This window comes from Pseudophryne corroboree, chromosome 1 (genome assembly GCF_028390025.1).
Source record: "Pseudophryne corroboree isolate aPseCor3 chromosome 1, aPseCor3.hap2, whole genome shotgun sequence".
In the NCBI taxonomy this organism is placed as follows: domain Eukaryota; kingdom Metazoa; phylum Chordata; class Amphibia; order Anura; family Myobatrachidae; genus Pseudophryne; species Pseudophryne corroboree.
Window position 1 is genome coordinate 1158113030 of NC_086444.1, and position 62510 is coordinate 1158175539.

The 62510-nt window shown below is 46.3% G+C and overlaps 1 long non-coding RNA gene across 1 annotated transcript; it reads left to right on the forward strand.

Annotated features, from left to right (window-relative positions):
* The first annotated feature begins 35878 nt into the window (after window positions 1-35878).
* Window positions 35879-57621, forward strand: LOC135004097 (uncharacterized). The gene is made up of 2 exons (XR_010204994.1): window positions 35879-35968; window positions 57072-57621. It is a non-coding gene; the product is annotated as an uncharacterized LOC135004097 (long non-coding RNA).
* The last annotated feature ends 4889 nt before the right edge of the window (window positions 57622-62510 follow it).

Consider the following 62510-nt stretch of genomic DNA (forward strand, 5'->3'; position numbering starts at 1 on the left):
TGGGGGAATCCAGTATACGTTCTGTCACCAGGTACCAGTGAATGGCCAAATCATGTATATACTTATACTGGTGGTCCCCAGTCCTCACAATGCAGCACACTGATCAGATATTTGCAGTAGAGATGAGCGGGTTCGGTTTCTCTGAAACCGAACCCGCACGAACTTCATGTTTTTTTCACGGGTCCGAGCAGACTCGGATCCTCCCGCCTTGCTCGGTTAACCCGAGCGCGCCCGAACGTCATCATGACGCTGTCGGATTCTCGCGAGACTCGGATTCTATATAAGGAGCCGCGCGTCGCCGCCATTTTCACACGTGCATTGAGATTGATAGGGAGAGGACGTGGCTGGCGTCCTCTCCATTAGAAATTAGATTAGAAGAGAGAGAGAGATTGTGCAGAGTCAGACAGAGTTTACCACAGTGACCAGTGCAGTTGTTGTTAGTTAACTTTTATTTATTTTAATATATCCGTTCTCTGCTATATCCGTTCTCTGCCTGAAAAAAAACGATACACAGCAGCAGCCAGTCACACAGTGTGACTCAGTCTGTGTGCACTCAGCTCAGCCCAGTGTGCTGCACATCAATGTATAAAAGGCAAAGCTTATAATAATTGTGGGGGAGACTGGGGAGCACTGCAGGTTGTTATAGCAGGAGCCCCCAGGAGTACATAATATTATATTAATTTAAAATTAAACAGTGCACACTTTTGCTGCAGGAGTGCCACTGCCAGTGTGACTAGTGGTGACCAGTGCCTGACCACCAGTATAGTAGTATATTGTTGTATGTATTGTATACTATCTCTTTATCAACCAGTCTATATTAGCAGCAGACACAGTACAGTGCGGTAGTTCACGGCTGTGGCTACCTCTGTGTCGGCAGTCGGAACTCGGCAGGCAGTCCGTCCATCCATAATTGTATTACAATATATACCACCTAACCGTGGTTTTTTTTTTTCTTTCTTTATACCGTCGTCATAGTGTCATACTAGTTGTTACGAGTATACTACTATCTCTTTATCAACCAGTGTACAGTGCGGTAGTTCACGGCTGTGGCTACCTCTGTGTCGGCAGTCGGCAGGCAGTCCGTCCATCCATAATTGTATTATTATTATAATATATACCACCTAACCGTGGTTTTTTTTTCATTCTTTATACCGTCGTCATAGTGTCATACTAGTTGTTACGAGTATACTACTATCTCTTTATCAACCAGTGTACAGTGCGGTAGTTCACGGCTGTGGCTACCTCTGTGTCGGCAGTCGGCAGGCAGTCCGTCCATCCATAATTGTATTATTATTATAATATATACCACCTAACCGTGGTTTTTTTTTCATTCTTTATACCGTCGTCATAGTGTCATACTAGTTGTTACGAGTATACTACTATCTCTTTATCAACCAGTGTACAGTGCGGTAGTTCACGGCTGTGGCTACCTCTGTGTCGGCAGTCGGCAGGCAGTCCGTCCATCCATAATTGTATTATTATTATAATATATACCACCTAACCGTGGTTTTTTTTTCATTCTTTATACCGTCGTCATAGTGTCATACTAGTTGTTACGAGTATACTACTATCTCTTTATCAACCAGTGTACAGTGCGGTAGTTCACGGCTGTGGCTACCTCTGTGTCGGCAGTCGGCAGGCAGTCCGTCCATCCATAATTGTATTATTATTATAATATATACCACCTAACCGTGGTTTTTTTTTCATTCTTTATACCGTCGTCATAGTGTCATACTAGTTGTTACGAGTATACTACTATCTCTTTATCAACCAGTGTACAGTGCGGTAGTTCACGGCTGTGGCTACCTCTGTGTCGGCAGTCGGCAGGTATCCAATACTAGTATCCAATCCATCCATCTCCATTGTTTACCTGAGGTGCCTTTTAGTTCTGCCTATAAAATATGGAGAACAAAAAAGTTGAGGTTCCAAAATTAGGGAAAGATCAAGATCCACTTCCACCTCGTGCTGAAGCTGCTGCCACTAGTCATGGCCGAGACGATGAAATGCCAGCAACGTCGTCTGCCAAGGCCGATGCCCAATGTCATAGTACAGAGCATGTCAAATCCAAAACACCAAATATCAGAAAAAAAAGGACTCCAAAACCTAAAATAAAATTGTCGGAGGAGAAGCGTAAACTTGCCAATATGCCATTTACCACACGGAGTGGCAAGGAACGGCTGAGGCCCTGGCCTATGTTCATGGCTAGTGGTTCAGCTTCACATGAGGATGGAAGCACTCAGCCTCTCGCTAGAAAACTGAAAAGACTCAAGCTGGCAAAAGCACCGCAAAGAACTGTGCGTTCTTCGAAATCCAAAATCCACAAGGAGAGTCCAATTGTGTCGGTTGCGATGCCTGACCTTCCCAACACTGGAGGTGAAGAGCATGCGCCTTCCACCATTTGCACGCCCCCTGCAAGTGCTGGAAGGAGCACCCGCAGTCCAGTTCCTGATAGTCAGATTGAAGATGTCAGTGTTGAAGTACACCAGGATGAGGAGGATATGGGTGTTGCTGGCGCTGGGGAGGAAATTGACCAGGAGGATTCTGATGGTGAGGTGGTTTGTTTAAGTCAGGCACCCGGGGAGACACCTGTTGTCCGTGGGAGGAATATGGCCGTTGACATGCCAGGTGAAAATACCCAAAAAATCAGCTCTTCGGTGTGGAGGTATTTCACCAGAAATGCGGACAACAGGTGTCAAGCCGTGTGTTCCCTTTGTCAAGCTGTAATAAGTAGGGGTAAGGACGTTAACCACCTCGGAACATCCTCCCTTATACGTCACCTGCAGCGCATTCATAATAAGTCAGTGACAAGTTCAAAAACTTTGGGTGACAGCGGAAGCAGTCCACTGACCAGTAAATCCCTTCCTCTTGTAACCAAGCTCACGCAAACCACCCCACCAACTCCCTCAGTGTCAATTTCCTCCTTCCCCAGGAATGCCAATAGTCCTGCAGGCCATGTCACTGGCAAGTCTGACGAGTCCTCTCCTGCCTGGGATTCCTCCGATGCATCCTTGCGTGTAACGCCTACTGCTGCTGGCGCTGCTGTTGTTGCCGCTGGGAGTCGATGGTCATCCCAGAGGGGAAGTCGTAAGCCCACTTGTACTACTTCCAGTAAGCAATTGACTGTTCAACAGTCCTTTGCGAGGAAGATGAAATATCACAGCAGTCATCCTACTGCAAAGCGGATAACTGAGGCCTTGGCATCCTGGGTGGTGAGAAACGTGGTTCCGGTATCCATCATTACTGCAGAGCCAACTAGAGACTTGTTGGAGGTACTGTGTCCCCGGTACCAAATACCATCTAGGTTCCATTTCTCTAGGCAGGCGATACCGAAAATGTACACAGACCTCAGAAAAAGAGTCACCAGTGTCCTAAAAAATGCAGCTGTACCCAATGTCCACTTAACCACGGACATGTGGACAAGTGGAGCAGGGCAGGGTCAGGACTATATGACTGTGACAGCCCACTGGGTAGATGTATGGACTCCCGCCGCAAGAACAGCAGCGGCGGCACCAGTAGCAGCATCTCGCAAACGCCAACTCTTTCCTAGGCAGGCTACGCTTTGTATCACCGCTTTCCAGAATACGCACACAGCTGAAAACCTCTTACGGCAACTGAGGAAGATCATCGCGGAATGGCTTACCCCAATTGGACTCTCCTGTGGATTTGTGGCATCGGACAACGCCAGCAATATTGTGTGTGCATTAAATCTGGGCCAATTCCAGCACGTCCCATGTTTTGCACATACCTTGAATTTGGTGGTGCAGAATTTTTTAAAAAACGACAGGGGCGTGCAAGAGATGCTGTCGGTGGCCAGAAGAATTGCGGGACACTTTCGGCGTACAGGCACCACGTACAGAAAACTGGAGCACCACCAAAAACTACTGAACCTGCCCTGCCATCATCTGAAGCAAGAAGTGGTAACGAGGTGGAATTCAACCCTCTATATGCTTCAGTGGTTGGAGGAGCAGCAAAAGGCCATTCAAGCCTATACAATTGAGCACGATATAGTAGGTGGAATGCACCTGTCTCAAGTGCAGTGGAGAATGATTTCAACGTTGTGCAAGGTTCTGATGCCCTTTGAACTTGCCACACGTGAAGTCAGTTCAGACACTGCCAGCCTGAGTCAGGTCATTCCCCTCATCAGGCTTTTGCAGAAGAAGCTGGAGGCATTGAAGAAGGAGCTAACACGGAGCGATTCCGCTAGGCATGTGGGACTTGTGGATGCAGCCCTTAATTCGCTTAACAAGGATTCACGGGTGGTCAATCTGTTGAAATCAGAGCACTACATTTTGGCCACCGTGCTCGATCCTAGATTTAAAGCCTACCTTGGATCTCTCTTTCCGGCAGACACAGGTCTGCTGGGGTTGAAAGACCTGCTGGTGACAAAATTGTCAAGTCAAGCGGAACGCGACCTGTCAACATCTCCTCCTTCACATTCTCCCGCAACTGGGGGTGCGAGGAAAAGGCTCAGAATTCCGAGCCCACCCGCTGGCGGTGATGCAGGGCAGTCTGGAGCGACTGCTGATGCTGACATCTGGTCCGGACTGAAGGACCTGACAACGATTACGGACATGTCGTCTACTGTCACTGCATATGATTCTCTCAACATTGATAGAATGGTGGAGGATTATATGAGTGACCGCATCCAAGTAGGCACGTCACACAGTCCGTACTTATACTGGCAGGAAAAAGAGGCAATTTGGAGGCCCTTGCACAAACTGGCTTTATTCTACCTAAGTTGCCCTCCCACAAGTGTGTACTCCGAAAGAGTGTTTAGTGCCGCCGCTCACCTTGTCAGCAATCGGCGTACGAGGTTACATCCAGAAAATGTGGAGAAGATGATGTTCATTAAAATGAATTATAATCAATTCCTCCGCGGAGACATTGACCAGCAGCAATTGCCTCCACAAAGTACACAGGGAGCTGAGATGGTGGATTCCAGTGGGGACGAATTGATAATCTGTGAGGAGGGGGATGTACACGGTGATATATCGGAGGGTGAAGATGAGGTGGACATCTTGCCTCTGTAGAGCCAGTTTGTGCAAGGAGAGATTAATTGCTTCTTTTTTGGGGGGGGGGTCCAAACCAACCCGTCATATCAGTCACAGTCGTGTGGCAGACCCTGTCACTGAAATGATGGGTTGGTTAAAGTGTGCATGTCCTGTTTTGTTTATACAACATAAGGGTGGGTGGGAGGGCCCAAGGATAATTCCATCTTGCACCTCTTTTTTCTTTTCTTTTTCTTTGCATCATGTGCTGATTGGGGAGGGTTTTTTGGAAGGGACATCCTGCGTGACACTGCAGTGCCACTCCTAGATGGGCCCGGTGTTTGTGTCGGCCACTAGGGTCGCTAATCTTACTCACACAGCTACCTCATTGCGCCTCTTTTTTTCTTTGCGTCATGTGCTGTTTGGGGAGGGTTTTTTGGAAGGGACATCCTGCGTGACACTGCAGTGCCACTCCTAGATGTGCCCGGTGTTTGTGTCGGCCACTAGGGTCGCTAATCTTACTCACACAGTCAGCTACCTCATTGCGCCTCTTTTTTTCTTTGCGTCATGTGCTGTTTGGGGAGGGTTTTTTGGAAGGGCCATCCTGCGTGACACTGCAGTGCCACTCCTAGATGGGCCCGGTGTTTGTGTCGGCCACTAGGGTCGCTTATCTTTCTCACACAGTCAGCTACCTCATTGCGCCTCTTTTTTTCTTTGCGTCATGTGCTGTTTGGGGAGGGTTTTTTGGAAGGGACATCCTGCGTGACACTGCAGTGCCACTCCTAGATGGGCCCGGTGTTTGTGTCGGCCACTAGGGTCGCTAATCTTACTCACACAGCTACCTCATTGCGCCTCTTTTTTTCTTTGCGTCATGTGCTGTTTGGGGAGGGTTTTTTGGAAGGGACATCCTGCGTGACACTGCAGTGCCACTCCTAGATGGGCCCGGTGTTTGTGTCGGCCACTAGGGTCGCTTATCTTACTCACACAGCGACCTCGGTGCAAATTTTAGGACTAAAAATAATATTGTGAGGTGTGATGTGTTCAGAATAGGCTGAAAATGAGTGTAAATTATGTTTTTTGAGGTTAATAATACTTTGGGATCAAAATTACCCCCAAATTCTATGATTTAAGCTGTTTTTTAGGGTTTTTTGAAAAAAACACCCGAATCCAAAACACACCCGAATCCGACAAAAATAATTCGGTGAGGTTTTGCCAAAACGCGTTCGAACCCAAAACACGGCCGCGGAACCGAACCCAAAACCAAAACACAAAACCCGAAAAATTTCAGGCGCTCATCTCTAATTTGCAGCACACTGAGCACAGATATGGAGCGTTTTCAGGCAGAGAACGTAGATATTTTCAGCACACTGAGCACAGATATTTGCAGCACACTGAGCACAGATATGGAGCGTTTTCAGGCAGAGAACGTAGATATTTTCAGCACACTGAGCACAGATTATTTGCAGCACACTGAGCACAGATATTTTCAGCACACTGAGCACAGATACAGAGCTTTTCAGGGAGAGACCGCTGCCACGTCCTCTCCGTTCAATCTCCAATGCACGAGTGAAAATGGCGGCGACGCGCGGTTCCTTATACAGTATATGAATCTCGCGAGAATCCGACAGCGGGATGATGACGTTTGGGCGCGTTCTGGTTAACCGAGCAAGACGGGAAGATCCGAGGCTGCCTCGGAACCGTGTAAAATGGGTGAAGTTCAGGGTGTTCGGATCCCGAGGAACCGAACCCGCTCATCACTAGTTGTTTTACAGCAGTCCTAATTTTTAATAGAATGTTCTCCTGTTTTCCTTTGGTTTAATACCAGTGTAATGCTGAAATTGTGCTTAAATTATGCTTAAAAGGTATACGGTCAGGATCCCGGCTATCGAGATCCATTCAGTCAAAATAAAATCATGCTTAAAATCTAAATTACACTGTGTACATAAGCACTTCGAATATTAAGCACCATACAGCCTTGAAATTAAACTTAAATAGAGATGCGGGCAAGTGTGCACCCTGACTAATAATAACATCCCACTCCCCACCCAATACAGAGCTAGCAATAATATGGCTTAACCACTTAACTGACGATTTTTTCCCAAAAACCGCTCAGAAATTGTCATTTTTTTAATGAGTGAATTAGGTGAAGAACATGAACATGAATAACCTTATCCAAAATGATTTTAGTTGAAAAAAAAATATTATTTTTTTTAAATTAAAAAGAAATAAATAATAATTCTCAATCATCGGAACATCGGTCAGAAGATCTGTAACATCGGAACATTGCGACCATCGTGATGTTACTTTTTACATCCCAGACAGCTGGCAGGTACACAGGGAAAGGCTGGGGGTGGCTCGGGGGGGTTGATTTACAGCTCCCCAGCGGCTGCTATTGTCTGCAGCCACTGGGTGGGGGTGGGGGGGGGGCTTCTGTTGTGCTGACCAATCAGCAGTGATCGGCAGCACGGCAACACTGAGGGGAGGGTGCACGGAGGCCGAGGGACCTTCCGGTCCCTCTGACAGCAGCAGCGGAGGAAAGTTTCCCTTCTCTGCCGCTGCTAACACTGCTTATCTGATTTGTCGTATCCTGTGCCACCAGGTCAGATAAAACACTTGCTGGTATGGTCGCATCTGATGCGACCATGCCAGGGAAGTGGTTAAGCAAATAAGCACAGCAGACCAACATGCAAAAGATCTAGGACATGATATAAATCAGGTCTTCACTCACCCTAGAGACTTGAAATGGTAGTAATGGCAATTTATCTACAATAATATATCAAGGGATTTAAATTCAAATTCAGATGCTTGACTCCTATGGAAATATTAAAATTCTGATTACCAAATGTTTGTAAATGTAAGTAACTGAGTATTTTATTATTATGTGGGATGCGAGTCATCTCTTTTGCTGGCCAATTACAGTGTGGTGGGGGATCTTCTTTGGAGGGTCCACGGGTGCCTCCAGATGAGTTGGCTCCCAATTTAAAAATACATGAATACATGACCCATAGTGGTGCTATTATTATGTAGTGTAGGACCACCAGACCAGAGCAGAGACGCCTTACCATGGCTTGTGGTGACGGCTAACCAGATGTTTGTAAATGTATGTAACTGAGATCTCTGCATGTTACTATCATGTGGGATGCATGTCTCTTTTGCTGGCCCATTGGAGAGTGCTGAAGATTTGTTTTGTCTGCTCAAATGCGCTGATTGAGCAACTTCCATTCTGTGTATCACTAGAAATGACAATGGTGTTGAGCACCACTACACTGGTTGCCTATTATATGATGTTCTCCTTACAGTATATACTTTTACAGTACAATATATACAAGCAGAGCACAGTTATACAGAACATTCCCAGTCAGAGTGCAGAAATAGCAAATTACCAGAATATTGAACGTTTGAAAGCCTGAGTCTAGCTTGTAATTAACTGGAGGAAGAAACATCCTGCGGCACCTCCCAGCCACGTCCCTGTGCAGTCTGTACAAATGAAGCACGATGTCCATTACTTCCCCTGGTCATAGAGTTACTGAAAACATGTCCTTAAATATTTATGCCTGCTGTGAAAGGCTCTTACATGTAGGCTCTATCATTCCCATATAATACATACAATCATGATGTAGGTGATGGATGAGCGGACCACTGCGCTAATGGAGCATTCTTTCATAGTCCGGAGACTGCACAACCAGGAAGTGTTTCACTGCAGAAATAAAATGAAACGTACCAAATGTCCAAAAAATGTTTTCTGGTTTCCACGTTAACTTTTTTAAAATACGTTTACTATCGCTTATACTAGTACCTAGGTTCTGGTCTCTGCCCGGCCGGGACTCTACGATTAGCAAGTTCCTTTATAGCTAAACCTTTGAGGCCTTACCATCGATGAAGAGGAACCCATCCCAGAGTGCTATTTAAGGCAGTAGGGGGATTTGTTAAAATTCATATCTAAAGGGCCCCATACACTAGAACGATAATGCCTGATTTCATCCATTTTGGGCATTTTGACTGTGTTTCCAATCCAATCAGATGCGCGTTCCCGTGAGGGTCGGATCGGCTCCCCTAGATCGTTAGTGCTGCACTCGTGATATGTCGGTTCCCACAGGCATGGCTGGGATCGCATACGATGTATCGCATGCAAAATGTACCAAATCATATGGAATCGTATGAAACCAGTCCCGGGATCATTAGGCCATGCTGTCATTGTGGCAAAATAACATGAATTGCCGGTCTCATGGAGGGAGCTGTCTAAATTATGTAGATCATTACCCAGGCTTGTTGTAGAGGCCTCTGCCACCACCCCGTCGCCATCCCCCCCCCCCCCCCCCCCCCCCCCCCATTGCAGGTAACCTCTTTCCCCAGCCCAGCACAAGCGCACTGATGTGTGCTGGGCTGGGGAGGGAGGCTGCTGTAGGAGTGGATGTGCAGGGGCCCAGGGCACTGACATTCAGTGAGGTCAATGGCTGGGGAGGCACTAAGCAATTTACCTAAGCAGTATCCCATAGTCTAGCCACAAATCATGGGAGGGGGAAACGGAGAGCTGTGAGAGGAAATGGAGGAGGAGGGGTAGGGGGTGCCACAAATCGGGTGTGTGAGGGGTGGGGGGGCTGGAGCTGTGAGGGGAGAGAGACCTGTGTGAGAGAGGAGAGAGGAAGTGGTGTGTGTGTGTGTGGGGGGGTCAGTGGTACCTCGAATCGGGGGACGAGTGTGTTGGAGCTGGGAGGGGAGAGGAAATACCTGTGTGAGAGAGAAGAGAGGAAATTGTCTGGATGGGGGCAGTGGTGAGGGGAGGGGATGCACATACCTTGGCCACTCCAGGACACCCATCCAGCCCGAGCCAGTAGGAATTAGGAATGGTTACTAGTACCAGGGTGAGGAAGCTACTACAGCTGCATCACTGAGGAGGCGTGGCTTGCGCCCATGGCAAGGCATGCATGTCAGAGCTGCCTCAACCTGGTATTTGTTTCCCTGCAGTGATACTGCCTGGGGTACGGCCCCGCACAGGCTCCGTGCAGTTTCTGTTTGCCAGAAGGTGGCTGTGTCTTCTGTCTCTCTATGTGCAGCAACTTCATACTCCAGTGAAACTAGATTTTTACACTGATCTACAGTATGTATATTGTAACATTGATCAGTGGAAAAATGTGCTATTTTTTAGAGATGAGCGCCGGAAATTTTTCGGGTTTTGTGTTTTGGTTTTGGGTTCGGTTCCGCGGCCGTGTTTTGGGTTCGACCGCGTTTTGGCAAAACCTCACCAAATTTTTTTTGTCGGATTCGGGTGTGTTTTGGATTCGGGTGTTTTTTTCAAAAAACCCTAAAAAACAGCTTAAATCATAGAATTTGGGGGTCATTTTGATCCCAAAGTATTATTAACCTCAAAAACCATAATTTACACTCATTTTCAGTCTATTCTGAATACCTCACACCTCACAATATTATTTTTAGTCCTAAAATTTGCACCGAGGTCGCTGGATGACTAAGCTCAGCGACCCAAGTGGCCGACACAAACACCTGGCCCATCTAGGAGTGGCACTGCAGTGTCACGCAGGATGTCCCTTCCAAAAAACCCTCCCCAAACAGCACATGACGCAAAGAAAAAAAGAGGCGCAATGAGGTAGCTGTGTGAGTAAGATTAGCGACCCTAGTGGCCGACACAAACACCGGGCCCATCTAGGAGTGGCACTGCAGTGTCACGCAGGATGTCCCTTCCAAAAAACCCTCCCCAAACAGCACATGACGCAAAGAAAAAAAGAGGCGCAATGAGGTAGCTGTGTGAGTAAGATAAGCGACCCTAGTGGCCGACACAAACACCGGGCCCATCTAGGAGTGGCACTGCAGTGTCACGCAGGATGTCCCTTCCAAAAAACCCTCCCCAAACAGCACATGACGCAAAGAAAAAAAGAGGCGCAATGAGGTAGCTGACTGTGTGAGTAAGATAAGCGACCCTAGTGGCCGACACAAACACCGGGCCCATCTAGGAGTGGCACTGCAGTGTCACGCAGGATGGCCCTTCCAAAAAACCCTCCCCAAACAGCACATGACGCAAAGAAAAATAAAAGAAAAAAAGAGGTGCAAGATGGAATTGTCCTTGGGCCCTCCCACCCACCCTTATGTTGTATAAACAGGACATGCACACTTTAACCAACCCATCATTTCAGTGACAGGGTCTGCCACACGACTGTGACTGATATGACGAGTTGGTTTGGACCCCCCCCAAAAAAGAAGCAATTAATCTCTCCTTGCACAAACTGGCTCTACAGAGGCAAGATGTCCACCTCATCATCATCCTCCGATATATCACCGTGTACATCCCCCTCCTCACAGATTATCAATTCGTCCCCACTGGAATCCACCATCTCAGCTCCCTGTGTACTTTGTGGAGGCAATTGCTGCTGGTCAATGTCTCCGCGGAGGAATTGATTATAATTCATTTTAATGAACATCATCTTCTCCACATTTTCTGGATGTAACCTCGTACGCCGATTGCTGACAAGGTGAGCGGCGGCACTAAACACTCTTTCGGAGTACACACTTGTGGGAGGGCAACTTAGGTAGAATAAAGCCAGTTTGTGCAAGGGCCTCCAAATTGCCTCTTTTTCCTGCCAGTATAAGTACGGACTGTGTGACGTGCCTACTTGGATGCGGTCACTCATATAATCCTCCACCATTCTTTCAATGTTGAGAGAATCATATGCAGTGACAGTAGACGACATGTCCGTAATCGTTGTCAGGTCCTTCAGTCCGGACCAGATGTCAGCATCAGCAGTCGCTCCAGACTGCCCTGCATCACCGCCAGCGGGTGGGCTCGGAATTCTGAGCCTTTTCCTCGCACCCCCAGTTGCGGGAGAATGTGAAGGAGGAGATGTTGACAGGTCGCGTTCCGCTTGACTTGACAATTTTCTCACCAGCAGGTCTTTCAACCCCAGCAGACTTGTGTCTGCCGGAAAGAGAGATCCAAGGTAGGTTTTAAATCTAGGATCGAGCACGGTGACCAAAATGTAGTGCTCTGATTTCAACAGATTGACCACCCGTGAATCCTTGTTAAGCGAATTAAGGGCTCCATCCACAAGTCCCACATGCCTAGCGGAATCGCTCCGTGTTAGCTCCTCCTTCAATGTCTCCAGCTTCTTCTGCAAAAGCCTGATGAGGGGAATGACCTGACTCAGGCTGGCAGTGTCTGAACTGACTTCACGTGTGGCAAGTTCAAAGGGCATCAGAACCTTGCACAACGTTGAAATCATTCTCCACTGCACTTGAGACAGGTGCATTCCACCTCCTATATCGTGCTCAATTGTATAGGCTTGAATGGCCTTTTGCTGCTCCTCCAACCTCTGAAGCATATAGAGGGTTGAATTCCACCTCGTTACCACTTCTTGCTTCAGATGATGGCAGGGCAGGTTCAGTAGTTTTTGGTGGTGCTCCAGTCTTCTGTACGTGGTGCCTGTACGCCGAAAGTGTCCCGCAATTCTTCTGGCCACCGACAGCATCTCTTGCACGCCCCTGTCGTTTTTTAAAAAATTCTGCACCACCAAATTCAAGGTATGTGCAAAACATGGGACGTGCTGGAATTTGCCCATATTTAATGCACACACAATATTGCTGGCATTGTCCGATGCCACAAATCCACAGGAGAGTCCGCGATGATCTTCCTCAGTTGCCGTAAGAGGTTTTCAGCTGTGTGCGTATTCTGGAAAGCGGTGATACAAAGCGTAGCCTGCCTAGGAAAGAGTTGGCGTTTGCGAGATGCTGCTACTGGTGCCGCCGCTGCTGTTCTTGCGGCAGGAGTCCATACATCTACCCAGTGGGCTGTCACAGTCATATAGTCCTGACCCTGCCCTGCTCCACTTGTCCACATGTCCGTGGTTAAGTGGACATTGGGTACAACTGCATTTTTTAGGACACTGGTGAGTCTTTTTCTGACGTCCGTGTACATTCTCGGTATCGCCTGCCTAGAGAAGTGGAACCTAGATGGTATTTGGTAACGGGGGCACACTGCCTCAATAAATTGTCTAGTTCCCTGTGAACTAACGGCGGATACCGGACGCACGTCTAACACCAACATAGTTGTCAAGGCCTCAGTTATCCGCTTTGCAGCAGGATGACTGCTGTGATATTTCATCTTCCTTGCAAAGGACTGTTGGACAGTCAATTGCTTACTGGAAGTAGTACAAGTGGGCTTACGACTTCCCCTCTGGGATGACCATCGACTCCCAGCAGCAACAACAGCAGCGCCAGCAGCAGTAGGCGTTACACGCAAGGATGCATCGGAGGAATCCCAGGCAGGAGAGGACTCGTCAGAATTGCCAGTGACATGGCCTGCAGGACTATTGGCATTCCTGGGGAAGGAGGAAATTGACACTGAGGGAGTTGGTGGGGTGGTTTGCGTGATCTTGGTTACAAGAGGAAGGGATTTACTGGTCAGTGGACTGCTTCCGCTGTCGGCCAAAGTTTTTGAACTTGTCACTGACTTATTATGAATGCGCTGCAGGTGACGTATAAGGGAGGATGTTCCGAGGTGGTTAACGTCCTTACCCCTACTTATTACAGCTTGACAAAGGGAACACACGGCTTGACAAATGTTGTCCGCATTTCTGGTGAAATACTTCCACACCGAAGAGCTGATTTTTTTGGTATTTTCACCAGGCATGTCAACGGCCATATTCCTCCCACGGACAACAGGTGTCTCCCCGGGTGCCTGACTTAAACAAACCACCTCACCATCAGAATCCTCCTGGTCAATTTCCTCCCCAGCGCCAGCAACACCCATATCCTCCTCATCCTGGTGTACTTCAACACTGACATCTTCAATCTGACTATCAGGAACTGGACTGCGGGTGCTCCTTCCAGCACTTGCAGGGGGCGTGCAAATGGTGGAAGGCGCATGCTCTTCACGTCCAGTGTTGGGAAGGTCAGGCATCGCAACCGACACAATTGGACTCTCCTTGTGGATTTGGGATTTCGAAGAACGCACAGTTCTTTGCGGTGCTACTGCTTTTGCCAGCTTGAGTCTTTTCATTTTTCTAGCGAGAGGCTGAGTGCCTCCATCCTCATGTGAAGCTGAACCACTAGCCATGAACATAGGCCAGGGCCTCAGCCGTTCCTTGCCACTCCGTGTGGTAAATGGCATATTGGCAAGTTTACGCTTCTCCTCCGACAATTTTATTTTAGGTTTTGGAGTCCTTTTTTTACTGATATTTGGTGTTTTGGATTTGACATGCTCTGTACTATGCCATTGGGCATCGGCCTTGGCAGACGACGTTGCTGGCATTTCATCGTCTCGGCCATGACTAGTGGCAGCAGCTTCAGCACGAGGTGGAAGTGGATCTTGATCTTTCCCTAATTTTGGAACCTCAACATTTTTGTTCTCCATATTTTAATAGGCACAACTAAAAGGCACCTCAGGTAAACAATCGAGATGGATGGATACTAGTATACAATTATGGATGGACTGCCGAGTGCCGACACAGAGGTAGCTACAGCCGTGGACTACCGTACTGTACTGTGTCTGCTGCTAATATAGACTGGATGATAATGAGATGTAGTATGTATAAAGAAGAAAGAAAAAAAAAACCACGGGTAGGTGGTATACAATTATGGACGGACTGCCGAGTGCCGACACAGAGGTAGCTACAGCCGTGGACTACCGTACTGTGTCTGCTGCTAATATAGACTGGTTGATAAAGAGATGTAGTATGTATGTATAAAGAAGAAAGAAAAAAAACCCACGGGTAGGTGGTATACAATTATGGATGGACTGCCGAGTGCCGACACAGAGGTAGCTACAGCCGTGGACTACCGTACTGTGTCTGCTGCTAATATAGACTGGTTGATAAAGAGATGTAGTATGTATGTATAAAGAAGAAAGAAAAAAAAACCACGGGTAGGTGGTATACAATTATGGATGGACTGCCGAGTGCCGACACAGAGGTAGCTACAGCCGTGGACTACCGTACTGTACTGTGTCTGCTGCTAATATAGACTGGATGATAATGAGATGTAGTATGTATAAAGAAGAAAGAAAAAAAAACCACGGGTAGGTGGTATACAATTATGGATGGACTGCCGAGTGCCGACACAGAGGTAGCTACAGCCGTGGACTACCGTACTGTGTCTGCTGCTAATATAGACTGGTTGATAATGAGATGTAGTATGTATAAAGAAGAAAGAAAACAAAAACCACGGGTAGGTGGTATACAATTATGGACAGACTGCCGAGTGCCGACACAGAGGTAGCTACAGCCGTGGACTACCGTACTGTACTGTGTCTGCTGCTAATATAGACTGGATGATAATGAGATGTAGTATGTATAAAGAAGAAAGAAAAAAAAAACCACGGGTAGGTGGTATACAATTATGGATGGACTGCCGAGTGCCGACACAGAGGTAGCTACAGCCGTGAACTACCGTACTGTGTCTGCTGCGACTGGATGATAAATAATGATATAAAAAATATATATATATCACTACTGCAGCCGGACAGGTATATATTATATAATGACGGACCTGCTGGACACTGTCTGTCAGCAGAATGAGTTTTTTATTTTATAGAATAAAAAAACACCACACAAGTCACACGACGTGTGTTTAACTTTTACAGGCAGACATTCACAATACAATATAGTATACTATATACTGGTGGTCAGGTCACTGGTCAGTCACACTGGCAGTGGCACTCCTGCAGAAAAAAAGTGTGCACTGTTTAATTTTAATATGTACTCCTGGCTCCTGCTATAACCTAACTGCTCCCCAGTCTCCCCCACAATTAAGCTGTGTGAGCACAGTCAGATATTATACATAGATGATGCAGCAGCACACTGGGCTGAGCACAGATATGGTATGTGACTGAGTCACTGTGTATCGTTTTTTCAGGCAGAGAACGGATTATATTAAATAATATAAAACTGCACTGGTGGTCACTGGTCAGTCACTAGTATAACTAACTAATACTATCAGCAAAATTCTGCACTCTCTGTCTGAGTACTCCTCCTAAGCTCCAGTAAATGAAGTGTCACTGTCTCACTCTGTCACTAGTATAACTAACTAATACTATCAGCAAAATTCTGCACTCTCTGTCTGAGTACTCCTCCTAACAGCTCCAGTAAATGAAGTGTCACTGTCTCACTCTCACTCTCCTATCTATTTCTTCTCTAAACGGAGAGGACGCCAGCCACGTCCTCTCACTATCAATCTCAATGCACGTGTAAAATGGCGGCGACGCGCGGCTCCTTATATAGAATCCGAGTCTCGCGATAGAATCCGAGCCTCGCGAGAATCCGACAGCGTCACGATGACGTTCGGGCGCGCTCGGGTTAACCGAGCAAGGCGGGAAGATCCGAGTCGCTCGGATCCGTGTAAAAAAAGCTGAAGTTCGGGCGGGTTCGGATTCCGAGGAACCGAACCCGCTCATCTCTACTATTTTTATGGGAGTATGACAGGTGAGACTCTGTCTCCCCTGACTGCATGTTCCTGGCCCACGGGTAGCGAACGCACTCACCCCCTCCTCCTTCTCCTCCGCCCACTGGATCTGCTACTGGCGCCCCCCTATGTTCTGCGTGAGACTGTACAAGAACAGAATGTTTTTTATGTTTTCTAAGGATGGGACCTTCCCCCCACCCCTAATTGGACATGCCCACTCCAAGTACTGGTCTCAGTGGAGCTGTTATTGGCCCTGGGCACATACACAGTGGTGTCAGTGGAATATTAGTGCTACTATCGATAGTGGCACTTGCAGGGCACTACATACTCTCTCAGCACAAGAGAGACACACAGGGACACGTCCTTCCACGATGGATGACGGAGCTTAAAGACACACGGACAAACCACATATGTGCAGTAGCACATCTCAGTTCAGCTGGTTGGAGGTTGCTCTGTGATGCAACAGGGCACAGGGTCCCAGCGACTCAGAGGAGACAATGCCTGAGCACTCTCCTCCAGGAAAAAGAACACAATAGATACCGCTAGTTTTACATATATATACCTGATATTTTACACACACACACACACACACAAACACACACACACACACACACACACACACACACACATATATTATACGGGTCTGGGACTGAGGGTCGACAGCACAAAGGTCGACACACCTTAGGTCGACGCCAATTGGTCGACACACCTTAGGTCGACATGGACAAAAGGTCGACAGGAACAAGGTCGACATGGAAAAAGGTCGACATGAGTTTTTTATGTTTTTTTGGTGTCGTTTTCTTCGTAGAGTGACCGGGAACCCCAATTAGTGCACCGCGTCCCCTCGCATGGCTCGCTTCGCTCGCCATGCTTCGGGCATGGTGCCTTCGCTCAGCTACCGCTTCGCTCGGCACACTTTACCGTTCCAAACGTAGTCCACGTGGATCGTTAAGTATGAAAAGGTTCAAAAAAAGAAAAAATCGTGAAAAACTCATGTCGACCTTTTTCCATGTCGACCTTGTTCATGTCGACCTTTTGTCCACGTCGACCTTTTGTCCATGTCGACCTAAGGTGTGTCGACCAATTGGCGTCAACCTAAGGTGTGTCGACCTTTGTGCTGTCGACCTGGAGTCCGGATACCATATTATACAGAATTTGTAATAGTATAAGTAGTTTTTAATTACAGTAACCTCTTTAAAACAAAAAAAAATCATATTCATTGCTTTTCTTCCATGGGACAAACTTCCAAATATTGAAAGCTGTGATTAGAACAACAATTCCACTGTTTTTCAGCTGCAACAGTAATAAGAAAGTTTTCTTAGTATAGAAGGTGACGGTGTCATTAATAAGTAAGTGCACCGGTGATTGCCGGCATAGCTCCTTTACACATTTCCTGGACAGTAACGTCCATCCAGCAGTTTTCCTTTCAGGGGGCACACAAAGGATCAGCCCTGTTAGAAACTTGGACGCCGTTGGATGAATAGCACTAAGAGGCTCCCTGTGATCTCTCCTCTGCTCTATCAGTTGTACGTGGAACCTGCAGGGATTCCAGGACATGTTTGTTAGCTGCTGACTGCCCTCATGTGGAGATTTAGCAATGGAATCCTAAGAGAAAGGGAACTAGATGTACACAAAATGCATTTCTGTTTTGTAACTGCATTGTGATAAATTGCCACAAGCTAATAAATTGGAATTCTGGACATACGCTGTCTTATCACCCCTGCCCCCCATCAGGGGCTCAGCCAGACCTTTGTAGGTTCCATAGCAACATTTTGAAGGTTCTAAAGAGACACCTACAGTATCTCCACAGAGGTTGTTAATTGCATGCCCCATAGTAGTGACCTAGTTCATATTATACCACACAGTGCCACCAGTACTTATTATGCCACATTGTAGTGCCCCAAGTTAACAATACGCCACATTGTACTGCTGCCAGTACACCTCCCAACTGTCCTGATTTTTGTGGGACCGGCCTGATTTTCTGGAACTGCGCACAGTGTCTATTCTCCAGAAGAGAGGTGCTGGGGTCATGGCCAGCTACTCACAGAGCGCCGGGTATACCACCATAGGGATGAAAACAGAAGGTGTGGGTCATGAAAGCAGCATTCCTATGATGCCAAGCCCCCTTTTACTGAGGCCATGCCCCCTTTTCAGGTGCGCAGAAGTTCCGATTAGGCCCTACAAAATGTTGGGAGGTATGCACACAGAGCCCTCAGTTTGCATTATGCCACACAGTGCTCAGGGTACCTGGTACACAGCTTTATGAGCTGGGTGAGTCAGGACCCAGAGGTGGGCCTCCTAAGCCTCTGGGCCCTAAAGCAATGGCATTCCCTACACACTGTGTACGCCCATGCCTCCCAGTCCCAATACTTAGCACTATGGGATCTTCTTTGGGACAGAGTTCTCAGCTCCCCTCCCTTTATTCCTCAGGCAAATGGGCATCAGAAACAGGGCAGCCTGAGCAGGATGCACCAAAGAACATTGGCTGGGTCAATGAACCATGATTTTACTTTTAACTCTTTCATTCCCATATGTCTCTGCTCAGAGGGGAACACCCCATGACATGATTATTATGCATCATGTTTGTTTCCTCAAACAGAGAGTAAAAGCTGGGAATTTCCATTATGACCATGTTGCATTTGCTTTCAAGCATGTTACACTACCACAATCCCTGAGGTCATCCCTATAAGAGGAAAATCAGATATTTATTTTTTGGAAATGTTCAAGTTCATTTTACAGTAAAGGTCACCCGATCATTGCCCGGGGCATAACCAATTGCTGGTTAAGGGTGATTTTTATCTTGTACATGAGGGTGGGAATGAAGCCGCCCCACAGCTGAAGTGCCATGACTTATATATTGATGGTAAGCAGCCATGACAATGGGATAAGTAATGTTGATTTTGTGTGGAGGGGAGATGCAATGTGCTATATTTAGTTCAGATGTTAGTGCAGAGAGTGAGCGATAGTCTGATATTGTATGTTGGGGCTGGATGTTAGTTTTCATAGTAGTAGAGGTTCTAGTCTAGGAGACGGGGGCATGGTGCAATGTGGAGGCTTTAGGAAAATGTGTAGGGACATATTTGTAGACATGTTTGTGTAGAGCATATCTGGTGTGTGTAGAGCATATCTGGTGTGTGTAGAGCATATCTGGTATGTGTAGAGCATATGTGGTGTGTGTAGAGTATTATGTGGTGTGTGTAGAGCAGCTATGGTGTGTGTAGAGCAGGTAGAGCAGATGTGGTGAGTGTAGAGCAGCTGTGGTGTATGTAGAGCATATCTAATGTGTGTAGAGCATTTGTGGTGTGTGTAGAGCATCTGGTGTGTGTAGAGTATATGTAGTGTGTGTAGATCATATGTGGTGTGTGTAGAGTATATGTGGTGTGTGTAGAGCATATCTGGCGTGTGTAGAGCATATCTGGTGTGTGTAGCACATATCTGGTATGTGTAGAGCATATGTGGTGTGTGTAGAGTATATGTGGTGTGTGTAGAGCAGCTATGGTGTGTAGAGCAGCTATGGTGTGTGTAGAGCAGATGTGGTGAGTGTAGAGCAGCTGTGGTGTATGTAGGGCATAGCTAATGTGTGTAGAGCATGTGTGGTGTGTGTAGAGCATCTGTGGTGTGTGTAGAGTATATGTAGTGTGTGTAGACCATATGTGGTGTGTGTAGAGTATATGTGGTGTGTGTAGAGCATATCTGGTGTGTGTAGAGCATATCTGGTATATCTGGTATGTGTAGAGCATCTGTGGTGTGTGTAGAGTATATGTAGTGGCATACAGGTCCCAGCAAGCCTGCCCCAGCATAACATGTGCAGAGAGAGTTAGATTTGGGTGGGGTGTGTTCAATCTGCAATCTAATTTGCAGTGTAAAAATAAAGCAGCCAGTATTTACCCTGCACAGAAATAAAATAACCCACCCAAATCTAACTCTTTCTGCACCTGTTATATCTGCCTCCCCTGCAGTGCACATGGTTTTGCCCAATTGCTATCAAAAATCCTGCTGCGATCAACTTGGAATTACCCCCTATATGTGGTGTGTGTAGAGCATATCTGGTGTGTGTAGAGCATATCTGGTATGTGTAGAGCATATGTGGTGTGTGTAGAGTATATGTGGTGAGTGTAGAGCAGCTGTGGTGAGTGTAGAGCAGATGTGGTGTGTGTAGAGTATATGTGGTGTGTGTAGAGCATATGTGATGTGTGTAGAGCATATCTGGTATGTGTAGGGCATATGTGGTGTGTGTAGAGTATATGTGGTGAGTGTAGAGCAGCTGTGGTGAGTATAGAGCAGATGTGGTGTGTGTAGAGTATATGTGGTGTGTGTAGAGCATATGTGGTGTGTGTAGAGCATATCTGGTATGTGTAGAGCATATGTGGTGTGTGTAGAGCATATGTGGTGTGTGTAGAGCATATCTGGTATGTGTAGAGCATATGTAGTGTGTGTAGAGTATATGTGGTGAGTGTAGAGCAGCTGTGGTGAGTATAGAGCAGATGTGGTATGTGTAGAGCATATGTGGTGTGTGTAGAGTATATGTAGTGTGTGTAGATCATATGTGGTGATAACACTGGAAATTAGTGATGTGCGCCAGCCCAAATCTTGGGTTTTGTGTTTTTGGTTTTGGTTCTGTATCTCCTTCATGATTTGTGTGTTGGTTTTGCCAAAACCGCCCTTGCAGGTTTTGGTTTTGTATCTGTATTTTTTTTTTTAATCATAAAAACAGCTAAAATCACAGAATGTTTGCCTGTTTTTGTTCCTAAAGTATTATTAACCTCAATAACATTCATTTCCAGTCAATTTTGACCCCCTTCACAATATTGTTTTCATCCAGCGTCAGATCTTGTCGGTTTTGGATTCCATATAAGGGAGGCGCAGATGGGACAATTTCACTCCCTTTCTGCGAGGATGTCTTCAATAAAGTGGAAATATGTTTAATTAATACAAAAATTAGTTGTGTATATTGGTCAAAAACATACATATTTATCAGGGAAATGCAGTCAGGGCCCTGTCATTAATGATTAAAATAATACAAAGAAGATACTTATGACACATATTCTGTGTTATAAGTATTTCCTTTATTATTCTAATCATTATGACAGTGTAAAATGTGTTTGGGAGGCACCGATTGTGGTACCTCCCGTTGTGAATGGGGAAAGGTGTGGGAGCGGGGGGCGGGCCTAGCCATGGGCAGTAAAAGCCCATTGAAATTGCATAGGAAAGCGGCACCATTAGAGGTGCCGCTTTCATACAGGGACATGCTTTCAACCCATGAAAGCACGCCCCTGTGAGTGAGGACACAGTGATTGGCCAGCAGATCCGTCACTGGATCCGCTGTCATCACTTGGTGGCCTCGGCCGTGGAGGTGCGGGCGGCAGGATGCGGTGGAGGTGCGGGTGGCGGGATGCAGCTGTGGTGCGGGCGACGGGATGCGACGGAGGTGCGGGCGGCGGGACGCCATAGTATTACCTGGATTCTGCAGAGTTTGGTAGCAGAGCGGCACCAGTTTAAAAAATGGCGCCTCAGCGTCATTTTTGAAATTCAAGATGGCCACCGCGAGCCAATCACAGCTCGCCACGTCATCACCCCGTCCCCTCCCACTGACTTACATAAGTCAGCGCGAGGCAGCAGCGTCAATCCAATGGCAGAGGAGGAGCAGTGAAGTGGGTTTTTTAAAAATATTTTCTTTACAGGTGGACTACAGGTGCCAGCGGGCCCATTATGTCCGGGCATGCTGGCACTTGTGGTTCTCCAAGCACCAGCATGCTGGGGCAGGCTTGCTGGGACCTGTAGGCCACCTGTAAAGAACAATATTAACATACAATGAACCCCGCACCCACCGCCACCAGGGGTGAGGGCATAGCACTGGGCTATCAGCCCAGTGCTGGTTGTTGCTTGGGAGGGGGGACCCCATTTTAATTTTTTGGGGGCCCCACTTTCCGAGGAATTCCAGCCCTGGGCTGACTGGCTTGGGGGGCACTTTAATGGCATGTCAGGAGGACCCCACACTGAGTGTCTCCCCTGTTATGGCATTATCCCCGCTGGCTGGTTCTGCCTGGTGCTGGTTTAGAGGTGTGTGGGGGGACTACACTTTTTTTCCCAAGGGGGGGGGGGGTGTTTAGCTGCCAGTGCCTCCTCTACCACTGACCTCACCGCACGTCACTGATATTTATTTACATGGTGATGGTACATACTTTGCGTAAAGCTGGCTGTTGCAACCTGAGGCACTCCACCAGTTGTTGCCAGACTACTCCAACAGGTAGATCCTTCTCCAGGTCAAATATGCCTTTCAGGAACTGATCCTACATTGAGGCTGAAAATAATCTGTACAGATAATTACAGCATCTAATAATATAAATTGTTTGTACTGTGGTCAAAATTGCCTGGAAATGCCTGGAAATTAATGTTATTGGGTTTAATAATACTCTTGGAACAAAAATAGGCCAAATCATGTGATTTTAGCTTTTTTTGTAATAAAAAAAACAAAAAAACTAAATCAGCAAAAATGGTCTGACACAGATCTTTATCAATAACAAGATCAGGGGCCCAATGGAGGTAGACTATGTATGTAGTGAAAGGAAGGATTCATTAGTAATTTGATTTTAAAACATTTTAAATTAATCATTGGGGACATTGGTGACTGTCTTTATTGCATAGACCACATTTTTTTTTGGTTATTGCACTAATCTGACTTTTACTAATCCAACTTTTACTTTTTCTTGCCATCTATGCCCTTGGGTATCGGCCTTAGTAGATGGCGTTGACGGACTAGTATCATCATGACTGGTGGTAGCACCTGCAGCACTGGTATGTGCTTCCTGCTCTCCTCTCAATTGTTCATCGTCCATATCTATTAACAAACACGAACCAAGTGGGTTACAGCACACACCACAATTTGTACAAAAAAATTACCACCTAGTGTCACAATACGTGTATGAGTTAGTTAATAATCTAACACTATGGTTTACTTTCACCTACAGTGTCACACAATACGTGTATGAGTCAAAATTAGTCATCTAACACTGCATTTTAATTTCAGCAACAGTGTCACACAATACATGTGTGAGTACGAAATAAAATATATTACTGTGGTACCAACTTCACCCACAGTGTTGCACAATACGTGTATGAGTACGAAATAAAATATATTAATGTGGTACCACCTTCACCCAGTGTCAGTGTCACCCAGTTCAGTGTCCCAGTTCAGTGTCGAAATAGTAATCAAACACTGAGGTTTAATTTCACCAACAGTGTTGCACAATATGTGTATGAGTATAAAATAATAATATACTGCAGTCTGACCAATAGTGTCACAGTACTTATGAAAATAAAATAAAAATTGTATAGTACGTTGGGGTACAGCACAAACTTTTTTTTTAAAATAATTATATTTTAGGCTTTTTAGCTTTTATTATTTTAATTTATACACCGTGGCCCAGCCCCTGGATGGATGGACAGAGCACCCCTATACAAATACAGCAGCCCCTGGATGTATACTAGGATACAGCACAAAAAATATATATATATTTTTAATTTAAATTAATAAAATATTGGTTTATTTTTTTAACACTTGGGCAGAGCTCCTGGATGGACAGAAAGAGCACATCTGGAGAACACAGGGCCTAATTCAGACTTGATTCGTAGCCGTACAAAATTTTGCATGGCTACGATCAGTTGCTCAGACATGCGGGGGGACGCCCAGCACAGGGCTAGTCCACCCCGCATGTTTGGCTCTGCCCCGCCGCACAAGTACAAAAGCATCGCACATCGGTGATGCTTTTGTACTTGACGAGTAGCTCCCTGCCAGCGCAACTCCTGCACGCTGGCAGGGAGCTACTCGGCGCTGTTCGGGACGAGGCTGCTGCGTGTAACGTCATGCAGCCGCCGCGACCTGACCCCACATAGTCTGTGCACGCCTGCGTTGCCCGGACCGCACCCCTATAATGGCGGCCAAACGCTGCGGCCTGCCACCTCCCGCCCAGCCACCGCCTCTGCCTGTCAATCAGACACAGGCGATCGCAGGGCTGAGATGCGCAGTTCAGACCTGATCGGATGCTGTGCAAAAACGCACAGCACCGATCAGGTCTGAATTAGGCTCACAGTAGCACCCCCTGGATGGACAACACTGCATCTCTGATGTACAACACAGCCCTGCTGCACGGGCACAGCACAGACATGTCTGCACTGTACAAGCTGCACAGCCGGACTGAAATGGTGCCAATCACCAGAGCAATTCACTTTTATACTGTTTCCATTCTTTCCCCTGACTATTTTACTCATCCGTATCCATACATCCTTACAGAGGATGCACACCATTCCCCCTTCAAACACATTTAAAACCAACGGCCCAGTGCAGCGATTTCACCAGTTCGGAGAAGTGTGACCGTTTCCCAGCCTGTCTGGTGCATCAGCAAATACATGACATTGTAGCCTTGGAAAGGCAGGGATTAGAGTATTTCCAGTGACAAAGCCATTTTTTTCTCCAAAATAAATGAAGCCATTGGACTGTACAGAGCCAAGCATTTCAATATTAAAATTATTATTACTCTTACTTGGAATAAAGAACACAGTGGTGTCCACTTCAAGAGCATTGCCATGGAAACGTCATATCAGCAAAGCAGTGACATACAGTGGGGTGAGGCGGGTGAGGGAGAGCCTTTCCTGTCGTACTAATGTTTGCGCCAGAGTTTTGACTGTATAAAGTATATGAAAAATACAAAGAATATGTTAAAAATATCTCCGTTGTATTATTCTAATAATTTTTATAGTCAAAACTCTGGAGTAAAAGTCTATGGCAGGTGAGGCCTACCTTTTCCACACTTCTCTGAACAAAACTCAACAAATTTCTAGGAGTTTGTACCTCTGCACCTGTGTATAATGCTTACATGTATATACTGCTACACCTGTGTATAATGCTCACATGCACCCTTTGGCTTATATATTGTGTGTAAATCTGTCACTGATGCTAGCCAGTGCCTCCTCAGCCATTTACCTCACCGCAAGTCCCTGCATCAAAGACTGATCTCAAAGATCAGATCTAGGCCCTCATTCCGAGTTGTTCGCTCGTTGCCGATTTTCGTTATACTGCGATTAGTCGCTAACTGCGCATGCGCATGGTACGCAGAGCGCATGCGCTTAGTTATTTTACTAAAAACTTAGCTGTTTTGCTGTAGCGTCTGCGGCGCTTTTCAGTCGCACTGGTGTTCGGTAAATGATTGACAGGAAAGGGGCGTTTCTGGGCGGCAACTCAGCGTTTTCCCGGCGTTGGCTAAAAAACATAGGCGTGTCAGGGAAAAACGCGGGAGTGTCTTGAGAAACGGGGGAGTGGCTGGCCGAACGCAGTGTTTGTGACATCAAACCAGGAACTAAATGGGCTGAGCTGATCGCAGTGTAGGAGTAAGTCTCGAGCTACTCAGAAACTGCTAAGAATTGTCTATTCGCAATTCTGCTAATCTTTCGTTCGCAATTCTGCTATGCTAAGATACACTCCCAGAGGGTGGCGGCCTAGCGTTTGCAATGCTGCTAAAATCAGCTAGCGAGCGAACAACTCGGAATGACCCCCCTAATCAGGTGTAAAATACCCAATCCTATTCTTACATGCATTAACAGATACAGTGGGCCTGATTCTTATGAGAGATGAGCGGTTTGGCTTTTAGGAAATCCAAATGCGCCTGAACTTTCGGGATCCCAGTATTTCTGAGCCATGTTTAAGGTTTTCCCGACAGGCTCAGATACTTAATCGAGGCAAAACCAGTGGTGTAACTCCCAGAGACAACAGAGACATTTGCCGCCGGGCTCCAGCTGTCAGAGATGCCCTAAGAAAGAAAGACAGAGGGGGCTTCTGAACTAGAAAAGATCTCTCTCCACTCATTTCATAGTGACTTGCTGTAGTCACTGCTGACTGCTGTCCAAGCTCAGAAACCTCCTTCGAAGAACCCTTCAGCTGAAGAGTCTGGAATGTGTCTGATAACAGATCAAAGTGTGTACAATAAAAAACTACAGCTCTGTTGCTGTGTCTTACATGAGAAGAGAAAGAAAAGCAGAAGATACTTTTAAGGGGGGAGGGGATTTCTCAGAGCTTGGAGAGAGATAAAATTGTGAGAGATAAAGTATCAACCAATTAACTCCTTACTGTCATTTTTCAAACACAGCCTGTAAAATGTAAGGCAGAAGCTGATTGGCTGGGACCAAACCCCTTCTCATGGCTCTATTTATTATCATTTGCAGCCAGCACCTGAAAATAAAGGTTCTTTATCGCCACAATTAGAATCAGAATCAGAATCAGCTTTATTGGCCAGGTATACTTACGTATACTAGGAATTTGTCTTCGGTTTGCTATACAACAGCCAAGTAGGTAACAGGTAAGCAGGTGTGTGTGTGTGTGTGTGTGTGTGTGTGTGGGGGGGGGGCGTGGGGGGGGGGGGGGGGGGGGGCAAGTAAAGTTACACAGATAGGTATACCGTAGGGACACAAGTGAGTTACATGTACATCTAGTCAGTCAATGTTCAGGAGTTCAGCAGGCAGACAGCTTGGGGAAAGAAACTTTTGAGGCTTCTGGTGGATCTGGCGGGGACAGCCCTGTAACGCCTGCCTGAAGGAAGCAAGTTAAACATGCTGTGGCCGGGGTGTAGCTGGTCTTTTACTATCTTCATTGCCCGCTTTTTAGCTCTGGACAAGTACAGGTCCTGGACTGAGGGAAGGTCGGCCCCGATGATCTTCTCTGCGGTTCTGACCACCTTTTGGAGCCTGCATATGTCCCTCGCGCTGGCGGAGCTGTACCATACGAGTATCGAGGAGCACAGTACCGACTCCACAATCGCGGAGTAGAAGAGGAGCAGGAGCTTCTGTGGGATGTTGAACTTTCTTAGTTGCCTGAGGAAGAACAACCTGTGCTGCGCTTTCCCAACAGTGGCGTCAGTGTTGGACCCCCATTTAAGGTCCCTGGAGATTGTGGTCCCTAGAAACTTGAAGGAGTCCACTAGCGATACCACACTGTCAGCAATCGTTAGCGGAGGTGCACTAGATGACTTCTTCCTGAAGTCCACTATCATCTCGACAGTTTTAAGGGGGTTGAGGTCAAGGTTGTTGTGGATGCACCACTGGGCCAGCCGGTCTACTTCCCGTCTATAGGCCGATTCGTCCCCATCCTTGATGAGGCCGATGACGGTGGTAGCTGCAATAAGGAATCTTTATTCTCCCAGATGAACCATTGGCAAGTCGGCACATGTGCAAGTCGGAACCACTGGGGGAGCGGCACTGCTTTCTTTTTTGTCTCTGGTCATCTAGCATGAACTTATGCCCCTGGGCAAAATGTCATCCTTTCAACATTAGAGTCTCGCGGGTTTTGAATTCAATATAAGGGGGCAGCGGGAAGGACACCATTTCACCCCAGTCCAGGCACACTGCAGTATGCTGCCTTCTGCTCTGTTTTAAGTGGCTGTGCAGTGTCCATCTGAGAGTGGCTGTGTGGTGTCCATCCACAAGTGGCTGTGCGGTGTCCATCTTAGTGGCTGTGCTTTGTCCATCTAAGACCATTTTCAAGCACGCGCACTGGGGTGCATCGTACTAGGGTGCAGTGCACAGAACAGTACAAAGTGTACAATTTTTTTAATTTTTTTTTAACCCACGGAGTACCACTGAGATGTACAATACACAGCCACTTAGATTGACACAGCAGAGCCACTTCTGTGTCACCCTGGTCTGTTAGCCCTTCACCTTTTAGATGTAAGATTACAAGAGCAGGGACTTCTCCCCTCATGCGCCTTGCCTTCTCCTACGTACACTATCTTATTCTTAATACTTCCTTTGATGGCACATAACCCCTGGTTTTCTGTATGTATCTTGTACTTGTCCTATGTTGTCTCAAACTGTAAGTGCTTTTTTTCACTTTTTGCTCATTTGTTTAGGTACTATAGGCACGGTGATCCCCTTTGGCACCATATAAATATTAATAATAATAATAATAATAATAATAATAATAATTAATAAGTGGCTGTACAGTGGGGGTCATTCCGAGTTGTTCGCTCGCAAGCTGCTTTTAGCAGCTTTGCACACGCTAAGCCGCCGCCTACTGGGAGTGAATCTTAGTTTCTTAAAATTGCGAACGAAAGATTCGCAATGTTGCGATAAGACATCTCTGTGCAGTTTCTAAATAACTCGAAACTTACTCGGCATCTGCGATCAGTTCAGTGCTTGTCGTTCCTGGTTTGACGTCACAAACACACCCAGCGCTCGCCCAGACACTCCTCCGTTTCTCCAGCCACTCCCGCGTTTTTCCCAGAAACGGTAGCGTTTTTTCACACACACCCATAAAACGGCCAGTTTCCGCCCAGAAACACCCACTTCCTGTCAATCACAGTACGATCACCAGAACGAAGAAAAAACCGTGAGTAACATTCCTAACTGCATAGCAAATTTACTTGGCGCAGTCGCAGTGTGAACATTGCGCATGCGCACTAAGCGGAAAATCGCTGCGATGCGAAGAAATTTACAGAGCGAACAACTCGGAATGACCCCCAGTGTCCATCTCAGTGGCTGTGCTGTGTCCATTTTAGTAGTACTGCACTGACTCTACAGGCCCCAGGCACTGCATTCACATAAGCAGTAGTTTAAAAAAGTGTAAAAAAATTGTATAATTTGTTTATACTGTTCTGTACACTCACCCCAGTATGCTTTGTACCCAAGTGCACATGCGTAAAATTGGACTGACTCTATACAGTGTGAGCTGAGCTGCCAGTTAAAAAAAACAAATATATATATATATATATTGTATAATTCCGATATCTTGTTGGGTCTAAAAGAATTGCCCAAAATTTTTGACACCTCTACCATAACTCCATCTGATACGGTTACCATCCAAAGAATGGTGGAGGATTATTTTCATAACAGCGTACAAATAGGTATATCACAGAATTCCTTTGATAACTGGAAAAAAATGCAATTTGGAGGCCCTTGTACACAATGGCTTTGCATTACATAAGCTGCCCACCCTCCAGTGTGTACTCAGAAAGAGTTTTCAGCACAGCTGGGAACCTTGTCAGCGATTGGCGAAGGAGGCTACTTGGTCAAGATGTGGAACAGATGATTACAAATTCCATGAGGAATACCTTTACCAGCCATTATATCAAAGTACAAAGACTTCTGTAATGGTGGATTACAGAAGGAATGAATTGATATTGTGTGAGGATGATGAACACACTGATGAGGATGGGGATGGTAGTGATGGTGACATTTTGCCACCATCACTCTCTGCAGAGCAATGAGCATACTGTAGTTGCCTTAGCCCATTGGTAGCTTGTTTTTTGTTGTTGGCCCAAACAAATCAAGCACTTCAGCCATAAAAGTGTCAGTCACTGTTGCTAATGTGCTTGGTTTGTTGAACTGTGCATGTCCTTTTTAATATCCAATATAATGGTGGATGAGGGACCAAGGACAAAAATTCCATCTCGCACCAATTTTAATTTCTGCCACTGCTGTGTGGCTATATTTATTAGATAAGTGCTAGAAACGGTTGTGTGTTTGTGCCACTGCTCTCTCACTTAGTTACCAGCCAGCTCGCTGAATCCTTTGGCCTATAGCTGATGAAAAGAATATTGTGAGCTGTGAGGTGGTCAAAATTGACTAGAAATGAGTGGAAATTAATGTTATTGAGGTTAATAATATCCCAGGAGCAAAAAAAAGAAAGGCTCAAATTATGTGATTTTAGCTTTTTTTAATTTTTTTTTAAAAAGTCACGGACGAAATACAAAACCAAGATTGGATGACAAATTAACCCGAAAACCAGCAAAAATGCACATCTCTAATTCTTATCGATGTAGCCTACTGGATGTTGGTCACAATAAGGGCACAGCAGATGTGAAAGTGACTGTTAGGTCACACAGAAAGTCGTGGTATCTAACATTGGTAACTGCAGGTATTAGATGTACCTGAAAAGCACTGTATCACTCTACAACAGGCATTCTCAACCTCAGTCCTCAAAGCACACTAACAGTGCAGGTATTGGTGATATCCAGGTTTCAGCACAGATGGTTAATTTAAAATAACTGAGGGACTAATTAAGTCACCTGTGCTCAAGCCTGGATATCACTAAAACCTGGACTGTTAGTGTGCCTTGAGGATCGAGGTTGGCAATGCCTGCTCTACACAGTAATGAAGACGGATGCAGTGTGCACATGTGCAGGCGCTCACCAGGTCAGAGGTTGCACCTCCATGCAGACTCTGGCTCCTAGTGCCCAGGGTGTATGTTGCATAGCAAACAGTGCTGCGTTCTGCTCTCCCAACATTTCAGAAGTAAATTCAAAAGTGGGCGCTTCTGATGAGTCGGATCTCAAGCAGACATAACCATAAATGGACATTTATTGTGGGCAATTACCGTGCATATGCACAGAACAGATGTGTTTCATGGGAGTGTGTGTGATGGCGGTGTTGTGTGCTTGTTGTCCCATTTCTGGGTTTGTTTGTGGGCGGAGATGGGACACCTGCTTCAGAGAAATCTTTTTCAAGTGCTAGTAGTCATAATGATGGTGAAGGAAAATCTGTGGGCGGAGCAATGCGTACTTATGAAGACGACAGATGCTGACATATAACCCTTTCACATCGCAAAATTAACCCGGTTGCCGGGTCAACACGGGTCACTATGCAATGTGAAAGGGGCCCATGAGAATTCCCGGGTCGCCTGACCCGGAAATTCAACCCGGGTTATAAGAAGGGTTATTCCTGGGTTGAATACCTCCGCTCCAGCTGCCAGCTCCGCCCCCATTGCTATGGCAACCGTCGGGAAGCCAGCGGTTAGGCTCCAATTCCGGATCCCACCCGGGAAGGAACCGTTTCCAATTCCCGGGTGGGATCCGGCATTGGAGATGTGAAAGGGGCTATAGACTTACAGATATTCGCAGTAGCATAAGGTCTAGCGACAAAAAGGCATTTTCATTTTTGGCTGTTTATTTGCACTTTCAATGCAATATCATTTACACCAAAGATGTATTATGAATCTAGTCATCAAAACCATGTTCTGCGCAATTTACTACAATTTCAAAGTTTCCTGATTTTGCAAACGTATTGTGCATTGTCTGTGCTAGGGCTGATTCCCACGAGAACGCTTTCTCTCACTCTCTCTCTTAATATAAGTTTGTTTTTATTGCAATTTGGACAGCTGTTAGGTGGGTCTCTCCTGTTTTATCAGCCAACCGGAAATTTTCTAAGATGAACAAGAGACATTTGTATTTGTAAAATCCTGTTAGGCAGGAACTACACATGTACCAACCTGAGCTGTTATCATTAGAACTTACTGTCCATATGTTTAGGAAACTAAGAAAAATGTCTTCCTATGTCTCTATTAGTCTATGCTAGCGATGCTTTCTAAACGTCAGCTGTGACTCTACTGTAGCTCCGAGTCTCTGGATTGCCAACAATTTAAACTGTTTTCATTGACAATTGTATAAATGTTTACTGATGGCTATCACTTTACTGATGCATTATGCAATAGAAAATGTGTCTATCATGGAGAATGAAGCCACCGCTGCAACAACGGGGAATCAGGGAGCGCAATTAAAGGTCTCAAGTTACAAAGTCAGGCATTTATTTATATTATAAAGCTACGTGTATTATTGTAGTGTCTGGAGGGGGCGTGTTTTTATGAACTACTATTGTTTTTTTTACAGATTGCTGATAATTTGATCTCTTTTCACAGTTAGGCTCAGATTTATAAAGCCTTGGAAAGTGATGAATTGTACGGTGATAAAGTACTAACCAATCACCTCCTAACTTATCATTTTTCAAGCACAGCCTGTAACATGACAATTAGGAGCTGATTGGTTGGTACTTTATCAACGTGCAATTTATCACTCTCCAAGGCTTCGTAAATATGTGCCCTAATTTTCTATCAGTTCACTGCTACACTGATTGTTGAGGTGCTGGTTCTTGTGTTGCCTTATTGCATATTAGAAATTTAGCTATATTTCAGACAAAGGGGGTAATTCAGACCTGATCGCTCGCTAGCGTTTTTTGCAGTGCTGCGATCAGGTCAGAACTGCGCATGCGTATGCACCGCAATGCGCATGCATGTCGCACTGGTACAAAGCGGATCGTTGCTGTGCGATGGGTTGTACGAAGAATCCATTCGCACAGCCGATCGCAAGGAGATTGACAGGAAGAAGGCCTTTGTGGGTGTCAAATGACCGTTTTCTGGGAGTGCTTGGAAAACGCAGGCGCGTCCAAGCGTTTGCAGGGCGGGTGTCTGACGTCAATTCCGGCCCCGGACAGGCTGAAGTGATCGCAGCGGCTGAGTAAGTCCTGGGCTACTCAGAAACTGCACAAGATCTTTTTGTACCGCTCGGCTGCACATGCGATCGCACACTTGCACAGCTGAGACACATTCCCCGGTGGGCGGCGACTATGCGAACGCTGGACTGCAAAAAACAGCTAGCAAGCGATTAGGTCTGAATTAGCCCCAAAGAAATCATCTGTCTCCTAACCATGTAGGCCAGGCCTGGCCAACCTGTGACTCTCCAGCTTTTGTGTAACTACATACCCCAGCAAATCCTGCCACAGTTTTAGCATGCCCTAATAGCAAAACTGTGGTAAGATTTGCTGGGACTTGTAGTCATATGAAAAGCTGACATTATTTAGTAAAAATGTTAATTGTAACTTTTTTTTTTTACTGTAAATGATCAGTAAAAACTATAGATATGCTGTTCGGTTCTTCAGAAATCCAAATCTACCCTAATTTTGTGGATCCGAACCAAAACCCGATCTGGATATCCTGAGGAGATCTGATCTTAACCGGGTCCTGGTTCGAATTTGGATTTTAAATCTGAATTTTGGGTTTTAGATTGCAAAAATTACCTTTCTTTTTTCAATTTTTATCAATATTGATTTTCAATCGATTTTAAACTGAACCAAAATCTGAATCCAAACCAAAACTCTTGAGGGTGGTTTTACCGAAACCAAAACACGATGATGAATTAGAACCAAAACACAGGGGCCCAGGCACACCCCTATCAAAAACATAGGAAAACGTATGTTTTGCGTATTTGCACATGCTGCAGGCAGCCATTTTGTGAGCTCATCTAATTAATTCACCAGAAACAAAGGAACTCAGTGGAGGCAGCCATCTTGATAAACCAAATACTTGGTGATAGTGACAGCGCTAAAGCACTATTTTAGTATACTTTCTTTAACCAGTCTTAACTTTTAATGGAATTTTAACATAATTCCTTGTTATTCAAATATTACTTATATATCATATTATTAAGTTATTAAGCTAACCCCAATAATTAACTGCTTTTAATAACTACCAAAAAAGGAACAAAAAAAATTACACTACAAGCCAGATTGGGTTAAGAAACTGTTCTGTTGTGGTTGAAACTAAGTTTATCTGAAATGTGTTCAGGCGCTCCGATGACACTCCTAGTGTGCACCTAGCTTCCTAGTGTGCACATGCCCAGAGTTGCCCTGGGCCAAGTGAAAGGGAAATCCCCAATAGGCCCCACTGCCGAGGCCCGTACCCCTTCCTCTAGAGGAGAGTAACTTGGTGGAGCAGGACCATGGATGAATTTGGATGCTTTGTTTGTTTCTATGGAAAGTACAGCAAAATTAGCCCTCCTACCAATCAGAGTAGGTGGTCCTGCACACCCCTGTGCCCTCCTTAATCATGGGGCCCTGTTCTTTGACTATCTTCTCTAATGGTTTGCCAAGTCCATTGCGGTGGCTGGCCACCCCCTCTCCCCCACCCCTCCCCCCACGGTTGGCTCACTATGGGGTCTATTCATCATCACTTAAATATCACAATTTCTACACTCCCTAGGGCATGTAGAAATTTTGACATTTATCAAACTCTGTTCCTGAGATGGCGAACAGCTTGTACAGCAGCGAGAGGGGGCGCTGCTGCAGTGACTAGCCCATGCCAGCAGCACAAGATGCCCTGGGAGGGGGGGGGATGCTGCGGCTGCAGAGTCCAGCCGTCCAGCCCCGGGCACAACATGCTGCAGGTGGGGGTGCCTAGGGGCCACGGCTGCATAGTCCAGCCCGCCAGCCTCGGCCCTCTCGCACATACCTCATACTGCATGATGCCGGGGGGGAAGGGGCTGTGTTTAAGGTGCTGAGACTGCAGCTGTGACTTTCAGCAGCACGGCATCCTGACAATAAGGGGACGGGAGTCTGGGGAGAGGTGCCAAGGCTGCAGTGACCCTTTCTGCAGCCGAGCACCCGGGCAGCAAGAGGAGAAAATTATCAGTTTACGAAAAGCTGTCTTCTCAAAAAGACAAGTTTTTTTTGGAAATAATCATTTTCTCATGGGGACATGATGAATAGTGAAAAAATACAATGAGAATTGAAAGCTAAAAATTCTTATTGCACAATTTTTTCATGTTGAATATGCCCCTATGCCTCTTGGGCTTTGGCCCCTACCACTGCATTCCCTGGTTGGCCCTTCATACCCCAGCCCGACACTAAACATGCCTCCTCCACTTGAGCTGAGAGAACTCTAGAATACTGCCAGCCCTATTAGTTTGCTTGAACAAGACATGATAGGACTTATTATATTTGAATTATCAGTGAAGTAATTAAGAATCAATTGTTATAGTGTGACGCAGTTGCCAGTCTCAGAATACTGCAGTTTTTCCACTGCTAGCAGCCAAATAGTCTAATGTCTGAAGCAGCCGGGTGTGTCAGTGAAAGAGGATGCAGGCCTTCAAACAGCGTTTTCATGGAGGGAAGAGAGATTGTGTCCAGCTGGCAGATAAACACAATCTCTCTTCTGTTGGATATAGAAAGCAAGATAAACCCTGTAAAAACAACAAATCTGGACATATCAATGTAGAATGAACAATAAAACATAAATTGAGGTATTGTGCCATTTCCCACAATGGTGATAGAGAATAGTAATCATGGAAGCTGTGTATTATTATAATTATGGAATAATGTGCTCTCTGTGCCATTACACAAAAACCACATGGCAGATTCATGCCTTAGAGCAGGGGTGGGGTACCTTTGGCCCTCCAGCTGTTGTTGAACTACACATACAAGCATGCCTTGCTACAGTTTTGCTATTTGTCCATGCTAAAACCATACTTGCCTACCTGACCCTCTCCACGAGGGAGAAAATGCTTTGTTCCTGGACTTTCCTGGTAATGTATGATTGCCATCACCTGTGGTCAAACGCCTTTCTTATCAATTAACTAGCACACCACAGGTGATGGCAATCACACATTACCAGGAAAGACCAGGAACAGAGCATTGTCTCCCTCATGGAGAGGGTCAGGTAGGCAAGTATGGCTAAAACTGTTGCAGGGCATGCTGGGATGTGTAGTTCAACAACAGCTGGAGGACCGAAGGTTCCCCATCCCTGCCTTAGAGCAGTGGTAGCCAACCCTGGTCCTCAAGAGCTACCAACAGTACACGTTTTCCAGCTCACCTAGCAGGTGCACAGGTGTAGTCATTATTCACTAACACATTTTAAAAGATCCACAGGTGGAGCTAATGACTTAACTTGTGATTCTGTGTGGAGACCTGGAAAACATTAACTATTGGTAGCTCTCGATGACCAGGGTTGGCTACCCCTGCCTTTAGAGAATATGAAAGCAAAGTTACAGGTATGTTGGAGTGTTTTGGACAGTGGACGCATCAACATTGTCAATTGACTAGGTGTCAGTGAGCCATAAGGCAGCACTCTAGGGAATTGATTCTTATGTGAATTTTTCATTGCTTGGTTGAATCTCAAATTAACAACACCCAATGGAGGTTTCTTACAATGTGCAAAATCAGCTTTGGCTCTGATATTTGCCTTATTAACAAATGCGCTTTGTAATTGGCTGAAGTGCATTGATGTATGGGGTAGGGGTGTTGGTGCACATCATAGTTGGCTTCCCTCCCTCGTTCTGCGGGAGGTTCCCTGAAATAAAAGCAATCTCCCTGACTCCCTGAATCGTCCAGCAATCTCCCTGATTGCACCTTATCCCCATTATGTAGCTGTTACATTCTAGGGGCAAAGATAGAAATCAGAGATACACACATTCAAATGGGCTCATCAGTGCCATTTCCCTGTATTGGTTATAAGGCACAATGATCCCTATGGCTACATGCATTTTACATAAGGTTTCTCGTGGCCACTTACAGTATATGGAACCACCTCTTGTAATGTAGACAAACAAATCCTGCAAAATATCAGTGTCTTTTCTTACTAACTTTGGGGCTCATTTACATTTGGATGTAAGTCATTTTCATGGCACGCCTGTCAGATGTAGCAGTACACATCCGCGCTGATAGGTGTTACTTTCACAATCTGCCTGAAATCTAGGCAAATATGGTGCACATAATTGTGCAGAGCAGTGCAATCAGAGCCGGCGCGCCCCGCTCAGCAAATGGATGCAGTGCAGAGAGGCGCCACGAAGGAGAGGCGCCTTCCCTGCCTCTGCATCCCTGCTGCTGGATTGGAGCTGCTGCCGGCTACCTCTGAGTGACAGGCAGCGCCGCAGCGCCTGGCCTGTCTGACAGTCCATCTCCTCAGCGTTGTGCCGCCCATGTTGCTGCACGCACCTGTCAGACTGCTTTACACATACAGGCAGCAGGGGCAGGCTGAAGCATCAGTGACGCGTCCGTCCTCCAGGATTGATTTTAATATTCAGCGCCGCCCCCTACCCCCCTCCTATCTCCTCTCTATTTTTCTCCAGCGCCGCCCACCCCACTCTCTCCCCTCCCCTAGGTCTCTTGCCTCTTGTTTGCCTTATGCAATGCCCCCCACCTCTCCCCCCTCCCTTCTTCTCCCTCTCCTCCCCTCCCCTCATCTGACTCAGGACTGGACTCTGGTGTGTGTACTGTGGAGTGTAATGGCCGCCGAAGAGAAGGCTGAGGAGCCAGTCTACGCAGATAGGAGGATTAAGAAACCGTGAAGAAGAGTGAAGACAGAAGAAGCAGTTATAGAAAAAAAGGTAAGTGTTTTATTTAAAATAACTATTTCATAGCGATTATTTAATTTAGGAAAACTTTACTGGAGTTTAGATAATAGTAGGGGGTGGGGTAGGGTATGTATATGGGAATGTAGTTATGTAACCAGCTATATCCCGCCCCCCCTCTAAATTTGACAGGTGGCATGCCGACTGGCAGGGATTATTCCCACTTGTGGGTGTCCACGACACCCATAGAGTCGCCACCGACCCCGCAGCGTGGCAAGCGCAGCAAGCCCGCAAGGGGTTTGTTGCGCTCGCCCCTCCGCTGGCATTCCGACGCCAGGATCCCACAGTCGGTATGCTGACCGCCTGGATCCCCAGTGGCGGTAAAGCATACCCAACCCTGTATATGTATGTATGTATGTATGTATGTATGTGTCTGTGTATCAGGTTACGGGGGGGGGGGGGGGGGGGGTATGCAATTAGCTGTTTTTTTTCCGCCTAGGTGAAAAAATTGAGCTTTCCGCTATTTTTAGGGTGAATGTGGATTCACCCTATGCAATAGCAGGGACGTTTTTTTTTGCCTAGGTATAAAATGCGGCAGGGGCGGAAAACACGTGGATCGGCAAATCCATGTGTTTTCCGTCCAAACGCAGGACATTTTCGCCGATTTTGAGGCATTTTTTGCCAATGCCTTTTCACTTACAAAAAGAGGTGGAAAGGCATTGGCGAAAATGCTTTCGAAATGGACGAAAATGGCTCGTATTTGAATATTTAAACAATAATTGAAACGATTAGAGCTAGTTGCATATGTGGCCTGTGCTATTGTATTATAGCTGCTGCTTGCTCCGTGTATGTATGTGTGTGTATATATATATATATATATATATATATATATATATAATATATATATATATATATATATATATATATATATATATATATATATATATATATAATTTTAATTATAATATAAACATACTTTGTACATTGCAGGTATTGACACGTGGTGAGGACCTTCTGTCACTGTCCAATTGGAGTCAAGTAATAGTGAGCTACAATTTTCTTTTTGTTTAATGCAGTTTCCCACTGTCTGGCACCCACTCTCTCCCCAGTGTCACCCAATGCCCATCTCCCACTGCCTCTCCTCCATGTCACCCTCTGCCCGTCTCCCACTGCCTCTCCCCAGCGTCACCCTCTACCTCACCCCTGTGTCACCCCCTGCCCATCTCCCACTGCCTCTCTCCAGCGTCGCCCTCTGCCCGTCTCCCACTGCCTGTCCCCAGCGTCACCCCAGTGTCACCCAATGCCTATCCCCAGCTTCACCCTCTACCCGTCTCCCCCTGCCTCACCCCAGTGTCACCCAATGCCTCTCCCCAGCTTCACCCTCTACCCGTCTCCCCCTGCCTCATCCCAGTGTCACCCAATGCCCAACTCCCACTACCTCTCCCCAGCGTCAGCGTCACCCTCTACCTCACCCCTGTGTCACCCCCTGCCCACCTCCCACTGCCTCTCTCCAGCGTCACCCTCTGCCCATCTCCCACTGCCTCTCCCCAGCGTCACCCTCTACTTCACCCCAGTGTCACCCAATGCCTCTCCCCAGCTTCACCCTCTACCCGTCTCCCCCTGCCTCACCCCAGTGTCACCTAATGCCTCTCCCCAGCTTCACCCTCTACCCGTCTCCCCCTGCCTCATCCCAGTGTCACCCAATGCCCATCTCCCACTGCCTCTCCCCAGCGTCACCCTCTACTTCACCCCAGTGTCTCCCAATGCCTCTCCCCAGCTTCACCCTCTACCCGTCTCCCCCTACCTCATCCCAGTGTCACCCAATGCCCATCTCCCACTGCCTCTCCCCAGCGTCACCCTCTACTTCACCCCAGTGTCACCCAATGCCTCTCCCCAGCTTCACCCTCTACCCGTCTCCCCCTGCCTCACCCGTGTCACCCAATGCCTCTCCCCAGCTTCACCCTCTACCCGTCTCCCCCTGCCTCACCCCAGTGTCATCCAGTGCCTCTCCCCAGCTTCACCCTCTACCCGTCTCCCCCTGCCTCATCCCAGTGTCACCCAATGCCTCTCCCCAGCTTCACCCTCTACCCGTCTCCCCCTGCCTCATGCCAGTGTCACCCAATGCCCATCTCCCACTGCCTCTCCCAAGCGTCACCCTCTGCCTGTCTCCCACTGCCTCACCCCAGCGTCACCCTCTACCTCATGTGACCAACGCCGGAATCCCGACCCCGATCAGGAACACCAAATGCCGACATCACAAAGGTAAGTATGGGGGGTTAGCCCTAGCCACCACTAAGCGAGGGTTAGCCATAGCCACTACCCGAGGGGTGTAGCCCTAGCCGCCACCCCCCAAGGGTTAGGTTGGGTGGGATAAATATACTTACCCCTCCACTGTCGGGATGCTGCTGTTGGTCATGTGACTGCCAGTTTCCCAACAGCTGGCAAATTGTATTCCATTTGTAGAAGGGCGCAAAATTTATAGTTTGCAGGAGGGCGCCGAACACCCTAGCACCGGCCCTGAGTGCAATCATGACTTTTCATTTGAAAGCGTAAGATTTCTGAAATCAGACAACTGCTGGTGTCTCAATTATGCAGCCTCATCAACATTATCAGCTTAAAAACGTAAAGTATCTTCATGCAGAATGCACAGTGTTGAGTCGAACATATATTGTAACTCAAACACGTCTACATGAAGGTCCTGCATTACTAGAGATGTATTATTAACGTGCACAAGAGAAATAGCCTGGGTGTGAGGATACCAGGTAAATATTGCTAGCTGCTTGGCTTGCCTGGAGGCAGCCTTATGTGTCAGCTTGGCGGCACTCGGTACTCCTAGTGTGCTCAGAATCACACACTGGTGGTTTAGAGAACAAACAATATTTATTATACACTTAGAAATCACATCTCTTCTGTGAACTAATTGCAAGAGAGTTTGCCACATTTACTAAACAACCTTGTCCTATACATTCCAGGGACATTGAGTCACACGTTATGTTCCTCAACCAGCAAAGTCCAATATACTGTTTCCCGTATTTGGCAGGCACACGGAGTGGCCAAGACTATGGAGGCTTGACCTATAAAATGGATAATCCAAGACCAGGGCAACAACACCCGTAATCCTTTACTAGTACTGTCCCGAGTAAAATATTACCTATAGCAGGGTGATTCCTTGTCTTATCCCCAAATCTAGTATCTAGTTCCAACTAAGGGGTCTATTCAATGCATGTCGGTTCCTCTCCGACGGAGAGGATCCGACAATGCAGTATTCAATTTGCGGACAAATCCGACTGGTTTTGCCCGTTTTCGACAATGCCAATCCGACTTTTTTTAAAGTCGGATTGACATTGTCGAAAACGGGACTAAAACCTGTCGGATTTAGCCACAAATCTGACAAAACACGTGGATCCGCAGCTATTCCGCCGATCCACGTGTTTTCTGACAAGTCGGAATTGCCGACAAGTCGGAAAAACGGCAGCTGCATAGAAAAGTCAGAAACTGCCGTCTTTCCGACTAGACAGGCGTTCCGACTTCAATTGAATAGACCCCATAGTGTGGCATAAAAAGGGTAGGAGTTAAATACATCCCTTAGGGGATCATTTACTAAGCAGTGATAAGAGCGGAGAAGTGAGCCAGTGCAGAAGTTGCCCATGGCAACCAATCAGCACTGAAGTAACATCTATAATTTGCACACTATAAAATAAAACAGAGCTGCTGATTGGTTGATGGGGCAACTTCTCCACTGGCTCACTTCTCCGCTCTTATCACTGCGTAGTAAATGTCACCCTAAGTCTGTTGGCACAATAAAATAAGTCATTTTTTATATTATAATTGAGTCTTTACTTCTCATTAATTTTGTTTCTAGAAGTCATTGATACTGTAGTTCACCAAATCCAGCCTCCCTTCCTCTGCTACACAGCAAACCTCTTTCCTGTACGTATGTGTGCCTTATGGAATTCATTCATGACATCTAGCAATAGCAGAAACATGGTTCACACAATTATGATCTGCCTCACCTACATCCATTTTACATATACCCCTTTCACACAGCACAAATAATCCGGTATCGACCTGGCATATTGCTGTGTGAAAGGGGTCACTGACGAATTCCCAGGTCCCCTACCTGGTAAATCAACCCAGGAATAAAGCAGGGTTATTCTCGGGTTATTACCGGGTCATGTGCAGTGTGAATGGGTTGCCAGATAGATGTGACCCGGGAACCGTTCACACCATAGGCAGAGGCGGCGTGGAGATGATCTCCCAGCGCCGCCTCCGCACCAGCCCACGATGCCATCTCCGCCCTCTACCCGCGATGGCAACCTGACCCGGCATATTGCTGGGTCGGGAAGCAAATGTAAAAGGGTCCAATACTGGGTCGCTCCCTGGAAGGACCCGTTTTCAATTCCCTGGTGCGACCCAGCATTGCGATGTAACAGCGGCGATAGTGATCTCTAACTGCACTTTCAGGGCTGGAATCACACAAGGACTAGGGATGTGCACTTGAAATTTTTCGGGTTTTGTGTTTTGGTTTTGGGTTCGGTTCCGCGGCCGTGTTTTGGGTTCGAACGCGTTTTGGCAAAACCTCACCGAATTTTTTTTGTCGGATTCGGGTGTTTTTTTCAAAAAACCCTAAAAAACAGCTTAAATCATAGAATTTGGGGGTCATTTTGATCCCAAAGTATTATTAACCTCAAAAACCATAATTTCCACTCATTTTCAGTCTATTCTGAACACCTCACACCTCACAATATTATTTTTAGTCCTAAAATTTGCACCGAGGTCGCTGGATGACTAAGCTAAGCGACCCAAGTGGCCGACACAAACACCTGGCCCATCTAGGAGTGGCACTGCAGTGTCACGCAGGATGGCCCTTCCAAAAAACACTCCCCAAACAGCACATGATGCAAAGAAAAAAAGAGGCGCAATGAGGTAGCTGTGTGACTAAGCTCAACGACCCAAGTGGCCGACACAAACACCTGGCCCATCTAGGAGTGGCACTGCAGTGTCACGCAGGATGGCCCTTCCAAAAAACACCCCCCAAACAGCATATGACGCAAAGAAAAAAAGAGGCGCAATGAGGTAGCTGTGTGAGTAAGCTAAGCGACCCTAGTGGCCGACACAAACACCTGGCCCATCTAGGAGTGGCACTGCAGTGTCACGCAGGCTGGCCCTTCAAAAAACTACTCCCCAAACAGCACATGACGCAAAGAAAAAAAGAGGCGCAATGAGGTAGCTGTGTGAGTAAGCTAAGCGACCCTAGTGGCCGACACAAACACCTGGCCCATCTAGGAGTGGCACTGCAGTGTCACGCAGGATGGCCCTTCAAAAAAATACTCCCCAAACAGCACATGACGCAAAGAAAAATTTAAGAAAAAAGAGGTGCAAGATGGAATTGTCCTTGGGCCCTCCCATCCACCCTTATGTTGTATAAACAGGACATGCACACTTTAACCAACCCATCATTTCAGTGACAGGGTCTGCCACACGACTGTGACTGAAATGATGGGTTGGTTTGGACCCCCACCAAAAAAGAAGCAATTAATCTCTCCTTGCACAAACTGGCTCTACAGAGGCAAGATGTCCACCTCATCATCATCCTCCGATATATCACCGTGTACATCCCCCTCCTCACAGATTATCAATTCGTCCCCACTGGAATCCACCATCTCAGCTCCCTGTGTACTTTGTGGAGGCAATTGCTGCTGGTCAATGTCTCCACGGAGGAATTGATTATAATTCATTTTAATGAACATCATCTTCTCCACATTTTCTGGAAGTAACCTCGTACGCCGATTGCTGACAAGGTGAGCGGCGGCACTAAACACTCTTTCGGAGTACACACTTGTGGTAGGGCAACTTAGGTAGAATAAAGTCAGTTTGTGCAAGGGCCTCCAAATTGCCTCTTTTTCCTGCCAGTATAAGTACGGACTGTCTGACGTGCCTACTTGGATGCGGTCACTCATATAATCCTCCACCATTCTTTCAATGGGGAGAGAATCATATGCAGTGCCAGTAGACGACATGTCCGTAATCGTTGGCAGGTACTTCAGTCCGGACCAGATGTCAGCATCAGCAGTCGCTCCAGACTGCCCTGCATCACCGCCAGCGGGTGGGCTCGGAATTCTGAGCCTTTTCCTCGCACCCCCAGTTGCGGGAGAATGTGAAGGAGGAGATGTTGACAGGTCGCGTTCCGCTTGACTTGACAATTTTCTCACCAGCAGGTCTTTGAACCCCAGCAGACTTGTGTCTGCCGGAAAGAGAGATCCAAGGTAGGTTTTAAATCTAGGATCGAGCACGGTGGCCAAAATGTAGTGCTCTGATTTCAACAGATTGACCACCCGTGAATCCTTGTTAAGCGAATTAAGGGCTCCATCCACAAGTCCCACATGCCTAGCGGAATCGCTCTGTGTTAGCTCCTCCTTCAATGTCTCCAGCTTCTTCTGCAAAAGCCTGATGAGGGGAATGACCTGACTCAGGCTGGCAGTGTCTGAACTGACTTCACGTGTGGCAAGTTCAAAAGGTTGCAGAACCTTGCACAACGTTGAAATCATTCTCCACTGCGCTTGAGACAGGTGCATTCCACCTCCTATATCGTGCTCAGTTGTATAGGCTTGAATGGCCTTTTGCTGCTCCTCTAACCTCTGAAGCATATAGAGGGTTGAATTCCACCTCGTTACCACTTCTTGCTTCAGATGATGGCAGGGCAGGTTCAGGCGTTTTTGGTGGTGCTCCAGTCTTCTGTACGTGGTGCCTGTACGCCGAAAGTGTCCCGCAATTCTTCTGGCCACCGACAGCATCTCTTGCACGCCCCTCTCGTTTTTTAAATAATTCTGCACCACCAAATTCAAGGTATGTGCAAAACATGGGACGTGCTGGAATTTGCCCAGATTTAATGCACACACAATATTGCTGGCGTTGTCCGATGCCACAAATCCACAGGAGAGTCCAATTGGGGTAAGCCATTCCGCGATGATCTTCCTCAGTTGCCGTAAGAGGTTTTCAGCTGTGTGCGTATTCTGGAAACCGGTGATACAAAGCGTAGCCTGCCTAGGAAAGAGTTGGCGTTTGCGAGATGCTGCTACTGGTGCCGCCGCTGCTGTTCTTGCGGCGGGAGTCCATACATCTACCCAGTGGGCTGTCACAGTCATATAGTCCTGACCCTGCCCTGCTCCACTTGTCCACATGTCCGTGGTTAAGTGGACATTGGGTACAACTGCATTTTTTAGGACACTGGTGAGTCTTTTTCTGAGGTCTGTGTACATTTTCGGTATCGCCTGCCTAGAGAAATGGAACCTAGATGGTATTTGGTACCGGGAACACAGTACCTCCAACAAGTCTCTAGTTGCCTCTGCAGTAATGATGGATACCGGAACCACGTTTCTCACCGCCCAGGATGCCAAGGCCTCAGTTATCCGCTTTGCAGCAGGATGACTGCTGTGATATTTCATCTTCCTCGCAAAGGACTGTTGGACAGTCAATTGCTTGGTGGAAGTAGTAAAAGTGGTCTTACGAGTACGACTTCCCCTCTGGGATGACCATCGACTCCCAGCAGCAACAACAGCAGCGCCAGCAGCAGTAGGCGTTACACGCAAGGATGCATCGGAGGAATCCCAGGCAGGAGAGGACTCGTCATAATTGCCAGTGACATGGCCTGCAGGACTATTGGCATTCCTGGGGAAGGAGGAAATTGACACTGAGGGAGTTGGTGGGGTGGTTTGCTTGAGCTTGGTTACAAGAGGAAGGGATTTACTGGTCAGTGGACTGCTTCCGCTGTCGCCCAAAGTTTTTGAACTTGTCACTGACTTATTATGAATGCGCTGCAGGTGACGTATAAGGGAGGATGTTCCGAGGTGGTTAACGTCCTTACCCCTACTTATTACAGCTTGACAAAGGCAACACACGGCTTGACAAATGTTGTCCGCATTTCTGTTGAAATACTTCCACACCGAAGAGCTGATTTTTTTTGGTATTTTCACCAGGCATGTCAATGGCCATATTCCTCCCACGGACAACAGGTGTCTCCCCGGGTGCCTGACTTAAACAAACCACCTCACCATCAGAATCCTCCTTGTCAATTTCCTCCCCAGCGCCAGCAACATCCATATCCTCATCCTGGTGTACTTCAACACTGACATCTTCAATCTGACTATCAGGAACTGGACTGCGGGTGCTCCTTCCAGCACTTGCAGGGGGCGTGCAAATGGTGGAAGGCGCATGCTCTTCACGTCCAGTGTTGGGAAGGTCCGGCATCGCAAACGACACAATTGGACTCTCCTTGTGGATTTGGGATTTCGAAGAACGCACAGTTCTTTGCTGTGCTTTTGCCAGCTTGAGTCTTTTCATTTTTCTAGCGAGAGGCTGAGTGCTTCCATCCTCATGTGAAGCTGAACCACTAGCCATGAACATAGGCCAGGGCCTCAGCCGTTCCTTGCCACTCCGTGTGGTAAATGGCATATTGGCAAGTTTACGCTTCTCCTCCGACAATTTTATTTTAGATTTTTGAGTCCTTTTTTTACTGATATTTGGTGTTTTGGATTTTACATGCTCTGTACTATGACATTGGGCATCGGCCTTGGCAGACGACGTTGATGGAATTTCATCGTCTCGGCCATGACTAGTGGCAGCAGCTTCAGCACGAGGTGGAAGTGGATCTTGATCTTTCCCTATTTTTGGAACCTCAACATTTTTGTTCTCCATATTTTAATAGGCACAACTAAAAGGCACCTCAGGTAAACAATGGAGATGGATGGATACTAGTATACTTATGGATGACGAGCGACTGCCGACACAGAGGTAGCTACAGCCGTGGACTACCGTACTGTGTCTGCTGCTAATATAGACTGGATGATAATGAGATAAAATTAAAATATATATATATATATCACACTAGTACTGCAGCCGGACAGGTATATATTATGTAATGACGGACCTGCTGGACACTGTCTGTCAGCACTGCAGACTCCTAAAGTAAGCTACTAGTATCAAGAAGATAGGAAAAAAAAAAACACGGGTAGGTGGTATACAATTATGGATGGACGAGCGACTGCCGACACAGAGGCAGCTACAGCCGTGGACTACCGTACTGTGTCTGCTGCTAATATAGACTGGATGATAATGAGATAAAATTAAAATATATATATATATATCACACTAGTACTGCAGCCGGACAGGTATATATTATGTAATGACGGACCTGCTGGACACTGTCTGTCAGCACTGCAGACTCCTAAAGTAAGCTACTAGTATCAAGAAGATAGAAAGAAAAAAAAAACACGGGTAGGTGGTATACAATTATGGATGGACGAGCGACTGCCGACACAGAGGTAGCTACAGCCGTGGACTACCGTACTGTGTCTGCTGCTAATATAGACTGGATGATAATGAGATAAAATTAATATATATATATATCACACTAGTACTGCAGCCGGACAGGTATATATTATGTAATGACGGACCTGCTGGACACTGTCTGCAGAATGCGTTTATAAAAACACCACACGACGAGTGTTTAACTTTTTCAGGCAGACAATCACTAGTGGGCCACCACACTCCTTGAAAGTTTTAAGCAATGTTGTATATTATGTGTACTAGACATTAATGAACCCACCCGTACCAGCACTGATTTGAAAGCGGTTATAGCAAATAGGATCCGCAGAGTAAGCTGGGTGCGGGAGGTTAGGAAACAGTTTGATTACCACTCCAGATAACAGCTAATAGGACTACCTAGGGTCCTTTATGCATTAGAGGAATTAATCATTGGTTGATAAAATAGCACACTTATTGTGTAGAATTCAATCCATCTGTATAAATGCAGGAAAAGTATATGCAAATATATAGATACATTTAATTTGTCGTTAGCAACAAATTGCACGTGTGAGAACGGAAGTAATTATTGGTCTGACTTAAAGTATACTTGTGGGGGAGAACCTCATTACCTGATTAGATACTGAAACATGGTAGCATTGTTAACAACAACTTAGCACAGCTAAACACTTCCTGCAGACACGTCTTATCCGTGCTCAGTAACAACTGCACTATTTAGAACCAAACTACAGGGATCAGAAACCATACAGTAGTCTTTGGATTTAAGCCACACTATATCCCAGAGGTTAGCATAGCCAGTGGCAGGTGAATCAATAGGGATACTTTGTGTCATATATTGATGAGAATACAGCCCTAATATTGCTATGCATCAGCGTACACGATCTCTTTAGAGGACACTGTCATAAAGTGCACACATTAATTACTTTCACAATATAAGCGATCAGCTTCCCAAAACGTTCATATGTGTCTGACCTGCAAAGGCAACAGAGTGGTACACACATGTAATGCAAACAATTAGCTTCCGCAATAGTGATGCATAGGTGTGACCCACAAAGATAATAGTGTATTAACACACTGATAGAGCAAAAACTCCAGTCATCAAGGACTACTGTAACATTTGATATATAAGTGCAGTTTCATATTATAAATTCTCACTCTATCCTGTGCACTTGCATTGCAACAATTGTTGCTTTTATGCAATATAGTCTAAGGACATTTGGCAACATCTTATAACAGTGTGGATTGAAGCGGATACAATATGTACCCACATTTTGAAATAGCCTCAAATTCCAGTTTCTAGCTAAGTGAAAGTGCCCCTCATGTGAACACTGTGTGAGCATCTGACAAGCACTTACATTCACAGTGGTCAGAATTTATTTATTTATGGTCAATACGTTCGGAAACACACAGATTGCACAGACCCCACTGCATCTTTACACTAGATGCAGTAATTACAAGAAAGCTGGGTTAAGATGACAGATATTCATCAAGTATAACCAGGGGCGTTTATACCCTATCTAGTTTTTGTCCTGAGTGGCTCATGTTTCACACAGAAATTAATTATACTAGTTGCAGGAGTTATTGTGGTGATCCCACTTTTTAGAATCTATCTCACTTAACTTTCTTTTCTTCACCACGTATATGTTTGTATATGTCACATTTTTAACCTCTATATTTTGCTGTATGTGTCCCATGACAAGGACCCTCTGAATATTAATAGAAGCAATAAAAGCTACGTTTTAATTTTGATAATCAATTCCACAAAATTGACATAGTGCACCCAACTCAACAACCACTTCTTTAGCCTTTTTGTATACGTTGTCATTTCTTGGTTGTAATAGGGTCGCACCCCCAAAGAGGCCTAAAGTCTAATCTAAGACACACGTACATTGGGGTTTTATAAATCTATTAAATCTTTAAGTTAGATTATCAAGTGTGCAGATGTATCTCTCTCTCTCTTCCTCAGACAATCACAATATACTGGTGGTCAGCAGACAATCACAATATACTGGTGGTCAGTGGTCACTGGTCAGTCACACTGGCAGTGGCACTCTGGCAGCAAAAGTGTGCACTGTACTTAAAATATGTACTCCTGCTATAACTGCTCCCCAGTCTCCCCCACAATTAAGCTGTGTGAGCAGTGAGCACTCAGCACAGTCAGATAATGATATACAGTATTACATATGATGCAGCACACTGGGCTGAGCACAGATATGGTATGTGACTGTGTCACACTGTGTATCATTTTTTTTCAGGCAGAGAACGGATTAATTAAACAGGTGGTGGTCACTGGTCACTGGTCACACTATCAGCAAGTAGTACTCCGTCCTAAGCAGACAATCACAATATACTGGTGGTCAGTGTGGTCACTGGTCAGTCACACTGGCAGTGTGGCACTCTGGCAGCAAAAGTGTGCACTGTACTTAAAATATATTATTTATGTACTCCTGCTCTAACTGCTCCCCAGTCTCCCCCACAATTAAGCTGTGTGAGCAGTGAGCACTCAGCACAGTCAGATATACAGTATTACATATGATGATGCAGCACACTGAGGCTGAGCACAGATATGGTATGTGACTGTGTCACACTGTGTATCGTTTTTTTTTCAGGCAGAGAACGGATTAATTAAACTGGTGGTCAATGGTCACTGGTCACACTATCAGCAAGTAGTAGTACTCCAGTCCTAATATGCTCCCCAAAATTAGTAAATAGTGTCTCTAACTCTCTACTCTCTTCTCTATAAACGGAGAGGACGCCAGCCACGTCCTCTCCCTATCAATCTCAATGCACGTGTGAAAATGGCGGCGACGCGCGGCTCCTTATATAGGATCCGAGTCTCGCGATAGAATACGAGCCTCGCGAGAATCCGACAGCGGGATGATGACGTTCGGGCGCGCTCGGGTTAACCGAGCAAGGCGGGAGGATCCGAGCCTGCTCGGCCCCGTGTAAAAAAAGCTGAAGTTCGGCGGGTTCGGATTCCGAGAAACCGAACCCGCTCATCACTAACAAGGACGAGGGGCTGAATTATTTTTTTCCACATGCTATGCGCTGAAAGTTCCTCAGCTGTTCCTTTACTAATGTTTATCATCCATGAAGTACATACCGTACTATCCAGATGTTCAACCTCTGCTCTCTCTGTTAATGTGATTTATTGTCCTCCTAGATCACCCCAGCAATTCCTTTGTCTATTTTTGATCTTGACTCTTATTTTTCATCCATGCATCATCATTTTAGGTGATCAATATTCTTACGGGTGATCCATATTCATCCAAACTTCTGTCTCTAGCCTCCTCCCCAAGTCTTTCCTACTCATTGTGGAGGCCCTGCTTTGAGTTGTCTTATACAAACTGAATTAAGTTTCTAATTTATTTACCACTCCTTTGAGTACAGGATCACCAGAAATCTCTATTCCACCACTTTAACCTTTGCTGACTCAACCACAAACCTCCTCATCCACATTAGAACTACTCAACAACTTCTCTCCCCAATTTCTACCTTATGCTGTCCTGAACGGGAAGTGCCAAGTCCATCTATCATCAGTCCCTTACCAAGTGGCTTCAGCTATTTTTTCCACCCAGTATCATAAGCTCTCTTGCAAAGTTAAATATCAATGGAGAATGTCTTGTACTTCTGATGGCTTTGTTAAATATACTGTCATTTATCTTTCTTACAAAAAAATGCTCTGCACTATTAACCCTTGTCTCTTCTCAAGCTTGTAACTCCAAGCGTCGATTTACATACTACTGCAAGGACAAGATTGATGAGAAATGGTTTCCACTTTCCTGAACAATAGCCTGCATTAGTCTTTCCTGTATACTCTGATACTCTTGTACCTTCCATTCATTTAATACCACAAATAAAAGATGAAGTCTCGTCCTGGGCACGTAAGAAGGTAAGTACTGCGATTAGAGACCCAAACACTCAGGTAGTGGACTCCAATCTGTCTAAAATGTTAGTCCAGTTTGAATCTTGCTACTCTAGGCTATACGGGGCTCTACCTTTTGACTCCGATAAGCATTTGCAGATTCTCCGAGATGTTGCTCCTCTCACTAAGCTTCAAAGTGATATCCTTTCTCAGGCCATATCTCTTGAGGAAGTTCAAATGGTGATCTCCACGCTTAAGCTATAGAAATCTCCGGGTCCTGATGGCTTGACAAATCAACATTATAAAATCTTAGCTCCTCATATTTCCCAGACTCTTGTAGAGTTATTTAATGATATTCTATGGAACGCCACCCCGTTTATATATTTTAATGAGGCTCATACGGTTTTTATTCCCAAGCCTGATTGGGATCCCCAACTAGCAGACTCCTATCACCATGTGACAATGTTAAATACAGATATCAAACTGCTCGCTAAGATTATGGGAGATAAGCTTCAATTTTTTCTTCCTGAAGTGCTTATTGAACACCAGTTAGGATTCGTAAAGAATCGTCACTCTGTGCCTATTCTTGCTCTCAGATTTTGAGAGCCAAAAAATCCTCTGGATATGTGCTGTAAACAGATGGAAACATAACATTAGATACCAATCTCCTACCAACCTTCTCAATCTAATCTGACTTTGGAGAGGGGGCCATTATTACACAGAACAATTGTTATTTGTTTTTTATTGAATTGCTTGGAGTGCATTTTCAATTGCTGTGTTCTGCTTAAGTGTAACATGGAGGTGCAAAATTGGTCCCTTATAAATTTAGGAAGAGACCCAAAGTATGTCAGGCCTGAGCAGCTGCAAAACTGAAGTCCATTTTCGAAAGCGGAAATGACCATTCGCCTTTCTGTACGGAAAAGAAACCCCCCAAAAATGCAACCTCTCTATTCTTAACTTTTAGTGAATTATATTAGTACTAAGCTCAAAAATGTTGGACCTATTAAATCTATGTGGCTTGAGCTAAATGCTTTGCTGGAATCCCATTCACCTATACTTTTTTTTTGGACTTCTGCTTAATTGCCTTTTCTCTTGCTCCAGCTGAAATTCTGCTGTTCCGTCTGTGACCTTGATGTGTAATGCTCATTGTCTTGACCAAATCTTGTCACTTGGCCCATGATGGATTGACAGTGATATTGACAATGAATTGTTAATAGACTTCTGCTGAGTTGCTGATAATCTTCTCCTTAACCTGTTTTATTGGCTTGTTATTAGACTTCTGTTGGATTAGCTGTGGCCTCCACCTTGATGTGTTACTGGTCATTTGCTGTAGTGCCTTACATCTTATATTAATCTTGTTGTCTAACTCCTGCTGACTTGACCTTGAATTTGTTGCTGGACATCTGATGGATTGTCCATCATCTTGACCTTTAATTGTTACTGGATCTCTACTGGAAAGCTCTTGTTATAAAACATCTGGCTTGTCTATGATATCAATACTGTAGATATCTAATGGATTGCTTAAGTTCCCTTGGTTACCTTCTGGAAATTCCGATGGGTTGGCATCTGGACATGTTTTTTGGCTTCACACCATACTTTCTGTTCATGTGTCACTGCTTCTAGAATGAACTGCATAAATCGGCACACTCTCCTTTGTAAACTCCTGTCTTTGTTATATTGACCCTGTCCACCTTCATGGTTACTATTAGCTCAAAGAGCTATATACCTGACAACAAGTAGGAGCTAATGGCGCAATATAATTTCCTTGATTAAGCAGGTTTTGGCTGCTTACAAATATTGAATGATGACCTCCCTAATCTAGAGATGGTATCCGCAGATCTAGATCTGCTGCAAAAATTGGGAAGATTGCAGAACTTTTATTATTGCAAAACAATGTAATACAGCTGCTGTGAAATATAAAAGAATCAAAATTCCCCTTAAAAAATTTAATTTGTCAAGAAATAAAATGCATGACATGTAAATGCTTCAGAAAATAATATACTGTAAAACATAATCTACAACACTTGTCACTCCATCTGACGGGAAAATTACTGGGGTGAAGTAATGAGAAAACAGAAAGAACTTTCAGTCCATGGTAATGTAAGATAAATATGGAACCGCACACATAAAGATCTGTTTCTTGGGTTTGTTCGCCACTGTAATGAACGTCTCTAAATGTTTTAAGTGTGTCAGGATGGATAATTAAGTTTTAATTAGCTGGGAAATGAAAGTTAATTTGAATAATACAAATTATTTGAATGATGGATGGTTGTGCTGAAGTGAGGCATCGTAAATTATAGCGTTGAAGCCTGGAATGTAGGATATGGGAACATGATCCACCACCAGCTTAAACACACACTTCCTTTGTGTCTGCATCACACCCTTCTCTGCCAGTCTAATGAGAATCTAGTCCAATGGATGTCTGCAGAGGGATACATTTTTGTGTTAAACCAAATGTAAGGGTTTAATTTATTGAAACTGGAGAGTGCTACTGCACATACTACATGTTTAGGTTCCTACAGGGAGGCTTCAAATCTCTAACCAAGATGGTCACCGACCATAGTTTGCGTGGGATGCGGTCAGGAGACCGCCGGTCAGAACATCTCCCCCTACACCCTGCACCCTGAAAATCCCAACGATCGGCATGCCGACCAGCAAGGACTATTCCCACTCGTGGGTGTCCACGACACCCATAGAGTGGGAACAGAACCTGTGGCGGCAGCAGCGTGGCGAGCGCAGTGAGCCGGCAAGGGGCTTGCTATGCTTGCCCCCCCTCCTGACCATCGGTCACGCATACCCAACCCGTTTGTGCATAGTCGGCGCCATATTTTTGCAATGTCAGAGCACCACAGTAGGAGATGGATGTCTTCCACTTAGCTCCAGTGAGACCCTGTGATTGCCGCTGATTCATCCTAACACAGCCGCTATTACTGCTTGTATACTGCCCCGTTACCCTGATACAGTCACTGGCTGGTGAGCTGTAGGCTCCGCTCTCTGTTGAGAGTCTGTATATGAATATCTTTGAGATTGACTGCACAAATCACACTGCTGCTGAATAGCACACCCCACCTGTTAAGTACTGACCTGTTCACTGACTCAAGACATCCGCTGGAGTGTACATACACTATGCCATACCACCGCCACTTATACACACGTATTCCAACAGAAATTAACTGAAAGGGCTTTTTATGTGGATAAGCAGCAGCCTTAATTGTAATTTAATTTGCCTTCTTTTACATAATTGTACCTATTAAGGGTAACAACATTGTTAACATCTCAAGGTGTTGTTGACCACGTGGGTTCAAGATTTTGTTCTTTCTGATAGAGTAATGTGCTTGATACGCTATCAATGATATAGGTTGTAGGGCGAGTTGTTATTAACATATCCTTGGGGTTGATGTTGGATGGTCATTACTTGGGAGGGGATGCATTATCACTGGGTACAGTAGCAAAATATGGGGGGGGGTCCAGTGATGTAACTTAGGCCTCTCAGGCAAATGCTTAGCTGTTAGAAAACTGAGGCTTCGCTGTAAATGTCCCAACATCCCAGACTCAGGAAGCTGATCTGTCATTACTGGGTCCTTCTTACCTCCAAGCCCAATGTTTGTACCCTACAGTCGCAGAAGCTGATTTACTGGTCAATGCTTATTGCTATTTCTGTGATGTCACATTTTGTGCACCATACAGATGAACTGGATATGGGAACGCTCATTCTATGCAATAGCAAGGTAATAACATTTTTGAAATATGCAAATCATTAGTTAATCCACTGCAGCTTAGCTTTATCTAGGTGAGCAGCAATTGGCCTCTACAATGGTAGAACAAGATCAAGGTTCAGAATTTGGTTGGTCTGTGGGACATGTTGAGGAAATGTTGGAGCAGATTGGGGTGGTGGTGGTGGGAGGACTCTGCCTGTAATTTTGTATTGGGCCCAACAATTTCTGATGGCAGCTCCAATCCAATAATCGCTTTGTTGGATAACAGTGCTTATCGGATCAGCACACACAGGAAGGAGCCTGTCCAGATTGTAAGGGAGGAACTACTGTATGTGTCTGTGGTAGGAATTCAGCAATCCACAAGGAAACACTAGATTGGCAGGTGTGAGACTGCCCAGGCTGCCTGTTCTGATACCTATGGTATATCAGGGCTGGATTAACCAAATAAGCAAAATAAACACATGTTTAGGTTATCAAGGGAAGGGGGACACTACAGATATTTTCAATTGCCAGATTTACCAAGGGAAATATGGTACAAAACTGCAAATGCTGCAGCAGAACCAGGTTCCACAAAAAGGTGCTCTCACAAGAAATGAAAAAAAAAAAAACCCCAACAACAAACAAATATATATATACACACACACACACACACACACACACACACACACACACACACTAATAATCAAATAGTAAATTGTATACATTGGGAACACAACAAGATCAGAATCTGGTAACTGGCAAACTGCCCTATTGTCCACCAAGGCTTTTCTCTTGGTCATGTCGGCTGTCCTGTTCAGTTGTCCACAGAGAGTAGGTTCAGCGGTGCTCAGTACAGTGCTGATAGATTAGGGGAGGGGTTCTCCAAGGAGGTTTTTAAAGGCCTTTGCAAGATTTGTGGAAATAACTTTGGGGTTGTGTTTGGGGAACAAAATGTATTTGGGGCCCCAAAATCTTTTCTGTGCCTAGGTCCTCTAAAGGTCATACTGCGCCCTTGACCTAAATCAAAGGCAGAGAGGTAGATAAGAAACCCCAGCTGTTTGAGTTTGGGAGCAGTGACATTTAAGAGCCCGGATGGTCTTTTCCCATGTAGGAATCACTGCCAAGAGAGAAGAAAGAAAGACTGGCTGCTAGACTGCCATAATCCCTGTGGACTACATGGCTCAGCAACCCCTACAGTACTTGTTTGTCCCTAATCAGTATCAGGATAGAGGAAAGAGTGTGATTCTAGACCTAACCATCCTCTAGATGAGTCTGTTGAACTGCAAAGCGAGTCCATTTCCCACGCAGAGGAGGGTCTGAGCATTACCGGGCCGAGCTATGGGAATCCTTCTGTAAAATATGTCTATTTCTCGTTATACCAAATTACTCTGGAGAGTGTCAGCAGGGCCAAAACTAAGATTTTTGTCACCAGGGTCAAGGCAGTGATTTGGCGTGCCCCACACAGGTTGTCCATTCCACCCATAAAAGATACCAGTTGAGGCAGCTGTCTTAGGTACATTACGTAGGATTATCCTGGGTGGAATAGATTACACCTAAAAGAGATGACACAAAATGGGTGGTTGCAGCCTAATAGTGCTAGGAGTAGGGTTCCAACATAACCGATAGGTCTATGTATTTTTCATCCCACCTATGAGCGCACCAGTGGAGGCAGCCATGTTAGGCACACTACAAAAGCTACGCAGAGAAAATAGCTGGATAGGGGGAGTGAGTGGCAAGATGGTGGTCTCTCAACACAACTCTCAATATTCCAGACACTGCCATGCATATTGTAATTTGTTACTTTTGTGTTTATTTCTAATATAGTTTGGTATAAATTATTTCCTTCAGAAGCCTACTAGTGCCACCACCCTATTCCCCATTCCTCCAGGAAATACAGTATGCCAGTATGGCTTTTAAAGTAAATAATTTCTGTAGAGTAATTTTTCTCACAGTATAGGGGCGGAACTCCTGAGTCACTTGGGTGGAAGAACGTCTCTTCATGACCGCTGCTACCCATATGAGAAGACTTGGGTGGAGGCACTGTATAGTCAGAAGAAGAGATCACACCTTTGGTCCATCCAGTGCTAAAGGAGTGTTACAAAAATAATCTTAGCTGATTTACAATAGATCAGTTGTTCACTGGAACCACTGTCAGGGGTAACCTGGTCTTTTGAAATTGCTAGTCTGGCACTGCCTGGTTCTCTTTTTTAATGTTCTACTAGCCATGGGCAAAGCAACCTGTGAAATTGTTACAGGCAGGTACCAGTATCCGAGGAGGATTTACCACAAGGCAACCAAAGCGGCTGCTTAGGGCCCTGTTGGTCTCAGGGGGGCCTGCTGGTGCCAGGGGGCCCGCCGACAAGGCTGTTTAAAGGGCATTTCTGGCGGACCACGAGCTTCTCCCAAAATTGTCAGAGAACTGGGTTGGACGAATACTCCCAGCAGGTTGTTATTGATTTGACAGCTGTTGCGTGCCGGCTCCAGCGCATGCCTGTGTCTCCAGGTCTGCAGTACTCTGCGTGTGACCAGTCATGATGCTCAGAGAGAGGAGCTGGGATGTGCACAGTAAAAAACAGTATTTTTTACATTTTATATAACATCCATCACCTACTTCAAATTCCAATCAGGCGTGAGTGAGGGGTGATGGGGGGAGGAATGATGAGGGGGGTAGACAGTGAGGATTGTTTGAGGAAGGTGGGCCCCAAATCTGTGACTTGCTTAGGGCCCCATGAGGTTAAATCGGCCTCTGACCTGTACTGACCAGTACTGATACTTAATAATAATAATAATAGAATGCAAAAATGACTAGCATGTCTCTCACTTTGCAGTATGCTATTTCAGATATAGAACAGAGGGGATGTGATGACTTGTTAGTTCCATCTGTAACCCAGCTGGGATTTCACCTTCTACATTGTTTCTACAGGATTTCCCCGAGCCGCTGAGATGCACTGGAAACAAGTTGGAATCTTACAATGGGATTTTGGGACATCCTGGATAAATGCGCTGTCCTCTTTCTAATTGTTGAAAAAAAGAAATTGATTTGTCAAAGTGTCTGACATTTAGTTACATACGGTAATTAAATATTAAATAATATTATGTAAGGAAAGAGAAAGGCCCATAGCTTAAACTGGGCTTACTGTATTTTGTTAAAGTGTTATATATTGTTTAGCTAACAATGTATACTGTATATTATATGTTCATTAGTTTTCTGATACCTTGTGGTGGAAAAAATACACATACTATTTTGGATTTTGGAGATCAGAGAATGGAAGGGTGTTAGGAAACATAATGAAGCAAAAAGTGATTGGGTTGCAAACAACTCTCTATCCAGTGTCACTTACACTTATCCTAGAAAGGACACTATGCATAATGGACACTAATCTTATTACCTATGAAGACCCTCTACGTGCGCCAACTGGCTGCAATGTGAACTTACAGTGATTTCTTGATAAACAACCTTTTTATTTAAATAATGATTTCCTCTTGCTATTGATGTGATGGACTAACTATACTGTTTAGTAACTGATTCCTGGTTTAAGGATAATGGGTACTCAAGACTACTATTTCATATGTTACAATGGAGATAGGTAAAAGAGTCCCTGCTTTTTTATTTTGTGGCGTCCCCCTGCAGCCGGGAGCCATCGTCAGCTTCTCAGAACGTACATTTCACCATGTGGCCTACCCATGTGGTGAAATGTACATTCTGAGAACTTGAAGCTAACAATGGCTCCCTGCTGCAGGGGTAAGCAGCGAACATCAGGAAAATAAATCAGGGACTCTTTTACCTGTCTCCAACAGGTACCTTCCTTCTAGTGCGTGGGCAAACAGTTCCTCCCTGCGATGCATTTAGCTCCTGCAATGCATTATGTAACAGGGAGCACCTAACATTGCATATGGGACTTGACACACACACACACACACACACACACACACACACACACACACACACTTGTTTTTCTATCCTCATCGGGACATATGTCTGGAACCTTCCTCATGGGGACACCTCTTTCCTTGCACCCGAGCAGCATGACCAGGGGGTCCGCACCCACCGAGGGAATCACATTCACATTACGCCTTACCAAACTGACCGATAAATCAGTATCAAATATCAGAAGGACCCTGGACCTCATGGGGACCTATTCAGGAATACCTGCCTCGTGAGGACACCCACATAACTGATTTATTTTCAGGGTTAACCAGAGATAGAGGAAACATGTATTCAGCAGCAGATACATTTTATTCAGGAAAGGGTCTTTCTCATTTCAGCAGTAATTCGGTTCTTAATGTAAAACTTAACCAAGAGCCAGTTCCGAGCCTTCAGCGCTTGTCGTTCTGCCCTTAGGCACGCATCACAGTCATTCTTTCCCGGCACCTTGAATGAGTGAATGAACCGAATCATGTGACGTTCAACAGCTTTCACTTCTGCTGGGGTCCGCAGATTGCGCTTGGCACCCCTTCCATCACCTGTGCGGGAGAGGAAAGGTCAGTCACCACGCAACGCCACCACCAGTCATGGACGCGCATCTCAAATGGAATGGACAGTCACACCCACCTTTAGCTGCACCTCCATCCGCCGCCAACACCACGCTGCCGGCTTCTTTTACCATGTGCCCCATGGGAACCTCGGTATCTTGACTCCCTGGCTCATCCCCAGAGTCATCGCTCACCACCTGAATCAGCTCTGTGGATAGAGAAGGACAGGGAAACCGATCACACCAGCCCACTTAGACAGTCAGTCCCTGGAGCCACACTGTCAAGTGATACCTACCGTTTGGATCAATGGAGATCTCTTCCAGACTGTGGCCCCTGAATTCAGCCATTCTCCCTTGCTCGAGAGCCACAAAGAGCTTGCTCAACTTGGCCAGTTGAAGGGTACCCTCCGGGAGGCGGTAATAATGCCGATGCACACGGATATCATGTCCAAGGAAATCAGCAAGCTGATCCATCTCTGTATCGCTCAGGTTGAGGACCCTGGAAAGTGTAGCCACATGCTTCCGTAGGCGGGTGGAAGATAATGCTTCGCGGTGCTTGGCCCAACACTCCCGGGCGTAGAGACGTATGCAGTCGGATCCCCTATAATGGGACATGGCTGTTGGCCTAGCAAACATGTAGATATTGTGTGGGGTCACATCACATTCTGTCCGCTTCTCTGTGAGGAGCTCCATCGCTTTCTGCATGCTTGGGAATAACAGGATGGGGACTTTCCTGCCTCTTTTCCCAGGAATCTCAATACGGGAGAAGTGACGACAGAGTGCCTTCTCCAGCTCTGACAGGGACTGGGCCACATCACCCTGCAAATCGGCTGTGTGCCGTAAATCGAAGGAGGAGAGACGCATTTTGGAAACCTCACCTTCTCTCCTGCGGTTGAAGAGAATCAGCTGCGTGAGGGTAACTTTGGCCAACATGGACCACTGCTTTTTGGAAGGGTGGGCGGACAACTCATCAATGTACTCTCGCTGACGGTCAAGGAGGTACAGGTTCAAGCACTTAACATCATCAGTGAAGGGCAGAAGCAGCGGTGCATTCCATTTTATCTCTCGAAGTGTCTTCAGGGCAGCAGTGGAGATGAGCTCGCTCCACCTCGCCTCATAAATTTTCCGAAAGTTCCGGGCACGCTCCACTGTCAGGGCACTGCCCTCCATCAGTGCCTGACACTCCACCAGAGCAGAAATCTTCTGCAAGCTGTGTCCCACCTTCAGAGCCAACGAGGGTATTTTATATGTATTGGTGCGGTCATCGTAACCGGCCAGGCTCCTCACAGCATGCACCACTTGCAGGAAATTCGGTGGGCAAATGAAATCTTCCATGCACCGCAACGGTGTGACCTTCATCGCCTTCAGCAGAAGCCGCCCCACCTCTCTGAGCTTCTGACAGATGTAATCATGCTTGCTGACATCAGACCCCAGACGGTTGTAGAGGTGCTGACCGAACTGCATAATACAGCGGTCCCCTTTGATTACCGGTACCACATCATCGTAATTAATTTCGCTCAGCAACTTCCAGAGGCCGGTGCCAACATCCTCCGGGACGGGTGTGGCGTAAGTGAAGAGACCCTGCACCCTGGTTCTTCTAGGTTTGGGGCTGTCACTTTTGCGGAGCGGGCACCTCTTCACATGGTGCCACAGGTGCTTCCTGGAGAATAGCCCTTTACATTTTACACAGTGCATGAAATCTTGGGGAGCCGTTGCTTCTTCCGGCTGCTTGCACGGTAGGAGGACTCCGCTGCCCTCACGGAGAACCCCGACATTATGGACAAAGTTTCCCCGGGTGCGAATCAGGTCTAGCTGCACTGTCCTTTCCCTGGAGCGCTTCGGAAAGCTGAGTGCCCTTGCTACCTCATGCTCATTGTGGTGGACAGCTTGCACATGTCTCGCAATTTTTGAGAATGGCCTCTCGCAACACAGGCAGAAATTTTTCTTGTTACATGCAATCGAACCATCTGCTTTTCGGGTAAGTACCTGGACCGACACTGCACGGGCCGGATGGAGACATGGGTCGGCCTCCGCGGAGCAAGCCCCGGACACTTCCAGAACCTGCCTGCCGTGAAAAGACGTCTCATCCCCTCCACTATCATCCGAGCTGCTCAACTCTGACGAGTCGGGGAGATAGTCTTCGTCACTGCCGTCGGTTCCGTCCATTGCCTCGAGGGGACCGGCAGACCCAGGACTTCCGGGGTTTGTGGCGCACACACCGTACCAAGCCCGCGCTTTCTGTCTAACCACGCCCACTGTGAATACAGGGTTCGGGGAATCAAGGGCCCAGGCCCCGGCACGTGCTTCCTATTACACATCCGGAGAGGTGGTTCTTATTAGAGTCACGTATCGGGTGGCGTGCGCGACACTTTTGCGTCACATGCTCCGATTTTCCCCAGGCTCCTGGAAGCCTGTCCCGGCCCGAGGGGTGCCAGTCTCCACTCATCGGCAAGACTTCCACAAATCGTAGTACCGGATTAAGCCCACCAGGGGGCGCTGTGATGGGCAAGGGGGGAGGTATAGAGGGCGGCTGCGAGCTCCGCGATTTTTCTGACGAATGCCCTTTCTTACCTGAGCTCCGCGGACTTGGGCAACCTTCCCGCTGGATTAAATTAATATCAGACCCGGTTTTTGGGCTCCGCGATTTTACGGCCGAATGCCCTTCTCACCTGAGCTCCGCGGACTTGGGCAACCTTCCCGCTGGATTAAATTAATATTAGACCCGGTTTTCAGGCTCCGCGATTTTACGGCCGAATGCCCTTCTCACACGAGCTCCACAGACTTGGGCATACCGTCCCTGGAAGCGCGCCCCCTGCTGGCCGAAATAATATAAATAATATATAAGCCCGGCAAATGTAAGCGGGAGAGAGGGCCCGGGGCCGTATTCCCGCAGCGGCGCCCCCCGGTGGCCGCCTGACGACACTACGGGGGGGCAGAATCTGTGTGTACTCTCGGATAAAAAGAAAAAATTCCCGTCGGGCGAAAGTAAGTGGGACGGAGGGCCCACGGGCCGCCGGCTTGCGGGCAGCGGCGCCCCCCCGCTGGCCGGTTGAAGGAAAGGACGGAACGAGACAAAAAGAAAAAAGAAAAAATTTCAAAAAAGCACTCGCCCCAAGCAGATGAAAAGTACCCGGTCCGCCCGGATGAACCCTCCCCCCCCGTGTTCCCCGCCGCGGCGTCCCCCGCTGGCCAGCCGAGGGAAAACACGATTGAGGGGAAATAAGAAAAAAAAGTGAAAAACAGGCAAAAGACCAAAACACCCCGCCGATTGAAATGCAAAGTTCCCGAGCGGTCCGCGCGCGCGGCGCCCCCCGCTGGCCAGTTGAAGAAAAGGAAGAACGAGACAAAAATAAAAAAGGAAAAAATTTCAAAAAAGCACTCGCCCCAAGCAGATGAAAAGTACCCGGTCCGCCCGGATGAACCCTCCCCCCCCCCCCCCCCATGTCCCCGCCGCGGCGCCCCCTGCTGGCCAGCCGAGGGAAAACACGATTGGGAGGGGAAATAAAAAAAAAGTGAACAACAGGCAAAAGACCAAAACACCCCGCCGATTGAGATGCAAAGTTCCCGAGCGGCCAAGGGCGGACGCCGGTCCGTGCGCGCGGCGCCCCCTGCTGGCCGCGTAAAAAAATAATAAAAGAATCCACCGTTGTAAATTTGCGATGTGTCCTGGCCGGCGGCGGCGGGGAAGCGTCTCTCCTCGTCGGCGCCCCCTGGTGGGGGGAAATAAATTAAAGGAAAAAAAAAGAAAATAAATTAAAAAAATTTTCTCTGTCCCCCCCTTTTAAAAGACGAACCCGCACACCCCAGATAGATGAAAAATGCCCGGCCGTCACCCGGTGCCGCAGCGGACGCCCCCCGCTGGTTGCTCGCTTGAGGATGGGTAAAAAAAT